Source organism: Antechinus flavipes, chromosome 2 (assembly GCF_016432865.1).
Source record: "Antechinus flavipes isolate AdamAnt ecotype Samford, QLD, Australia chromosome 2, AdamAnt_v2, whole genome shotgun sequence".
Taxonomy (NCBI): domain Eukaryota; kingdom Metazoa; phylum Chordata; class Mammalia; order Dasyuromorphia; family Dasyuridae; genus Antechinus; species Antechinus flavipes.
The window spans coordinates 258831722-258889043 of NC_067399.1; the positions used below are offsets into that span (position 1 = coordinate 258831722).

At 44.9% G+C, this 57322-nt stretch overlaps 2 protein-coding genes across 17 annotated transcripts; one reads left to right on the forward strand and one right to left on the reverse strand.

Annotated features, from left to right (window-relative positions):
- The first annotated feature begins 817 nt into the window (after window positions 1–817).
- GRIN1 (glutamate ionotropic receptor NMDA type subunit 1) lies at window positions 818–39653 on the forward strand. Of its 12 annotated transcripts, none has more exons than XM_051976865.1 (22): window positions 818–1049; window positions 1378–1924; window positions 8065–8199; window positions 12353–12529; window positions 16318–16380; window positions 17271–17371; window positions 21171–21292; window positions 21563–21737; window positions 25154–25298; window positions 25391–25474; window positions 26197–26338; window positions 26469–26596; window positions 26935–27099; window positions 27245–27363; window positions 27571–27683; window positions 27867–28015; window positions 28319–28476; window positions 28800–28961; window positions 29384–29493; window positions 30484–30629; window positions 32509–32619; window positions 37550–39653. In XM_051976865.1, the coding sequence occupies exons 2-22, from the start codon at window positions 1667–1669 to the stop codon at window positions 37664–37666; spliced, it is 2880 nt and encodes a 959-aa protein (XP_051832825.1). In that variant the 5' UTR covers window positions 818–1049; window positions 1378–1666; the 3' UTR covers window positions 37667–39653. The 12 variants fall into 12 exon arrangements, 11 of the variants coding, with proteins under 11 accessions (XP_051832825.1, XP_051832826.1, XP_051832828.1 ...); XM_051976866.1 differs by having other exon boundaries at window positions 1499–1924; XR_007950515.1 differs by lacking the exon at window positions 818–1049 and adding an exon at window positions 36839–37248 and having other exon boundaries at window positions 1341–1924; window positions 37550–37648.
- On the reverse strand, window positions 38811–46748 carry LOC127549075 (leucine-rich repeat-containing protein 26-like). Of its 5 annotated transcripts, none has more exons than XM_051976880.1 (4): window positions 46154–46748; window positions 44580–44730; window positions 40426–43339; window positions 38811–40215 (listed from the first exon to the last, which is right to left on the reverse strand). In XM_051976880.1, the coding sequence occupies exons 3-4, from the start codon at window positions 41054–41056 to the stop codon at window positions 39899–39901; spliced, it is 948 nt and encodes a 315-aa protein (XP_051832840.1). In that variant the 5' UTR covers window positions 41057–43339; window positions 44580–44730; window positions 46154–46748; the 3' UTR covers window positions 38811–39898. The 5 variants fall into 5 exon arrangements, with proteins under 5 accessions (XP_051832840.1, XP_051832838.1, XP_051832837.1 ...); XM_051976878.1 differs by having other exon boundaries at window positions 40426–43611; window positions 46133–46737; XM_051976877.1 differs by having other exon boundaries at window positions 40426–43611; window positions 46154–46735.
- Between the last annotated feature and the right edge of the window lie 10574 nt (window positions 46749–57322).

The window sequence follows — 57322 nt, forward strand, 5'->3', positions numbered from 1 at the left end:
TAGTAACCAGGAGGGCTAAGTATGAAGTACAAGGAGGAAGAGACCACCCCTGAGTACTGAGGGCTGGAGAAAAACTAACCCAATTGTGTCCCTGAAAAAGCAATACTTCCACCCACAACGACTTCCCATGACCACCTTTTCAAGGAGGATTGGAGTGAGGTCCCTCCTTTGTCCCAGTTTGGTTTTTTTTTTTTTTTTCCGCTAGGCCAAGTGAATCTTCAGTTGCCATGGAAACAGTGAAGTCACCAGTAGAGGCAGAGTGCCAAATCTCCCACCATGGGGGAGGGGGACAAGGAAGGAGAATTTAGGGGATAGGGAATAGGGTCAAGGCAATAGGACATAGAAATTGGGAGTACAGAAGCCTGGAAAAGGGCAAAAGGGTAAAAAAGGAGACAGGTGGGTAATGGGAGAATGGGAATACAAAGATAGGATATGGCTTAGGAAAAGGAATCCCATTTTCCTTATTACTCCTAGGTTATATGATATGGAGAAGAAGGAAAGGGAAAAGAATCTTCAGACTGGTAGAGGGACTGAAAAGGGAAAGGTGTGTGTGTTCAGTTACAGAGGCAAGAAGAAATTATAGATTAAAGAGCCCTAATTTCCTGTCATGTGCCTTTTCATTTGGAAGTTCTTCCTAGTGTCTAACTTCAATCTCTTCTACTGTAAATTCAGCCCCTCTCTTTTTTCTTCTACTTGAGATGAGTGTTACCCAGTCTCCTATCCTTATCCCTTTAAGAGAGTCACCCTGACTGTAATAGTCTGGCTCATTGTGAAGCCTTTGATCCCTTTCCTGATTCCTCCTTAAGTGAACCAGAGCTGCTAGAAGAGAAACGACTTCAGCTTCTCCTCCTTTCTCTCTTCTCTCCTAAAGCTCACAAGTGGGAAGACCTGAGATCCCATGGTGGGCCAGTAAAGCTTTCTGCGGAGGTGAGGAAGGTTCAAGAACATGAGAACTGCTGGAATCTTCATCCAAAAAGTCCACACAGAACAGACATTTTCCCGTCCGTGATCAACTATCACCCAGACCAGCCATGAAGTGACCTAAACTGGTAGGCAGTGACACATGGTCGGGGATGGGAGTGGGGGGCGGGGCGGGAAGAACCAGGACGCGAGGTAGGGAAACCCGTTCTCCAGGCACCTTCATCATCACCCCCACCCCCAATCTCCATGCTCCACATTCAATGGGCTGGAGACCCGAACACCATTCTACGTGTCACTAACACTCGTTCACATTCGCTCGCATCCGCGCACACGAGCACGCGCGCACACACTCTGGTGTTGCTGGGGTTGGGGTTGGGAGAAGGAAGGTTTGGGGAGGCGGGGGTGGCAAGCGAGGAGGGGCTTGGGGGGGGTCGTTCTCTCTCTCGCTCTCTCTAGCTCCGCAGGCGCATCCCCGCTAGCCCCGCAGCACTAGCTGCGGCAAAAAGCCATAGCGTCAGGACCAGATCTGCTGCCGCTGGGTCCCCTCAATTCTCTCCACTTACCCGTTTCCTACAAGACGCTGCGGGTCCCCGGGCCCCCCTGCCGTGTAGCTCACAGTCGTCACTTCAGAACCTCGGACAGCGTGGGGAGCTGGGAATAGAGCGCGCCTGGGGCGCACAGCTGGGAATGCCCAGGGGCATGCAGGTGCGGAGCTGCTGACACCCCGGGGCCCAGGTTGGGGCCCATGAGCACGATGCGTCTACTGTTGCTTGCCCTGCTCTTCTCTTGTTCCTTCGCCCGCGCTGCCTGCGACCCCAAGATCGTTAACATTGGCGCAGTTCTGAGCACCCGAAAACATGAACAGATGTTTCGCGAGGCTGTGAACCAGGCCAACAAACGGCATGGATCCTGGAAGATACAGCTCAATGCTACCTCGGTTACCCACAAGCCCAATGCCATCCAGATGGCCTTGTCTGTGTGTGAAGACCTCATCTCCAGCCAGGTACCCTCCCCCTCCTCTGGGGCTCTAGCCCTAGTCCTCAAACCCTTTCCCCCTCTTTCACATCATTCATAACCATCATGCACAATCCCAACCATCATTTGTCATGCTCTGCCATTTCATCGTCTTCAACGTCCTCTTTAATCCCTGTCTCTTTCCTCTCTTTCTTCCTCTCCTCATTCTCTCTTCTCCCATCCCAACCCATCTCCTTTCTATATTCTTTTCCCCTCTTGCCTCCATTATACTTTCTTCCATCATCTTCTTCATCCCTCACATCCCTTCCCTCCATTTCACCATCCTTCTCTCCATCCCTCTTTCTTCTCCATTATCCTTCTTTTCTTCCACTCCATCTTAAACCTTTCCTTCCATCTTCCTCCGTCATTCTCTCTATTCCATCATTCTTTTTTCAACCCATCATCCACCTTATTACACCCTCTCATCTCTGTCCTCTCTACAACCCCCTACAATTCCTTTTTTCCTGTTCATGCTCCTACTTCTTCATCTCTTTCTCCCCTTCTCCCCTCCTGTCTCCTATCGTGCCTTTACTCCCTTGACCCTGGCTTCTTCAGATCCCACATTTTGTCAGTGATCATTCCATTTATCCCCAGATTTCCTCAATCTCATGTCAGAAAAAAAATGTCTTTTTGTAGAGGACTCTAATACAGTCAGTCACTTGTCCATTCAACAATCCATTTATTCCCTCCCTCCACACCTTTGTCCCTAGGTTCAATATCTGACTAATTATATTGCTGTCCCCATTCGTTCTCAGAGAAGCTAGAGCAGACATCTGGTATGCACTGAGGATTTTAATGTGTGTGAGAGACAGAGAGAGGGAGAGAGAGAGAGAGAGAGAGAAAGAGAGAGAGAGAGACAGACAGACATACAGACACAGACAGAGACACAGACACAGAGAATGAGAGAGAGAGAAACAGAACCAGAGACAGAGAGAGACAGAGAGAGACAGAGACACACACACAGAGACACACACACAGAGAATGAGAGAGAGAGAGAGAGAGAGAGAAACAGAGAGACAGAGACACACAGAGAGAGACACAGACACAGAGAATGAGAGAGAGAGAGAGAGAGAGAGACAGAGTGAGACACAGACACAGACAAAGACACAGACACAGAGAATGAGAGAGTGAGAGAAACAGAGAGAGAGAGAGAGAGCCAGAGACAGAGACAGAGAGAGACACACACACAGAGTCACAGACACAGAGAATGAGAGAGAGAGAGAGAGAGAGAGACACACACAGACAGAGACACAGACACAGAGAATGAGAGAGAGAGAGAGAGAGAGAGAGAGAAACAGAGAGAGACAGAGACAGAGAGAGACAGAGACACACACACAGAGACACACACAGAGAGAATGAGAGAGAGAAACAGAGAGACAGAGACACAGAGAATGAGAGAGAGAGAGAGAGTGAGACACAGACACAGACAGAGATACAGACACAGAGAATGAGAGAGTGAGAGAAACAGAGAGAGAGAGAGAGAATCAGAGACAGAGACAGAGAGAGACAGAGAGACACACACACACAGAGACACAGACACAGAGAAAGAGAGAGAGAGAGAGAGAAACAGAGAGAGACAGAGACAGAGACAGAGAATGAGAGAGAGAGAGAGAGCAACAGAGACAGAGACAGAATGAGAGAGAGAGAGAGAGAGAAACAGAGAGAAGGAAACAGAGACAGAAAGACAGAGAGAGAAAAGGGAGAAGAGGAGGAGGAAGATGAGAAGGAAGAAGAGGAAGAGAAGGAGAGGGAGGAGGAGATGAAAAAGAAGAGAGGAAGAAGGAAGGAAGGAAAGGAGGGAGAGAATGAGAAACAAAGTAGGAAAGTGGAGAGCAAGAGAATAAAGAAAGAGTGAGGGAGAGAGAGGTAAATAAAGGTAGAGACAGGAGAGAGTGGGAGAAAAAGAGAGGTATACACAACAGGCAGGAGAGTGAGAGAAAGGGGAGAGAAAGAAGAGAGGAAGAGAGAGGGAGAAAAGCAGAGACAGTGAGACAGAGAGATATTCAGAGAGTCAGAGAGGAAAGATGGAAAGAGGAGACAGACAGACAGACCGACAGACAGAAAGAGACAGGAAAGATGGAAACAGGAGAGAGAAAGACAGAGAGAGAGAGAGAGAGAGAGAGAGAGAGAGAGAGAGAGAGAGAGAGAGAGAGAGAGATTTGTGTATTAGTGTATGTTGGGTGTGAATGCATGAAAAGCAATCATGTACTCACAGAACAGAGCTTTAGGAGAAGACCTGAGGCCATCACTGTGATTTTTTGTCTTATTTTTTAATTCCTTCAAATCTTTCTCTGCCTCTCTCATTTCTCATTTTCTTCTCTCCATACATCATAATATTAGTATCTACATGGGAAGAGAAAATGGTTGCCTTTCTATGTTGCTGTTTTATATATATACTGTTATACATCAGGGCAGGGTAAATGTGTAGCTCTACATGGGTTTGTATGAAGTATTTATATAATATTCACATGTGCTCACAGTATGTGAGCATGGGAATGTCACAGGTGTGTGAGGTATATTCTTTTGTGTATGGTACATATACACATCATGCACAAATATACACACACACTCTCTCTATACATATATATACACATACACACTTACATATACATATACATATATGTGTGTGTATTGTATATATACAAATATATGAAGTATACATAGAGGTTGTACTCCTGTGTGTGTGTGTGTGTGTGTGTGTGTGTATGTGTTGTATACATAGGGAGGAGGGATACACAGTAAGGGGAAGGGTAGGTTAACATAGCTTCTCTTGTGTCTGTCTGAAGTTGTCCCTCCCCCCCGGAGCTCAGCTTCCTTTTGAATTCCAACAAAGCCAAGAAGATTACCCGCAATGCAGCCCTTTATGTAAGAGACAGTGAGACACAGAGACAGAGAGACATACTCAGAGACAGAAACACTAAGGCACAGGTGCCTACACACACAGCGCGTGGGGTCCTAAGCACTGTGTATCTAATTCAGGAGCTGTCCATGTCAAGGTCCTAATGATGAAATAATAAAACATTGCCCAGCTTCCAGTCCACCATAGGGTCCGCCTACTATATTCTGAGGCCACTCCCCTAGAATCACCTTAGCTCTCTGTCCATGTGCCAGATTATACTCAATGATCCTTTCTCCAGAAAATCCATTCATGTAGCAGGGGGTACTTCTTGCTCTCGGTCTCCTCCCAAGACCACTCGCCCAAGCTGACACAGAGCCAAATCCAAGCAGTAGGAGGTGAGGGGATGTGAAGCAATACTGTCCTGTCAGAGATTGTGGAGGTTGAAGAATAGACAGAGGCACCCAGCAGGGAACAGCTGTTCCCTATGGCTGTGCTTCTTGTGGGGGAGGAATGAGAAAAGAGCGCTTTAAATCTGTCTCCAAATTACCAGTTACCAGATCACACTACAAAGGGGTCGGGGGGAGGAGGGGGAACAGTATACAGGTACATAGGACCAAAAGTGTTTTCAGAAATCAGATCCATAGTCTATTTATCATCCTTCTCACAGCCAGACTGAAGGTTTAGCTCCCTGGGGCTCATTTATGAGACCACGTCTGTAATCAGTGATGTGTTTCACCAACATCGCTGTCTGGGAATGTTGATGCAAAGGGGCAGGGACCGGTACAAACCAGTTCAATAAGGCCAGGGAGATTTATTAATTCTGCTTCTCCTCTCTGTGAGATTCTTCTGTCCCCAAACACACAGACTCCATCTCCAAGCCTTAAGAGGTAACCTGGTGTCATGGAAAGAGCACTGTATTTTTGACATCAGTCTGTGTTAATGTCTGAATTCTGGTTCTGTTATTTACTAATTTGTGGAACTCATCTGGGTTATCTGGTTTCTTATCTATAAAAATGAAAGATTTGGACTATGAAGGGAATAAGCATTTATCTAACACCAATTATGTACTAGACACTGTGCCAAACACTTTTTCTAAGTATTACTAGATGTTATTATTTAGATCTAACTTTTTTATGTGAAAAGTGTTTTGTAATTGTGTCCATATAGTTCCTGGCTTTGTCTCGGCAGGTAAATTCCCAAATATTTTATATTATCTACAGTTACTTTAAGTGAGATTTCTCTATCTTCTGCTACTGGAATTTCTTGGTAACATATAGAAATGCCAGTGATTTATGTGGATTTATTTTATATCCTGTGACTTTGCTAAAGTTTTTAGTAGTTTTTAGTTTAGTAGTTTTAAAGTAGTTTTTAGTTGATTTTCTAGGATTCTCTAAGTATACCATCATATCATCTGCAAAGAGTGGTAATTTTGTTTCCTTATTACCTACTTCTTTTTTCTTCTTACTGCTAAAGCTAATTTCTAGTACAATATGGCATAGTAGTGGTGATAATGGGCACCTTTGTTCTACTCTTGATCTTATTTGAGAATGCTTCTAGTTTATCCCCATTACATATAAGGCTTGCTGGTATTTTTAGATAGATGCTACTTATAATTTTAGGGAAAACTCCATTTATTCTTATGCTCTCTAGCATTTTTTTAAAGTAGGAATGGATGTTGTATTTTGTCAAATGTTTTTTCTGTAGCAATACAGATACGCATACAATTTCTGTTAGTTTGGTTATTGATATGGTCAATTATACTGATAGCTTTCCTGATATTGAACCAGCCCTGCATTCCTGGCATAAACCTACTTTGTCATAGTGTGCTATATTAGGTACTATCATTATCCCCATTTTATAGTTGAAGAAACTTAAGCAGACAGAGGGTTAAATGACTTGCCCAAGATCACATATCTGAGAGGCTAATTTTGAATTCAAGTTTTCCTGACTCTATACTCAGCTCCCTATCCATGGAGCCACCAGCTCCTTCTAAACTAGATGGCCTAGAAGATGCTTTAAAGCTCTGAATCTATGATCCTATGACAAATTAGGCCTTTTCTATCCCTTGCTGAAATATCCAAGATTCTTATTTTTTTTTAATATTGCTGTGGCCTACTGGGACACTCAGAGCCTTTGGGGAAGAGGGTTTTCATTATTGGGTACTATTTGTTCCATCAACTAGTATTTACCACTTTGGAGAAACTCCAGGAATATCTTGATCTCATACCTATGGAAAATCAGCCTGGGATTGAACAACACTCCCAGGAAGAATTTAGGGGCTGGAAATTGGCTCTCCTCACCCAGGGTGGTCCCTTTGTGTTCCCTTCAACCATTAAGTTCTCACAATTGGATGGGGAAAGAAAGGAGGTGGAGGAGGATTTCAAAGCTATTCTGGGGATCTGATCTATACCCTTTTCTTTTCAGCTCAGTATTCTCACTCCTACGCCTTCCTCAGGGTGGGCAGGCTCTGAGTCAGACCTTATAACAAGAAACAGAGAAACACCCCTTTCCCTGAAGGTCTGAGCTTCCTTTCCAGAACTATCTATCAGACCCTATATTATTTCTGGGCACCCAACTTTCTCAGATGCCTCCACTGCCCAGTTTCTGCATCTCTTGAGTGCCTCAACAACAACCTGGCCAAAGCAGGCGGGTATATCTGAAGGGCCACAATGATGAGTATTGAGGGTGATGCTGTTAGTTTATTATCTCTTTCCTCTGCTTCTCTGAATCTTAGCTAAGGCTCTGCTCATGGTGGGCTCTGTCATTTTCCACTAATGGTCTCAGAGGGGACTTTATAGCCAGTGTTATAATGAGGTTCTAATGAAATCTTGTATATAAAACATTTTGGGAATGTTAACAGATTATATAAATGCCAGCTGTCATTATCATTATTATTACATGTGTCTGTATGTAATTGTATACTATGCAGGAGACCAGGGTAAGGATGAGGGGGTCTCTGTATGTGATTATATGTATGTTTGGGCAATGCATGCATACAGGGTAGATGTGTCCATATGAGATATTGTTTGATGATAGTGTGTGTGTGTGTGTGTGTGTGTGTGTGTTCCTACAACTTTGGGCAACCTCCTCTGATTTTTTTTATTTCCCTCAGCCCTAGTTTCTACATTCTCTGACATCAGTGGACTCGACTTCTGCTTGCTAGCCTCGGCCTCCGTTTGTCATCAGTCAATATGGTGGGAGGGGGTGGGGCTCACAGGCAGTGCTGGCTGGCATGCCTGGCCCCCCCCCAGACCCACATTCTCCACTGACCTCATATCCTGTGTCCACAGGTCTACGCAATCTTAGTTAGTCACCCACCTACCCCCAACGACCACTTCACTCCAACCCCCGTCTCCTACACAGCCGGCTTCTACCGCATCCCCGTCCTGGGGCTCACCACCCGCATGTCCATCTACTCTGACAAGGTAACTCCCGCATGTGCCCCTCCATGCCCTGGTCAGCACTCTGCCCTGCATTGTGTGTCAGACTGGGGTAGAACTGTCCTATGGGCAGTTCTGTGGCTAGAGACACCTGACTGATAACCTCAGGCCTCAAGGAATCTGGGGGCCAGAAGTGAGCAAGAGAGGAAGAAAATCGGGTCTGAGAATGGGCAGTAGGTGAGTGGTGGTATAAAGGAGGAGCCCAAGAACTAGTGGTCCCGAGGCACCACCAGCTCTTCCAGCCTCCACATGGATATGGGTCCAAACTGTTTCCCTTCGGACCTAGGCTTGACCCTGGGGGGATCCAGAGGATGGGGAGAGTATTCTAGTCTAAGGTTGGCAATAAATAGCCCACTAGACTGCCCAGCATTCCCAAGGTGACACAAGGATTATTTTCAAGGTTTTTTAGCCCTAAGCCAGCAATTAGGATAGTCAAGAAATCATACTTGATGCTCAGTGCCTTCTTCACATCTCTTGCCCTAGATGATGATTGATTGGGTCAAGAATTTCTTCCTCTTCTAGGAAGAGGAAGCCAATTCCTATCTGCTTTCCTAATTGACTTGAAGGAAACAAGTTTGTTAGCAAAGCTGCCATGTTATATAACCAAATATCACAATTTGTCTACTCAAGATAGCTCATAGAAGATGCTTTAATGATCTTTCCCTACCTTTCTATCATCCCTAGACTTTACTCCTGTGTTGCTCTACTGGAGGACCAGCAGTTCCCTCTGAGATTACACAAAGGAGTGTTAAAGTACAGCCCCACCTCAGGACTGAATTAGCTGGGGCAGAGTGGAGACATCTCTCCACCACTCCCATTCCCATCCCCAACAATTCCAGGGAGTTAATGTTAAAACAAAAAAGGAGGCAGCTTCAGAACCAAGTAAACACACTTTACACAATGAGGAATAAACCGATTGCACTCCTTCCCTCATTAATCAATCAACACATGTTTATTGAATGCTTACTATGCTTTATGCTGGGGAGACAAAGACGGTGGGAGGCAGTGTCATGCCCTGAAGACTGACCAAGCACAAGAAAAGATAAGTAATTCAAGATTTCTCTAGATCAGTTGCCAGCAAATGCTTCAATCTAGCAGCCTTCAGGGAATTGAGTAGACAAAGAACATTATGACCTGGGTCTGTCAGGGCTTTGTGAGGAAGAGGGCTCGGGAGATGTGAATTGGGATTTTAAAAATAAGAATTTAAATAAGTAGAAAGTATGTAGAGAGACATTCTGGATTTGGAGGCAGGAAAGTACCCACTACATTGAAGGACCAATGGAAATAAAGTGAACTTCAGCCTAAAGGGGACCTTAGAGATAAGACGTTAATCTAACTCCCTCATTGTACAGATGGAGAAACTGAGTCCTTGAGATGAAAAGTGATTCCTCCAAGATCCATTCCCTGGGAGATGGTTCTGCATAGAGTTCTTTCATATCTGGGCTCTATAGAATCCCCCCTCACCCAGTTCCCTCCACTACCATCATTTGAAAATTATGAAAACATATCTTGGGAAAATCCTTCATTCTGCTCATGGATCATTTACAGGACATTGAAGTGGTTAAGCACCATGACAAACACAATCCTTAAATCAAACAGATGCCTCTGGGAGCTACAAGAACTGGATGCCTAGGTGGAGTACATCCCTGGATCAAGGAGTGTCCCTCAGGCACCCTCTCCAGGAGTTCCTCAGTCCTGAAAAATCACAGAATGGAAAAAAAAATAGTCACAGAGAGAATAGTCTTTTCAGCTTAAAAAGCTCAGAAAGAAAGGAGAATCTTCTGAATGAACTCTGTGCCCTTCAGTTAGTATAGGGGAAAGTATGCTAAAAAAGAAGGAACTGTCTGCTCCAGATTCCAATGAAATCATCTATAATATGTTTTTACTCTGACTGCAAAAACATCTTGGCAATTGAACAAATACTAATCAATTTAGTAGTTCAAAACCCAGTCCCTGACCTGGGGAGAAAAGGACTAGATAGGACAGATGCTCATTACTCAAAAGAGGAGCTTCAAGACTAGGTACCCCTGGAAAGGGCTGAGATAGAAGAAAGAAATAAAGACTAAAAACTATAGCTGAGACAATCTGTAGACAGTTTTTGCTAGGTTTGGATCAAAGAACTGGATTCTGGAAAGCTCATTGATTTATCTGATTTTATGGTTGTTGAGGCTATTAGTTGTTCAGTTGATGATAGGTATGAGTAGGTACAGCTGGTAACTTTGATTTTGTCATCTCTTAGTGAAAGTCCCTTTTGACAAATTTTAATCTTGTCTTGACTGAAACAGAAAGGAATGATTTTCCCATGCCTCCATCAGCATAGGCAGAGATAAACATATGCATGGAGGTCCAGTGGCAACAGTGACCATGTCAGCAGAGTATGAGGAAAGCCAGCATTGTTAGAGAGAAAGAGAGACAGACAGACAGACAGACAGACAGACAATTGGGAGCTCTTCATATTAAACTCATGTTGCCCTTCTATGTCACTTCTACCCATTGTACTGGTCCTACCCACTAAAGACAAATGGGACACATTTAATGTTTTAATGATTAGATATTTGAAGACAGTTTTCTTTTTCTTTTCTTTTTCTTTTTCTTTTCTTTTTTTTTTTTTGCTATAAGCTGAAAGGGAGATGCATATAGGTAGGTAGGTAGAAGGTACATTAAGAAGATACTTTTTCCTTATTCCTTATGCCACAGAACACAGTACCTTTAGGCCACATACACACAGCCTCTCTCATTGTTTAGGCCAGTATATTGTACCCCCAAGTTTCAAAATGAGCTCAAGAACTTGGAATGATAAACATTTGAATTTTTTAAATAACTTTTTATTGATAGAACTCATGCCAGGGTAATTTTTTACAGCATTATCCCTTGCATTCACTTCTGTTCCGATTTTTCTCCTCCCTCCCTCCACCCTCTCCCCCAGATGGCAAGCAATCCTTTACAAAACATTTGAATTTTAAAAAAATTATCCATGCAAGTATAAAATAAGGGGAGTAAATAAACAGTAGGTCATGTGAAAAAGACATGGAAATTTTAGTAAACTGTTTGCTTGATATCAGTTAACAGTGTGACATAATAACTAATATAATCTTAGGCTACATTAAAAGAAATACAATTACCAAAATGAAGGAAGTCATCATCCCACAGTGCTACACCTGGAGCACTAGCATAGTGCTAGTTTAGGGATTAATATTTTAGAAGATACATTGATGAATTTGAGCATTTCTTGAGGAGGGTCATAAGTATGATGAGAGGACTTGAAATCAAATCACATGAGGACCAAAGCATATAGTAAAGGAATTTGGAATGTTTAGCCCAGAGAAGAAAAAATACAAGGAAATATAATTGCAGTCTTTAAATATCTAAAGAGTTGTCATGTAGAAAAGACTAGACTTGTTCTGTTTTCCCAAAGATCGGAACCCAGGACCAATAGGCAAAAGTTACAGGGAGACAGATATTGACTCAAAATAAATGAGTTTTTACAAAAAGAGCTATTTGAAAGTAGAATGGGCTACTTTGGTACTCCATCACTTGAAATATTTGAGCAAAGGTTCAATCATCATTTGACAAGGATGCTATAAATAAGCAATTTAGTGTAAGGTTAAAGTTTGGCTAGATGGCCTTTGAGAGACTTTCTAGCTAAAGATTCTAAGGTATGGGAGGGAAACAAAAGGTATGGGGATAGGGAGAATAGAGACAGAATGGATGCCAAGAGGGATCCCATGGCTGGCACAATGCCCAGTCTCTTAGACCGGTAAGTGTTAGCCTGGCCAGCGGTGGCATGAATTGGGGAGAATGGGAGGATCTGGGTGAAAATGTTTGCCCTCTAAGTTTCCAATTGAGGACTCCTCCATCCCAACTAGGTACCCTTTGCTCAGTTTTGACCCCCTATAATCCCAATTTCCCTCAAGCCTTTGCTTTCCCCAACCTCTCACCACTCAGGCACCCGGACTCTGTCTCTTTTGGCCTTCACAGCCCCAGATTATAGAACTCTGGCCCCTTGTCCCTTTGACCTACAAATGGTCCTGAACTCTGTACTCCTGAGCCCCTGCTCCTCACACACACACACACACACACACACACACACACACACACCAGTTTCTGTCCCCCTCAGTCTCTCCTGTGCCTCCTACAGAGCATCCACTTGAGCTTCCTCCGGACTGTGCCTCCATACTCCCACCAATCAAATGTCTGGTTTGAAATGATGCGTGTCTACAGCTGGAACCACATCATCCTCATTGTCAGCGACGACCACGAGGGCCGGGCAGCCCAAAAACGCCTAGAAACCCTTCTGGAGGAACGGGAGTCCAAGGTGAGGGGGACAGGGATGGTTGAGGGAGGCGGCTGAGGCAAGGAGCAGAGGGCAGAGGCCGCCTGGGGCAGGGCCGCAGTGTCTGTAGCTCCTGTGTGTAAAACACCCTTCTCTTTCCATTGTGCCATGGCTGGCATCACCATGTCTGACGAGCGCCCAACCCAATCTGTACTTGGTTCATTTCACGTGCTTTGCCATAGTCGAAATCTCCCACGTGTCATCCCTACTGGCAAAGGGTCACATAACCTGGAGTTCTGCAAACACCACCCTGCCCCTGTCTCCAGGAGCCCCTGGGGCTGGGTATGGGGGGCTCCAAGCAGGGCTGCTCCCCTCTGCGCCCTGGAATGGAGTCCCCTGCCCTGGAACTGTCCCTGTGCTTACTAACACATCTCTCTAGGCCAGGTGCCTAGGAAGTAGGCATAGGTCAGTCCACTGGAGTCCCTTTGAGTACAGTTCCCAATCCTGAGGGCGAGCCAATGGGCAAGCCTTTAATTCTATTTGTTCCTTTAGAGAACTCATTTGGATGCTTGGAAGGTAGCATGGTATGTTAGAAAGAGCACTGACTCTGGAGTCAGAGGCTCTGGGTTCAAAACCCTCTCTCTATTGTTTACTGACTGTGTGACCTTGAGCCAATCACTTAAACCTCCATAAAAATCAATTTCCTTCTTGGTAAAATAAGAACTTTAGACTATTAGACCTCTGAGTCTCTTCAAGCTCTAAGTCAATAATCCTATTATTCACCTCATCCCAAACCTGTGAATGGGAAGTCTTTTGGGGGGCATGAACCTTGAAGCTCTTAAACCCTCCCAGTTTCTATAATCTCCAGGTCTCATCCTTCTCAGAACCCAATCAAAACACATCTCAGAGGGTCCCAGATATCCCATTCCTGAGAATGGCCACCAGATACAACCTCTCTGGGATAGGGGCCCAGGTTCCAGCCCTTTTCTCTCTCTCTTTTCCCAGATGCCTGATTCTCCCTTTCTAAGTCTTACTTCTCCAGATCTCCTTGGGCCTGCATGGAGAATTGCCCTAAGCACAGATGGAAAAGAGATTGAAGTGTCTCCCCATCCCCCCAGAGTCCTGCCTTTTCCTCTGTGTTCTCTCCAGCTTCTCTATTCTCATCTTCCCTTTCTTGTACCCTCCCTATATCTTTCCCACCACCAGTGCTGGGATCTGAGGACTGGAGCATTTAGTCTCCTTTTCCTTCAGAGGTGCTGATATTCATGCTTTCCAATCAAGCCCTCTCACCCTCTACCATGACTTCAGCTCCTTTGATTCATGACCATCAACCTTAGTCATGAACCAAATTTTTGAATGCTCCATTGCTTCCCTTGTTTAAGAGGAAAGCCAAAGACTCATCCCACACATATTCCCATTCTGTCCTATGTCTGCGCTCAAGGCAACCCTTGGGCTCAATTAGGGTGTTTGCCAGTTCAGAGTTAATGTTAAGAGAAACAGGATGAGAGGAGATTCTGGGGCTGGGGGCCCTGGGTAATGGGGAACACCTTGTCGCTCTCTCCAAATTTTGACCTATTTTATAGATTCTTGGAGGTTGGTATCCTTTCTAGGATGACAGAGAAATCATGAGGTTGGGTTTGCTGGAGTTAGGGACATCTCCTGATGGCTTCTGAGGTCAGGGGCCAAGTCTTATATAAATAGTGGATCCCCCAGGAACCAATGTTGGAATTGTCCTTTTAAAAATATTTTAAATATCGGGGGGGGGAGGAAAGATCTGAAGGAGGTGTTGCTACATTTCTAGGTGATGCTAAGTTTTATTTATTTTGAGAAGCAAGGTGGTACAATGGACAGAGTCTGGACTGAGATGCAGATGTACTGAATCCTAGTCTTGGCTCTGCCTCTAACATAATGGGTATGTGATCTTAAAATATATCCCTTCTCTGAGCTTCAGTTTATGCATCTGCAAAATGAAAGCGATAATTCAGCATAATACAAAAAACAATTAAGTGCCTACTATGTGTCATCAGGCATTGTGCTAAGAACTAAGACTAGTTCTAAGGTTTCTTCTAGAGAACTGACACTTCTGTGATTCCATAAGTCTCATACAACCTATAATGTATTTACATCAGAATTCTAACCCTTCGAATAGATACAGACTCTTACAATAGATACTAAAAATCATCTCAGAGGAAGAAGGGAAAAACAGTTTAAGGGCCCAGAGGAAATTTGTATAGAAAGACTAATTTGTAGATAGAAAGATAGAGAACATAGATTTGGAATTATAAGATTACAGAGGGAAGGACCCCAAAGAAGACCTAGGTCCTGCTTGCCAAGCCTCACATATTAGACATGAGAAAAGTAGAGTGTGAGGATGAATCCCAGGCTATCTCACTTTAATGATTAAGGAGTAAGCCAAAGAACGTTGTTCCTCAGAATTGCTATAGGCTACCAATACAACCCATGGCAAATTCATAGTGGATTTGTAATCCTCCTCCAGATTTGCGAAGGTCCTGTAACTTTTAAGTTTGTCCCTTACACTTTTTGTCCAAGATCCAAGCTACATGTCTTTCCATGTTGTGCAGATTTTTTGAGGAAGAGTCACAGATTACAAGGGAAGTAAGGGTTGTTTTTTTTTTTTTTTTTTTTTTTTGAGGGGAGAAGGAGGGAATGTTCCTGACTCATGTGGTGTACATGACATGATGTACAACCAGGATCTTTCTCAAGTCCCCTCTCACATGAATACCCAGTACCTCTGTCCTTAAGCTTCTGCCCAGAGAGAGTAGTTCTAGAGGTTATAGCCCAGACTTTCATTCTTAGCAGTGAATTGGTAGCAAGGTGGGGTGAGGGGAGTGGCTGCTGTTGGGAAGGATGCATATTCTCAGGAAAGTCTGATGCCAGCCAGAGAAGGATTTGTTTGATCTGGGCAGTGCCTGAAGGTCCCAACCACACAGTTTTGTTTGTTCTGCCTGGCATTGCATCAGCTTCACAGCCCAATCCATCATAGCCACTTAGAGAGGTGAAACGAGATGGAGTTTCCTTTTCTCCCCGAAGTCATTCTCCTGATTATCTAGGATCTTAGTGATGTGTATGTGGATGTATATATGTATGTATATATGTATGTGTGTGTATACATATACATATATATGTATATATATATAGTCTTCCTATTTTTGTGAATATGAAAGTTAGAATCTCTGCCCAAGATCTCCACATATTACCTGAGAATTTAGATTAATCCAATCCAAGGACCATCTCCTCCAGTAAAGATAGAGGGATAATCAAGCATGTCCGATACTCAGTTGTGTTCACTGGGGGAAAGGAGGAGTTCTCAGCCCCCATGTATATGTTTGCAACAAGACACAGTACTCCCAGACAGGAGAAACCCAGAAGGGGACATGAACCAGGATAGACTGGGTTGCAGATGGTAGACTATGGATCAGGATATACAGTGACACAGTGTTGGACATGGATGGGATGGAATTGGGGATGCACAGGGACACAAATTGGATGACATATGGGTAGGGGGAGGGGAGCAGTATCCAAATGCCAACACACTTTTCTTTCCCCAAGGTGTTTTTCTATTTCATAATCTCCAGCTCCTTTGGCAGGAGCTGTCCCTCCAGCACCATCGCCCCCACTCTTGGTCCCCACCCCGCCCTGTCCCGACTCTCCCAGGGGAAATATGGTGTTTGCAAGCTCCATGGCTACGTGGCCCTCATGCAGACCGTGGAGAGGCGGTGATGTTGGATTTGCTTTAGTGCTCGTCATTTTCAGCTGTTTATAATCTTCTTCTGTGTCTGCATATTTTCTCTGTGCACATTATCCATCAGAGTAAAAAAAGGAACTATGAAAACCTCGACCAACTTTCCTATGACAACAAGCGAGGACCCAAGGTATCTTTGCATGGACGTGCACGCCGCCCACCGACCTAGGTAGTCACTGAAGTGCCTGTGAGAGTCACAGACACCAGCCCTCAGGCGTCCGCCTCCGCCTTCGGGCGAGAGGGCTTTAACCAAGCAAGGAATAACTAAAGTCGAGGCAGGCTGGTGCTGGCAACATGGGCGCACGTGGCGGTGCCGAGCTGGTAGTTTTGTTTGAGGAGACAGAGCGAGCGAGAGAGCGAGAGCGAGAGAGAGCGAGAGAAAGAAAGAAAGAGAGAAGACAGTCAGCAGGAGGAGGAGGACGAGCTCTCTCTGGGAAATGCATGTGAACCGTTGGGACCCGCCAGGGTTTCCTTTTTGAAACCCGGGAGGGAGCCACCCCTACCTGGTCACCTGGGGACGGGGCGGCTCCTACTGGCCACTGCCTAAATCGGGGCCTTTGCGGATTTCCCGCGGTTCTGGAAAAGACGCCCCCGTCTGAGTTCCCGGTTGCATTCCGAAAGCCTTTTTTCTGTTACCTGTCCGCTGCACGCCTCTTTCTGAGTCTCGGTCCACTTCAGTTTGCATGCACAGTGCAAAAAGGAGAGAAAGAGAGAGCGCGAGAGAGAAAGCGCGAGAGAGTTTGAGAGCGAAGGAGAGCGAAAAAGAGAGCGAGAGAGAAAGAGAGAGAGAGAGAGAAAGAGAGAGAGCGAGCGAGAGAGCAAGAACAAGGGAGCCAAGCAAAGAGAGAAGGAACGGAGAAGGAGTGAGTGGAAAAGGAAAGGAAATACAGGAGGAAACGGCAACAGCTTTAGTTAACCTGAATTGCCGTTTGGGGTTACTGGTGGCTGCGGCCCCATTGCGCCCGAGAGGCGCCTGTATCCTACCCAGCAGCTCCCTAACACTCCGGTTCATAATCACAGGCAGAGAAGGTGCTGCAGTTTGAACCTGGGACTAAGAATGTGACAGCGTTATTGAAAGAAGCGCAAGAGCTGGAGGCCCGAGTCATCATCCTCTCAGCCAGGTAAGTCATATGGCAAGGGTCTTTTTGTCACCTGCACTTAGAACCCATCATGAGACTTCAGGGTTGTATTCCTCTTCTAACCTAAAACTGAACTTGTCATTTCTGCCTCAGTTTCATTTTTATCCCCTTCACACACACACACCCTTCGTGCTAAAAAGTTCCTAGAGAAAGTAATACATTATATGAGCAAAATTACAAAACACTTTCCACACAAATAGTCAGATCTAAACAATTAGAAAAATATTAAGTGCTCTTGGATAGGTCCAGCGAATATAATAAAGATGACAATATTACCTAAACTAATCTATTTATTTAGTGCTATACCAATCAAACTCCCAAGAAACTATCTTACTGACCTAGAAAAAAAAATAACAAAATTCATCTAGAAGAGAAGGTAATGCATTTCAGCTTTCAAAAGGCCTTTGACAAAGTTTTACAAATTGATGCAACATAGGACTTATAAGACTGAGTTGGAATTGGGAATAAAATAATATTTATATAGTTCCTTGAGACTTAAAAAAGCACTCTTATTTCAATAGTCCTTGTAGTGGAAGTACAAGCATTATCCCCATTTCACACAAAGGAAAGTAAGGCTCACAAAAGTTAAGTGACTTTACAAAAAGTATTAGCCAGTATTCAAATCTAGGTGTCTTGACTCTAAGTCCAACATTCTTTTTTTTTTTTAATTTATTTAAAAAATTTACATCAATGAATCCAGCTAAACATGATTAATAATTATATTTAAATTAATTCATTTTGAAACTTAGACTCAATTCATTTGAGACCACCTTTGGGTCATTTCCTCTTCTAAGTCCCCACCAGGCTTCATTTTTTTTATCCACTTTTCCTCCAATATGGTACTAATTAGTATATCAAGTCCACAGCTGTTTTAAAGATAGACCAAAAAAAAAAAAAAAAAAAAAAAAGTAAGCGCTTCTCCTGTCAAAGGAGAAATGTAAGTAGTGGGATACTCTGAAGGTTCGGTTTATTTTGCATTTCTTGCTAGTTTGGTAGAAGAAGAAATTACAGTGATATTCCATAGACTCTCAGACAGTTAGAGATGAAAGGAGCCTTAAAGAGCTATGCCAGAATTTGGAAGATGAGGAAACTGTGAAAAGGGAAGTTAAGCACATTAACATGAGTTTTCCCCCTGATTTTGTCACTTCCTCATACTTCCCTGGACCTGTTCTTAGTGTTCTGTCACTATGCAGCAGTTCTCCCAAAACTTCCCTGTTTGAATATTTAAGGGGAGAAGAGAAGAAAAGCACGTCCGTTTTATCAACTGTGCTAGGTACTAAGAAATGTTTAATGATTTAGTAAGATTGCAGCAACCCCTTCCTACCTTCAAGGATTTCACAAGGTAGCAAGGAAGCTACGTCCTATGACAGAGCTGGGACAAGGGAAGATTGCAGCCTCATGGAAGATCACATTCATTGGGTATCACTGTCTACTAAAGCCAGAAGGCTTACATTGTAGCACACGCAACCTAATTTAATCCATACTCTAGGGAGAAAGGGATTCCCTTACTTTAAACTATATACATAGAATATCAAAAGTATTTTTTATGTAGCAATTTAAGGATTTCCACTGAACTGAACACATGGGCCAAAAGTTGAAATTTTAGTTTAAAAAAATCTATAGTGCTATATAAAAAGTTATATAAAGTGCTATAAAAAGTTGTATTAAAAGCATCCAAGATTATATGATAGGTAGCTGCCTGTTTTGCCTGTCCCTAAAATCTTGAACAAATCATTTCCTTTCTCTAGGTCCTACTCTCCTCTTCTGTCAAATAAGGGAGTGGGACTAGGTAATTGCCAAAAGAAAATAGAAGGCAACCTGCCCTCCCTCCTAAAGCATTACAGCCCTCTGTTAGGCAAACCCTGACCTTCTGACCTTTTGAGAGCTGTTTCCCATCATGATGACAATAATGGTAAATACATTCCAGTGGAAATTGCAAATTTGGAGTAAAAGGATATGGTTTCAGATCCTTGCTCTGTTATTAATTCCTTGGTGGTACACCTGCCCACCCCGGTGTACCTTCTGGCTGCTTTTCTAGTTTTCTGTGCCTCAGTTTCCTTATCTATCAAATGAGAGAGTTGGATTAGCTCATTTCCTAATTCCCTCCCGGTTCTTAATTCAACGACTTTATCAATATCTAGTGTCTATAAGACTGAAAGATTTCATCAAAAGTTTCCCTATCTTCCCTCAAATGGCTCTTCATCCTCAACATGGGTGGCAAGATCCTGGATGGGCAAGAGGCACCTTTAGGTGAGCCCAAAAGGCTGCAGACTTCTGGGTTTTCATGCCATTACTTCTATATCGCCCTTCCATACTTATGTCAGTTTTTCATTTGAAAAGGTGCTAAAAAAGATCCCCTAGCAGTGCCCTCACCTCTTCCCTATATCTCTTTCCCCATCAGGGCATGAAAAACTCCAGGACCCTACAAGTATACCCCATCCCAATCTGACATATTTCTGCCTCCCCACACTACCCTTCCATTCTGTCCATACCCCCTCACCTAGTATGCCCTTAATCTGCCCTAGGCATGACCCCCACCCAGTTCTTTAATTCCTTCTTGGATTTGGGACAGCTAGATTCTGAAATGTATTCTACCCCTGTTTTAGTGATTTGAGGCTATCCTATCTGCCCGGCAAGTACCCAGGGCAGGAACTATGTTTAATTTTTTTTGACTTTTTCAAACACATACATTTGCATGCATATGCACATACATAATATCTACTATGATGGCAGCTGCCCGGTAGGTATTCAATAATGCCTCTAGACTGTCTGAGAAAGTCTGGCAGAGAAGGGCTCATCAAAGGTCCTACAATTCTGTCACTAACATAATTCTGTACTTCTTGTAAAGCTTAATGTTCTGATTGTCCAAGAAAAAAATTCTGCCTTAAATAAGAATAATGGAAAAGGACCTTTTGTCAAGAGAATCTGCTATCCCCATGCAACATTAGAATTCACTTTCATCTGATGAAAATCCTCATTGAGACAGCATTCTTTTCTTAAAAAAACAATTGGACTCCAGAAGATTTAACTAAAGCATGAGAGAGAGATTATCAATTGTTTTTTTCCTTGGGCTTTAACACAAGAGCCTTTCTGGTCCCAGGGACTTGACTTTTGTCTGAGATGAAAGAAATGGAAACTGTATGTGTGTGTGTGTGTGTGTGTGTGTGTGTGTGTGTGTGGTGTGTGTTGGGAATAGAGTAGAGGTAGGGAATAGTGAGTAGGAAAGGTGTCTAAGTGGACATGTTGAGGGTTTATGATAGGGAGACAATGTAAAACTAAATGTTCTGGATGAGGTTTGTGGGTATATACACACATTTATAAACATATATACATATATGTGCTTTAAAGTTTATGAAGCACTTTCCTCACAAAATTCTTGAGAGATAGCCAGTATAAGTATTATAAATTCCATTTTACAGATGCAAAAACTTAATCTTAGAGAAACTGAATGGTTTGTCCATGGTCATATAGCAAATAAATTTCAGAACTTAGAATTAAACCCAGCTTTCCAACTCTGTTTATAGTATTCTTTCTACTATATCTTGATTCTTTTTTCTCTAAAGGAAACCTTATAATCCAAATTCAGGGTACAAGAATTATAAGGATTTTAAAAAATATCTATGAAAGTTATTTTAAAATGTTAAATGCCGCCCCTGCATGTAGCTTTGCAACTGCATTGTTGTCAGAGTAATTTAGGCCAAAGGAATGGAGGCAGGAATTGGGGAAAGGGCCTGGGGCAGGGAGCCCTAGCCCTTGTCACCCCGCCACATCTGTCCTGCAGCGAGGATGATGCTGCTACTGTGTACCGGGCAGCCGCAATGCTGAACATGACAGGCTCTGGGTACGTGTGGCTTGTAGGCGAGCGGGAGATCTCAGGGAATGCTCTCCGCTACGCCCCTGATGGTACGTATTGGATATTCCCAGGAGGATCTGTCTGTGGGAGCTTCATCAGTGGTTACTCCTGGCATGGGCAACAGGATCATTGGGGTGGTCTTATCCATGGGCATGGGCACCTACCCCTGCTCAGGGCTCTGGACTGTTACCAATTTGGGACCCACTCTGGATCAGGGGGAAGGGTTGGATAAGTCTGTGACGATCAGTTTTAAACCTGCTTGGGGATCGGTAGGATATTTCTGGGTCTATCAGTCACATTTCTTACATGGATTTTCCCAGGTATTATTGGTCTCCAGCTGATAAATGGAAAGAATGAATCTGCACATATCAGTGATGCTGTGGGTGTAGTAGCCCAAGCTGTACATGAGCTTTTTGAAAAAGAGAATATCACTGATCCCCCCCGTGGCTGTGTTGGCAATACCAACATCTGGAAGACTGGTCCCCTCTTTAAAAGGTAAGTGGAAGAGTGAAGATGGAGAGAGGGTGGACATACCCCACCCCCAGAGAGACATCTGAACCCTCATAACAGCCCTTTCTTTAACCTTTCCTCCTCTTTCTAAAGTACTTAAAGTTTACAGTATAAAATGCTTTCCTACACAACCCTTCAAGGTAAGTAGAATAAAAATTATTAATCCCCTATTTTATGGTTGATGCTCCTAGAAATTAAGTGGTATTCCCATGGTCACATGGTCAGTGTCAAAGGCAAGAATCAAACCTCTATCTTTATTGTCTCCATCATCACCATCATCTATGTCAGCATCTCCACCAAAATCAACAGCATATCATGGGATAGTAGAATTTAGTGCTGTCAGTATCTCCATAATCATGTTCAGAATCACTATCATATATATGTGATCATCATCACCACCATTCTCAACATCTTGGGACAGGTTTTTGTTGTTGTCATTTCAGTTGACTGCAGCTCTTTATGACTCCATTTGGGGCTTTCTTGGCAAAAATTATTGGAGTAATTTGCCATTTCCTTCTCCAGAGCTTTTTATAGATGATAGAAAACTATAGATCAGGCAAACAGGGTTAAGTGACATGCCGAGGATCACACCGATAATGTCTGAGGCTAAATTAAGGATACTTAGTTCCTGACTCTGGGCCCTGATATCTATTCACTGTGCCACCTAGCTGCCCCTTTGGTACAGGTTAAAGAGCACTGACTTTGGAGCAGAAAGACCTGAGCTTAATTACTATACCTATTATCAGCTTCATTTAATTAATCTGTAAAATGAAGGTTTCTTGCTATTCTCAATCTATGATTATTCAGATCACAGTCAATTCATCACTGTTACCATCACCATCATTTTCATCATCACTCTTCCAGCATCACAGATCTAGTGTTGGGAAAGACCAACTAATCCAACTCTCACAGTTTATACAGAAGAAAATTGAGACTCATTGAGGTTAAGTACATTACTGATCATACAGAAAGCATCAGAAGTAGGATTGAACCTAGGTTCTCTAAGTCCACAGCCAGATGAGGAAACTGGGACCTAAAAAAGTGAAAGTGCTTCGCTCAATGTCACCTAAGTAGTAAGTAGTAGAGGCAGAATTTGAACCCATAACTTCTGCCTCCAAAGGCAATGAGCCTGCTTTGACTGTCTCCCTCCATCCCTCTCTCTTTCTCTCTCTCCATTGTACCATAGTCTTCTTCATTACCATCACCTTCACCTTTATTATCATTAACTTCATGAACTTCATCATCACAGTCTTATCTTGAACAACATAATCTTCACCATTTCTCTCTGTGACTATCAGCATCATCATCACCACCACCAGGAAGCTTCCTTCAGCTGCTTAACACCGTGCTAAACTTCAAGAAAAGGAATGTATAGTGAATCCCAATCTACTTCTCTATAAAGGCTGAAATCTTATACAAGGAGATTGGGCAGCAGATGTTATAGAGTTCTCTAAGGACATTCTAAAGACTTGAAGACTATTCAGGAATTATGAAAAGAGAATAGGATTAATGTCTATAAAATCATCAAAATGAAAAAGAGTAGTTCCAATCCTGCTCACTAGATCCCAGAAACTACAACTATAGGATTCCTGAAAGAGATTTCTAGCATAGGCTGGGGAACAGGCTCCATACTGAATTCCTAAATGGCAGGTCTATAGAAAATTAGATGGGAAATCTGGGCATTTGAGGACACTTCTGTCCTATGTGGTGACAATCTGCAAGGGATTGTCACAGCCTTTTCCAAACCTACCCCCATTCTTGGAGCTGACTTTGTTTTTCCACTTACCAATTATGTGACTTTAGGCAAGTCATTTTAACTTCTTCAGGTCTCAATTTCCTTATCTATAAAATGAGCTGATTGGATTAAATGGCTCAAGTTCCTTTCCAGATCTAAATCTATTATGCTCATCAGAAATAGAATTCCAGTCTAGAGAGGCCAAAAGGTCAGCTTTAGGTATAAAATTGATGAGCAAATGTCTTTTTTTAAATAATAGGTTTTATTTTCAAAATACATGAAAAGAGAGTTTTCAACATTCACCCTTGCAAAACCTTGTGTTTCAAATTTTTCTCCCTCTTTTCTCTTTACCCCCCATCTCTAGACAGCAAGTAATCCAATATAGGTTAAACATGTGCAATTCCTCTAAACATATTTCCACTTTTATCATGCTGCACAAGAAAAATCAGATCAAAAAGGGAAAAAATAAGAAAGAAAAAAAAGAGCATGTAAACAACAACAAAAAGGGTGAAAATACTTTGTGAATCACATTCAGTTCCCATTATCCTCTTTCTGGATGCAGATGGCTCTCTCCATTACAAATCCATTGGAATTGGCTTGAATTACCTTATTGTTAAAAAGAGCCATGTCCATCAGAATTGATCATCGTATAATCTTGTTGCCTTGTACAATGTTTTCTTGGTTCTACTCCGTTTAGCATCAGTTCATGGAAGTTTCTCCAGTCTTTCCTGAAATCATCCTGCTGATTATTTCTTATAGAACAATAATATTTCATTACATTCATATATCATAACTTATTCAGCCATTCCCTAGTTGATGGACATTCACTCAGTTTCTACTACAAAAAGGATGATCAAATGCCTTTTTGTAAGGCTGGGTAAAACAGGCTTCTCTCCCCTTTTACTTCCCCTTAACCCCTCCATACTTCACCCCTCTGACAGTAGGGGAATTGGAAATGGAGACACAAGTACACATACACATACAAATAGAGATAGTTATCCCTTCTACATTGTGACTTTCCCCATCACCGTTTCCATATGTTGTGAGTTAGCATAAGAAATTAAATAGGAATTTGGGGGATGTTTTGTAGAAGTTGCAGATGACACATGAAGACTAGGACATGATACAGAAAAAGTTTAAAAACTCAAAAATGCACAAAATATATGTATAGTATTGTATAATACCAACTCAAATTTTATAATAAAATAAAGAGGCAGCTAAATGATACAGTGGATAGAGCTCCAGCACTGGAGTTAGAGGGACCTGAGATAAAATCCCATCTCAGATACTATGTGTAATCCCTATTGCCTTTCACCCAAAATATAAATAAGGTACTATAAAAACCACATAAAAGAAAAAGAAAAAAATCAGACCACCTCTGGTGCAAAGAGAGGGCCAAAATATTTTGCATGGATTTTCCAAATTGTGGAGGTGCCATGCCTTTAACCCTCTCAGTGTATAAGGGATAACTGAGGCACTGAGGTTTTATGACATTTATTCAAAGCTTAAATTTAGACTGGAATGATGGATGGGGAAAGGGTGTGGCTTGAAGATCATAATGAGTGAGTTTCTCCTCTTAGTGTGCTCTGAGTCCTGTGGGGATTCCAAAGTGCCAGGACAAGGATTGGGACGAAATTAATCTCTCCCATTTATCCCTGTGTCTCAGGGTGCTGATGTCTTCTAAGTACTCAGAAGGTGTGACTGGCCGAGTGGAATTCAATGAAGATGGGGACAGGAAGTTTGCCAATTACAGCATCATGAACCTGCAGAACCGAAAATTGGTGCAAGTAGGGATTTTCAATGGAAGCCATGTAAGTGAGGCTATGAATAGGGCGTAGGGGCTTAGCCTGAGGGTCTAAGGATAATGACTGGGGTCTCTCTTGACTTCTGTCCCACTTTTCAGGTTCTACCCAATGACCGAAAGATCATTTGGCCAGGGGGGGAGACTGAGAAGCCAGAAGGATATGAAATGTCAACCAGATTAAAGGTGAGGCTGACATAGAAAAAATGTGATGAACCATTGGCAAGAGAACTGATCCCACCTCCTTAGCCAATGAGACCTAACAACCCAGGTAGATCATTCAGGAAAGCAGATGAGACAGGGAATTGAGGAGACAGGAATACAGGGAGAGACAGTGAAATAGGGCCAAGTGGGGAGAGAGACAGAGACAGAGACAGAGAGACAGAGAAAGACAGATTCAGATACAGAGAGGAAAGAGATAGAGAGACACAGAGATAGAGATGGAGAGACAGAGAGAGATGAAGAGACAGAGAGACATAGAGAAACAGAGACAGAGACACAGAGACAGCTAGAGACAGAGTGAGAGATAGTGAGAGACAGCAAGAGACAGAGAGACACACAGAGATATGGAGAGACAGAGACACAGAGAGACAAAGAGAGACAGAGAAAGAAATAGTGAGATAGACAGTGAGAGACAGCAAAAAACAGAGACAGAGAGATAGAGAGATAGAGACAGAGAGAGATGGAGAGACAGAGATAGAGATGGAGAGACAGAAAGAGATAGACAATATGAGAGAGAGACACAGAGAGAAAGGTAGAGAATAGGCATCTGGGAATGGAGAGATGGAGAGACTGTAATAGAGGCAGACAGACAAAAAGTCAGGAATGGATGGTATCAGGTAAGGAAAGTTTTCTAGAGAACCTAAGGAAGCATAAATTAAGTTTTTCCCTCCCTCTCCCCACTCCAGATTGTCACTATCCACCAGGAACCCTTTGTGTATGTGAAACCAGCTCTAGATGGCGAAACCTGTAATGAAGATCTCACAATCAATGGGGAGAAGATAAAAAAGGTCACTTGCACAGGCCCAAATGACACCCATCCAGGCGCCAGTGAGTCTAGATTGGGGGATGGGGGTCAAAGGAAGGCACTTGCTCTTGGTGGATCGCAGCTCAATAGATATCTGGGCTGGGGCATATAGTGGTCATAACCATCTTCTCCTGGGACCCCCCTCCCTCCTAGACCGCCACACTATACTCCAGTGCTGCTATGGTTTCTGCATTGACCTGCTCATCGACCTAGCCAAAACAATGAACTTCACCTATGAGGTCCATCTGGTGGCTGATGGCAAGTTTGGCACTCAGGAGCGGGTAGGTGGGCAAAAGAGCAGAGAGAATGAAATAGGCTAGGTTTGATGTCTGGGGAATTGGAAATGGCCAGAAGAATCAAGAGCTAGGATAGTTGAAATAGGGTCATGATTGAGAGCCTATGATGGGAGGAGAATTGGGATACAGGCCCATAAAGAATGTGGGAAACGGGGCCTCCAGGCAGGCAACCTTGAGGTACTTGGGGGTTCAGTATAAAAATAGCAGAATGGAGACTGACGAGGATCGAGGGCTAAAGGACTAACTCAATATGAAGAATTGAAGAGCTAGGAATCAGTCTGAAAACTGGACCCAGGACTGCAAGATTCATGTCCCCTCCCTAGGTGAACAATAGCAACAAAAAGGAGTGGAATGGGATGATGGGGGAGCTACTGAGTGGACAGGCGGACATGATTGTGGCCCCACTGACCATCAACAACGAGCGGGCCCAGTACATTGAGTTCTCCAAGCCCTTCAAATACCAGGGACTGACCATCCTGGTGAAGAAGGTCAGTTGGAGCCTGGGGAAAGAGCCTGGAACTGACATCCCTGGGAAGGATGAGGGCATCCCCATGCAACTGAGAAGGCTGGTGGGATTCTGGTTAGGGCTGAGATGCTCCCTCATGCTCTTTCTCCGCTCTACCTCCCTTCCAGGAAATCCCTAGGAGTACACTGGACTCATTCATGCAGCCCTTCCAGAGCACATTGTGGCTGCTGGTTGGACTCTCTGTACATGTAGTGGCGGTTATGCTCTACCTGCTGGACCGGTTTAGGTGAGAGTGAGATATCCCCGACTCCTGGCCCTCACTTCACTCATCCTCTCACTACTTGCCTTTCCCCAAAGAGCTGAGAGGAACAGCACTAGGGGAGGGAGAGATAAGGGACAGGGGAGGGATTACGGTCCAGGAAGGAAGAAGAGGATGGGGGGGAGGGGCTGGCCCTGAAAGCTGATGCTGCCCTTTCCCTCCTGTCCCTCTCAGCCCCTTTGGCCGGTTCAAAGTCAACAGTGAAGAAGAAGAAGAAGATGCACTGACCCTCTCCTCAGCTATGTGGTTCTCCTGGGGGGTCCTGCTCAACTCTGGGATTGGAGAAGGTAAGGGCCATTGGAGCATTCCTATCCCCACTGTCCAGTTTCTCAGATCCACTTCCAGCATACAGCCTCCTGGACCCCTGCAACACTCTTTTGGAGGGTCTTCCCACCCCCAGCCTTCTAGATTCCACTCAATAACCAAGCCCAGGTGGCTAGTACTGCCATGTTCCTTCCTTTGTCCCTCAGGTGCCCCCCGAAGTTTCTCAGCCCGAATCCTGGGCATGGTTTGGGCTGGCTTTGCCATGATCATCGTTGCCTCTTACACTGCCAACCTGGCAGCCTTCCTGGTGTTGGACCGTCCAGAAGAGCGTATCACGGGCATCAATGACCCTCGAGTGAGGACCCACGCCTAGCTGGGCAGGACTAAGGCGCTGTGATTCCTGGACCAGAGCCTCTGGAAGAGGGAAAACAGGGGGGTCAGGGACTAGGGGTGGGGGCAGCAGTTATCAGAGTAGAGATGGGGTCTGGGAGATAGCTAATGGTGGGATTTGCAGGCAGTCGGGGAGAGAGGGGAAGGGAGAGCCACAGGGACCAGTCAATGTGGCTAGCATTCGAGGGTGGGAGCAAGGGGCCATCAAGAGATGGTGGGATAGAGGTCCTGAGACCGCCTCACTGACACCTCTCCCACTGACCCTTAGCTACGGAACCCCTCAGACAAGTTCATCTATGCCACGGTGAAACAGAGCTCTGTGGACATCTACTTCCGGCGGCAGGTAGAGCTGAGCACTATGTACCGGCACATGGAGAAACACAACTATGAGAGTGCTGCAGAAGCCATCCAGGCTGTGCGGGACAAGTGAGGGCTAGGGACCCCGGGGGACCCAGGGGTGAGGGCTGGAGGTTCTGCGGGGAGATGGACTGGGGTCCAAGGGAGACTAGAGGCTAAAGGGTTTAGACAAGGAAAGAACAAGTAGCAGGACACCCCGCCTTTGATGTGAAGTAAAACAATCCATCTAACCTTCTCTAACTCAGAGGAGGGGGTAGATGTTCCTGAGGTCACTGCCAGCTCCAAATCTGAGATCCCGCAATGCCCAGCTGCAGCTTCTAGGGGTACTGCAGGGTGCCAGGGAACAGGGCCCAGGAGATGTAACTCCCCCCCACCTGCTCCTGTGCCTCCAGCAAGCTCCACGCCTTCATCTGGGATTCTGCCGTGCTGGAGTTTGAAGCCTCACAGAAGTGTGACCTGGTGACCACAGGAGAACTCTTCTTCCGCTCTGGCTTCGGCATTGGAATGCGCAAAGACAGCCCCTGGAAGCAGAATGTCTCCCTGGCCATCCTCAAGTCTGTACCCCCCCACCCTGGGGACCCCCTACTGCCCCAAGCCCCGGAGACCCGGGCACAGCGCAGCACAGACCGGTGCCCAGCCACGCCCTGCCCTGCGGGTCCCAGCCACCTCCTGTTAGGCCCCTTCTATTTAAAAACAAAGCCAAAAAATTCCATAGAGCCCAAATGTCAGGACTTCTGGCCCTTCTTCCTCATCTCTTCATTCCTCACTATGGTCAGAGTCATCTCTGTCTCTACCCTCCCTGTATTTTACCTTTCCTTTCTCAACGCATCTCTATCCACCTCTCTTTCTCCCTCCTTTTCTTTCTCCCTGTGTCTCTGTCTCCTCTCACCCTCATATTTCCCTTCATTTCTCATCATTCTCCATGTCTCTGGTCCTGCATCTGAAATGCACTGGGTCCCACACCACTTTCCTGCAGGTCCCACGAGAACGGCTTCATGGAGGATTTAGACAAGACTTGGGTTCGATACCAGGAGTGCGACTCCCGCAGCAATGCTCCAGCTACTCTCACCTTCGAAAACATGGCTGGTGGGTGCCTCCTCTTGTCTCCCCCTCCCCAGGCAGAAGTCCCTGCAAAGGACTCGTATCTGGCCTTTCGTGACCATGAAGGGGGCTAATCTCTGAGTCCAGAGAACATCCCAGGAGGGGCTGATGCATGACCACGAATTGGTCAGTCAAAATAAGTTTATTCAGCACCTACTAGATGCCAGGCTCTGTGAAAAGTACTAAGAATCTAGAGCAAAGCAAAAGACAGTCCCTGCCCTGGAGGAGCCTACACTCTTAACAATGGGAGAGAGGGCATGCAAAGACATAAATCTTTATACAGGGTAAAGGGGAAGACATAAATCTTTATACAGGGTAAAGGGGAAATTATCAACAGAAGGAAGGCTAAAACGGATTAGGAAAGGCTTCCTCCAAAATGTGGGATTTTAGCTGGAACTTGAAGTCTGGGAAACCAGGAGGTAGATATGAATAGGGATAGCATTCCCGAAAAAAGGTTAAGTCGGTGAGAATGCAAAGTAACCTTGAATAGGAAGGCACTGATTGGGATGGTAGGAGGAAGGGAAAGGCCTCTGGGGGAGGAGAGAGAGGAAGGGCTTCTATGCAAAAAGAAGGGAGTCCTTAAACTGGGTCTTGGAAAAAAAAAAAAAAAAAGGCAAGGATTTAAGAGATAGAGGTGAGAGAGGGCATTCCAGGGATGGTCATTTATTAAGCACCTAAGTCAGTCAACCAGCATTTATTAAGCACCTACTATATACAGACCCTGTGCTAAGGACTAGGGACAAAAAAGAAAGGGGAAAATGTGTTCTCTGCCTTTAAGGAGCTATCATTCTAATGGAGGAGAAAACATGAAAATAACTAGATGAATACAGGATTCATTTCTGGTTTGAGGATGACCCTGGAAGTCCTCACCAGTAGACATGGATGGAGTTGGGGGAGTGGGAGATGAAGTGGGAGTGGAAGGGAGGCATGGATTTGGTCTCTGAGTCCAGGGTAACCAGCTGTGGGCACTTGTAGGAGTATTTATGTTGGTGGCCGGTGGGATCGTGGCCGGAATCTTCCTGATTTTCATTGAGATCGCTTACAAGAGACACAAAGATGCCCGCAGGAAGCAGATGCAGTTGGCCTTTGCAGCGGTGAATGTGTGGAGGAAAAACCTACAGGTAGGCCAGCGGGGCAAGTGGCTCTGTATCGGTGACCCAGTGCCCTTCCCAGTCCTTGGTTCCCAGGGCACTCCTGCCTCTCAGCTCCGGGGTCTTTCTGACCTTGCTGTTGTCCCTCTCTCCCACCCTGGGCTGTAACCCCGACCCCTTCCTTTTACCCTGGTCTGTGCTGGAGCCCTGAAATAATACCAAAGAGTGATGGTGAGTGGTCCCCAGAGCAGTCCTGGAGGGCTGCCTGAAGGAGTAGCCACTGGCTAGAGCTATCGGTGGGATGGATTCTCCACTGCAGTTCCGTTCCCAGCAGAGCCTCACGAGAGGCGTGGGGCCATCCCGCCCTTCCGGCTTTCAAAGTTGGGGCAACTCTCACTGATATCCATTTTACACCAAAGAAAACTGAGGAGCAGGAGGAGACAGACGCTCCTTTGAGTCCGGAGCCCGAGTCCCGGCTTTGGCTCCCGGTCTCCCTCACGGGGAAGCCCTTGTGCCCTCTCTCTCACGTTCCTGGGGTTAACCCTTTCCCTCCGGTGTCCGTGTGCTCAGTGATCTCCGCCCCACCACAGTGTGCTCTGCTCCGCCCTGGATGTCCGAGCCTGTTTCTGTGTCTTTAGGAACCCGCCAGCGCGCAGGGAAACGGTTTGACTTAGAACCAGCGCAGAAAGCGGGGTTGTAAAAAGTGCGGTAGCCCTGGCTGGGGCCTGGGTTCGGGCTGTGGTGGAGGGCAGGTGGCCGCTGGGTGGCAGGCAGCCCAGGGTAAGGAACCAGCCCACTCTTGGAGATGACTGAAATTGTTGGACTCGGATCCCCGATGACTAAAGATACGTTTGTCTCGTTTTCTTCTCTTCCTTCCCCGAGCAGGGCCCAGCCCCAGGGAGTCTGGGCAGGGGGATCCCCCCACCGTGCACACTCACTTACTCCCTGGTCGGCCTCTTCCTGGAGGCCAGGGGAGGGGGAGGCTGGCGGCACTGAAACCCTTGGCGCTCCCTGTGCAAACAAAGGCAGTCCCTGCTCCGGGAAATGATGCCGCCAGGGAGAAAGGGAACGTTGTTGGACCATATCCGAGGGAGGGAAGGGCTGGGCTACTAGTGCTCATGCCTGGGAAGGGATGCCCCCACGCCACCCCCCACCCCTCATCCCCCTTATCCTGATTTTGTTGCTGGTGCCTAGGACAGCTGCTGCTGATACTTATCCCTCAGGGGAATGGGACTCTCTTACTGTTGGGACTGAGCACCTGGGCAGACCCATCTCATCCCACCTGGCCTGGGAGAACCAGGGCTGACAACTCCGTCTTTCTCTCCAACTCCATCACAACCTCTTGGTGACATTACACCTTGCCTTTGGCTGGATTTTCCTTTCTTAGTTTCTTTTTTTCTCTTTCTCTCTTTTTTTCTTTTTATTTTTGTTGACCCCCTCATCAGAGGGATTACCTGCTTTGCAGAAATGGATGATCACTATTTCGGTGTATTTTTCCCAGTCCATCTATGGAACCTGTGACCTTGCCGCCAAGGCCCTCCCTCTCATCCTTCTTGAGAACCTGACCCCCAGGGGAGGCAGGGAGCAGTCTGGGCAAGGCAGGGGCCACTAGAGAGCTGAGGTGCACAGGGGCCAGCCCCTGAAAAAGAGAGAGAGAGAGAGAGAGACAGAGAGAGAGAGAGAGAGCCAGGGCAGCACAGGCCCCATCTTATTCTCCTCCAACACTCCAGGGTGAGCCAGGCCAGACACACATGGTATAGAAAGAGAGGAAACCTGTCTGTCTGTCTGTCCTGTGCAAAGGAACAAGAGTAAGGACCTGCACAGGTCTCAGCAATGACAGCAGCAGGAGGGTAGGGCTAGCAAGGAGCCCACCCTTAGTAATCTAATCACTTATACATATTCATTTTAGGATAGAAAGAGTGGTAGAGCAGAGCCCGACCCTAAAAAGAAAGCCACATTTAGGGCCATCACCTCCACCCTGGCCTCCAGCTTCAAGAGACGTAGGTCCTCCAAAGACACGGTAAGAGGGAGAAGAAAATCTCCAGCCACTCTCTCTGTCTCTCCTGTCTTTCCTCTCACTCTCTCTCTCTCTCTCTCTCTCTTTCTCTCTCTCTCTCTCTCTCTCCTCTCCCCCTTTCTCTCAATCTCCTTACCCTTTTCTTTGCTTCTTTCTTTTAAGTCTGTCTTTTCTTTATCTCTCCTTGTTTCTGTCTGTCCCATTTCACTAGATCATCTTTCTTTCTTATCCCTCTCTCCCTGTGTTTCTGTATTCCTTTGAGTCTCTGTATCTCCCTTCCTTTCTTTCCCTGTCTCCATATTCCTCTCCCTCTCTCCTTTCATCAGCTGCTGTCTCTCTGTCTCTCTCATCTTTAACATTTGGTCTTTCTCCATTGGCTTCTCTTTGTTCCCTGTATCTCTGTGATGTATTTCTGTCATGCTTGAATCACTAGAGAATATGCCTTTCTCTGGTTTCCATTGTCTCCACCTCATCTCATCTCATCTCTCTCTACACCTCTTTGTATTGAGGAGAATATGAGTGAAAAGGAAACAAACTTATGTTCTCACTATTACCTCTCTTAATGTTTCTTTCTTTGTTTTCTTCTCTATATATTTACAATTTTATTTTTGTTCTCTCAGTCTTTATGTCTCAGTACCTCTGGATGTGTCTCTCCATCTCTTTCTTTCCATTTTCTCTATTTCTATTTCTAGTTTTCATCATTTTCTGTCTCTTATCTCCCTTCTCCATCTTCATCTTTTTTTACATGGGTCTCTTTGTCAAGCTTCTGTCTCTCTCCTTCCACCTGTCTTTCTCTGTCTTTCTCTCTGTCTCTCTCTGTCTTTCTCTTTTTTTCCTGCCATCCCATGACTGCCACACACTCATCCTGAAGCTGCCTCATGTTGTCAGTCAGTCAGTCAGTCAGTCAGTCTCAGCGCCTGTCTCTGGGCCTGGCCCAGGGGCCCTGGGGGGCCGGGGATGACCTGCCTCCTAGTCTTCTCACCGATTTGGGAGATTTTACCAACTTTTTATTTTTTTCCCCTTTTTTTCTTGGACTTTCCTGGTTTCCGCCGGTCCTCTCCTCGATGCCCCACACAGCCCAGAGATCGGGTAGTGTGTGATGACTGTCCCTCCGTGTCCCGTCCCGTCTGTCCTGGTCCTGCCTGGCCCATCCCCCGTCACTCCCTCCCAGCGCCTGTCTCACCTGTCTCACCAGAGCCATGCCTGTTGCATCCTCCATGTGGTCTCTGTGTGGGTCGGGGCCCAGGGCTGGGGAGGCCAGAGGCCAGGCAATTGGGGGAACTCAAGCCTTGGGGGAGGGCTGGGCCCTAGGGGGCTGCCAATCTGACTTCCAATTTATACTGGGTCCTATTGGTCCTTTCAGAATATTTCTGAGGGATGCTCTTAGAGACTGGGGGAAAGGGAGGTTCTAGGATAAGGAATTCTGGACCCTATCTTAAGCCTGGAGGTCTGGGGTAGGGGATACTCCATTCAAGCTCTGATCCAAGGCTCTTCAAAGGAAATATTTATCCTGGCCTGACCTCAAGAGTGGAGAGAGGTAGGGTTGAATGAATAGTTAAGATACAAGGCAAGATGGGGTTAGGGATGGAGGTCACACAAAGACATATGGGAAGACAGCAATTATGCATCCCAAGGTGCATCATCTTGGAATTGTTAGTTTTTCCAAGTTACTTTTCTGCCCCAGAAATTAAGGGATTTAATGTTGGGGAAAGATCATGAAGGCCCTCATCTGCATCCCTTAGCTGGGCCCATCCTCTTCAGTTTATATATGGTAGAAGAAGTGGATGGAATAGTCTGGAAAAACATTTCTTCTTGCCCCTGGGCTGAGAAAGAGACCAAGCTTCCTAGGGACCTCCACACACACATACACACACCCATCCAACTTCTGCTTGCTTCTGAAGAAAGAGGTGAAGGCCCATTATACTAAGAGGACAGTTCTGGAAGGAACCCACAATTCCTGCTTTCTGGAACTCGGGGGGAAAAGTGTTCTCTGCTTTACCGGCCACAAGCAGGACAACAGTACTTTCTGAACACAGAGACCAATAATCCTAGTGCACCTCTAATTTACAAAGTGGCTTCCTGGCAGTAGCTACATGAATCAGGATAAGTATTATATTCCCGGTTTCATAGATTAGGAAACAAAAGGCTAAAGGAACGAATGTGACTGGCCCAAAATCCTGTAGCTAGATAGTAGCAAGAAGCAGTTTTTGAACCCAGACCTTGTGACAACCACATCAACTATTACTACTGATTGTCCTCCTCATATGTTAACCTAAGAGCTTCAGATACCAGACAGGAAGATGGCAAAAAAGTGACTAGATATACCATGGAGTCTCAGGGATCGCAGAAAAAGGATTAGATGAGGAACTACCCTGCCTTTTAATGAACTATATAACAAAGACGCCTCAGTGACATTTCAAATCCCTCCCCCAACTCCTCTTTCCTTGGCCCTCCTTTCTCAGAATGTTCCTTCTCTATCCACAGAATTTAGAACTGGAAGAGATGAGAGGGATCCATTTTACAATGAATTTGGGGCCTCAGAGGATTAATTACTTGTCCTAGGTCACATTGGTTATAACAGAGCCACAATTCAAATAATAATAGCTAGTATAAATAGCACTTTACAGTTTGTAAAGCACTTCATATCAAATCTCACTTGATCCTCACAACAACATTGTGAGACAGGTACTATTATTAGTAGCCCCATTCTGAGTAAACTAAGGCTAAGAGGAGTTAAGCCATGTATGATACAGAACAAACTCCAAGCCCAGTAATCTATCCACTGCACCACCTGGCTGCCTTACTGCACCTAAATCTAGGCCTCCTTTCATGATACCATGATGCTCTCTCATTGGGCCCCGTTCAAGTTTTCACTGAGTGTATTTTACTTCATGACTAGCTCTAGGAAGACTGGAGGAGCAGACAGAAAAGTCTGGAGTAACTCTTAAGTAGGGTTAGGTTAGCATAGAAAAATTAACTATGGAAAGAGAAACCCCCCCCTTTTAAAATCATTCCAACCTCTGACCCAGATTCTCCCATGAAGCAGGTAGCTGGTACAGTTGATAGGGAGCTAGCTACCCTCTATCGGACTTAGGAAGTCTCCAGTTGGAATTCTATCCCAAGCATCTCATTTTCTTCTTCTGTAAAATATAGATTCTAACATCTGCCTCATAGTTATTAGGATCAAAAGAGATACATATAGAGTGCTTTACAAATGTTTAAAGAGCTATGTAGATGCTAGTTATTATTTCTAGGTCTATTCTTAGGCAATAATAATCTTACCAAGACAGAATCCAAAACAAAACAAAAAAAAAAGTATATAAAAACAACCTGATTGCTTGCAAATTTACTTCAGCCTCAAGGTTGACAAAATCACTCAGTAGGTAAAGCACCTACTGTGTGCAAAACTTTACAAGAGTTAAGAAGATACTTAAGATCCTCTAGTCTCAGAAAATCTGGATCTTGGCTCAAGCAATTACTCTAAAACCCCATGAAACAGCCTAAGGGTTAATCTGTACAATGCTTCATGGCTTCAAATAAAAAACCAGCTGAGTGGACAGAAAGGGCTCCCCAAAGTTGTGTGTCTGGAGTATGAAAGACATGCAGGATTTGGGTAGGTAGAGAAGGAAGATGATGAACTTTCATTCCCTCTCAGTCACCTCTGACAGGGTCCTTCTGCCACAAATTTTTACCCCTCTCCTGAGACCAATTTGACCAAGATAGTGGGAAAGAAGGTGGGATATGTTCACAGACTTAGAGCCCCACTCCATTTGACACATATTGAGAACATGACTCTGGAGCAGGCCCAGATTGTCTTACAAGGAGGCACCAGATAAGGAAACCAAGGCGCAGAAAAGTCAGTGATTTGCAGGAGGCTACACAGGTCTTAAGTGGCAGCTTCTCCGACCCTCAATCCTACATGGTAGGGACTCAGAAAACCACACAGAGGAATTAAAGATGGAGAGAGAGGATACCATCTCAGCACAATCCTGATGATAGTTGTAGTTATGGCACAAATAAAGAAGGGGGAGAGAGAAAACAGAAGGGGGCAAGAGAGGAAAGAAGGGAGAAAAAAATGGGAGAAGAGAAAAGAGAAATGAGAGAAGGGTCAATAATAGTTCTTAGGAGACATTCAGCATGATGAGAAGTGAATGGGAAGCCCTGAAAAATTCAAGGGGAACACTCAAAAAGCTCAAAGTAATAGGATGCCATGTTTCCAAAGCTAAAACAGCATTTCAGAGGAAGGAGTGATCCGAGCAATATCAAATGCCTCAGGAAGGTCAAAGAAGATGAGGACGATTAAAATAAAAGATTTGTCTACTGGTCACCGGTGACCTTCAGAGCAGCCTGAGGAGGGAGTAGCGGGCGAACATGCGCTTTCGGAGGAGTTTGGCAGTGATCTGATTCAACAAACGAGTTTCATATCTTTAGATGGCCTTTATTCGTTAAAGCACCTCCAAGATTCCTTAAGAGGCCAGTGAGCCCTCAGCTCTCTCCAGACCCCATCCCAAATCACGACCCTCACCCCACCAAAGAATCTCTTGTTCTTGGGAGCTGTCCTGTGCCTGACGTGGGCAAAGAGGGTTTCTTCAGAATGGGCTGGGATGGACCCAGGACTGGGGAAAGACAGTGGTCAGTCGGGGGCCTCTTTACCAACTGGCTGGGTTCTGGAGAGGGAGGGATGGGGAGGGAGTTTGGGGGTGGGTCGGTTCAGCCCCGGAAGTGCTGCTTGGAGGGGGTGGGGGATGGGAAGGGGCATTGCTCTGACTGCTTGAGAGCCCCGCCTGCCCCGCCCTCTCCTCCCGCCCCCCCTCCGCCCTCCCGCTGACAGGCCCGGGGGAAGGGCTGGGGGGAGGAAGGGGGCACTCAGGGGCTGGGCTCCCGGGCAGCTGTGCCAGGTCAGCGGGTATTGATTGTTGATTCTTATTTATAGAGCACCGGGGGTGGACGCGGCGCTTTGCAAAACCAAAAAGACACGGTGCTGCCGCGAAGAGCTATTGAGAGGGAGGAGGGACAGCTCCAGATGTGTGCCCGCCATAGGGAGAGCTGAGACGCCCTCGGCCCACCCACCTCTGCCCCCCAGCACCGGCTCTAGCGCCCCTTCCTTCCCCCCACCCCTCGCAGATGGGACAGCGTCCTGGCCAAAGCAGAGTCCCCGAAGCAAGACGGGGGACGGGGGCGGGAAGAGAGGCACCCTCTGGCCCTCCCTCTGGGGCTGCTGCTCCCCACTCCCGAACCCCCTGGGATGGGGCCGGCCGCATCCCCCCCAGGCCCTGCTGCACCTCTTTTCGTGCCCCCCCGGGCGGCTCCACCAACCACCGTGCTGGCCCGTGGCCCTGCCCCCTCCCCAGGAGCGCTAAGCGCTAACCCCCCCTCTGCCTTGTCTGTGTATTTGTATCTTACAGCAGTACCATCCCACTGATATCACAGGGCAACTCAACCTCTCAGATCCCTCGGTGAGCACCGTGGTGTGAGGCCTCCCGGAGCCGCCGGCCTAGTTACTAACTACTAGGAGCGCTGGTCAGGACTGATGCCTGAGGACTGAGGGGTCCTGCTCGGGAAGGCCAGAGGGAACGCCCCCGTCCCCCGTCCTCCCGGCCCCCAGTGACTGCACATTGCCCCCACTCCCAAGCCTTTTCCCCAGCACTGTGGGGCAGCTGCTGCCCCGACTCCCTTCCCCCCCACCCCTATCTTGGCACCCAGAGGGCAGGATCCCTGCTGGAAATAGGCACAGGGGGAGGTAGGGCCAAGTGCCAAGACTTGGAGTTTGCCTGTGAGTAAGTCAAGGGTGAGAGGACCTGAAATTGGGATTGGCAGTGAGAGGGACAAGCTGAATCCTCAGCAGGCCGGAGGCAAATTGATCTCAAGTCCCAGGGTGGGCCCCATCCTGCCTACGTTCTGGGCATCCAGCATCCTCTCGGTATGGTTATGTGGTTATGTGAGTGGTCTGACTTCAGGAGCCGGGGTTGACCAGGCAGTGTGGTCTCCTGGGAAGATTCTGCCCCACCCCCACCCCAGCCAAATATCACCTTGATTCTGCCATGAAGACGTTGTAGGCAGAGAGATTTGGGGAGAGGGGTATTCCTCGCCCACAGGCTGCTTTGACTCCTGGAAGCAAAAGAGATTACAGAAAACTCTAAAGGCAGCTTTAGTTATCCTTATCTGCCCTCCCCACTTTTCTCCTTCCATTGCCCCCTCCTCCCTCCCCCCACCGACACAGTTTCTGCTAAGTCCCTGGACACCATCCCTTTTGTGTTTGCCATGACCCCGGTTCCATTCTCTCTCCAAACTCTGCTTCTACCATTCCCCCAGCTGTTCTGTGTTCCTCCCTCTTTGCTCACACTATCCCCCCTCCCTCGAACTGGTCAGTCCTTCCTCCCTCCTCTGGCTTGGCTCCACCCTGGCTGGTTCTACTTCTACACCAATGCTTCTCTGCCCTTCACCCCCTTCCCCCCGCCCCTCGCCTCAGCGCTTTGGTTTCCGTTCCCAGAGAGGGCTGGATTCTGGGAGCTGAACGACATCCCTCTCTCTTCACCTTTTGCATCCCCCAAATCCCTCCTTCAGGACTGCCGCGCTGGGGTGAGCCTCCAAGCCCCAGGAAAGGGAAGACTGTAACTCCTCCTGCCTCTCGGCATTGACCACCTGCCTCTCCCCCCGACCCACGGCCACACCTCCTTCCCGGCACGCCGCACCCCCGCGGGCCATTCTTGTGTACCGCCGGGACAGCGCCCTACATACAGAATGAGCCATTCCCGAAGGTGCGCGCCCGCGCCCGCGGCCGCTGTCCTCCCGGGGCACACGCACCGCTATCTTGTACAGGCACGTCCCTTCCCGTGTACAGGCTCGGCCGTCCCCCGGACCGGCTCGCGCGGCCCCGCGTAGGGCTCTGTGCCATCCCTGTGTATAGCCACCCACTCCTCTCTGTACAGACGCCCGCCTCTCCCGTGTAAGCTCGCGACATCCCCGTGTACAGGCATTTACCGTTCCCGTGTACAGGCATGTACCATGTGTTGCCAAATTGAACATTATGAGCCTCAGTCTGTGTGACAGCTTTCTGATGCCGGCCCCACAGCACGCTCGTCTCCCGACGGAGATCCCGAGCACCGCGGGGGGAACGAGGGGGCGCAGGGGGGGAGGGTTTCTCTTGGTGCCAGCCTACCAAGAAGGGACTGCCTGGGGAACCGAAGGGCGCAGCCGTACTGAGGGGTGGGGGGGCCCTCCCCCCCATGGGGTCGTGGGAAAAGGCATCGACTCCAGCTCTAGACTGGAATGAGAAAAGGGGTCACAGAAAGCAAGCCGGGGCTGGGAAGTTAGTGGTTGGGTTCTCTGGTGGGTCACCCAGGGCAACGGTCTGAGGGATGGGTCTCTTCACCGGATAGTGACGGTTTTTACGTCGAACCCGGAAGGCAGTGAGCAAGGAACCAAAGATGAAGCAGGCAGCCAGACTGGCCAGAAATGAGAGTGGGCCCAGCATGGTGATGATCCCTAGGTCCCAAGGGGTCAGTGGCAGGGTGCAATAATTGAATGAGGCTTCCGTGAGGGCAGCCAGTGGCTTGAGGATCTGTTGGTCTGGGGACACACACATCAGGGACTCTGCTCCTAAGGACACAATGGGGGGAGAATGGAGAATGGGGGGCAGCACTACACAAGAAGCCTGCAACCTGGGCACATTCAGATTGGGCTGGGGGCAAGACGGCACTCCCCATGTCCTAGGACTGTGCCTTAAGCCCATCTTCCATCCACTCCCAACACCTCCACCCAAACCTCCAGCCCGACCTTGAGTCCCCCCCTTCCTTCTAGGATCCTTACCTAGGATCTGGTGTGCATGGCTACGCAGCCAGCGGCAGAGGGAGAGAATAGTGCAGTCACATATCCAAGGGTTCCCGTGCAGGTTCAGTTCGTGCAGGGCAGGCAGTCTGTCTAGGACCCCAGAGCCCATGCTAGAGAGAAGATTATCTTGCAGATTTAGGTTCTGCAGTAGTGGCAGGGGACCCAGCCACATGGGCTCCAGCCGCATCAGCCGGTTCCCTGCCAGAGACAGAGTGTGGAGTGCTCGGAGTGGCCGGAAGGTGCCCGGTTCCAGGGCCTGGAGAGCATTGGCGCTTAGATCCAGGGACTGCAGGACCCTCAAGCCCCAAAAGGCTTGCACATGGACTCTCTGTAACCCATTGCTCTGAAGCTCCAGCGAGAGCAGCCTGGGCAGGAGGGCGAAGGCCCCCGGGGACAAGAAATCAATATGGTTGTGACCCAAGAGAAGAACTTGTACCCTCGGGTCCAGAATCCTAGGTACAAAGTGTAATTCTCCCCCAGAACAGTTGACCTGCCCACCCTGCCCACACACACACTCAGAAAGGCAGCTCCAGCCTGGGCTTGGGGTGGATGGTGGGGAGAGGATCAGCAGCGCCAGCGTTAGCAAAAAGAAAGAAAAGGAGAAAGTCATTGTTGGGAAGCCTGCACCTTCTCACCCGGAAGCAGCTCACCAGGGCAGCCTTACTCAGAAAGTGACCCTTAGGAGTCAGGAGGTCCTAGCTTGGGCAAATTCCCCCAGATGTCTTCTCTCCAAGCTCTGCCCATCTATCTGTCCCTTTCGACTGTTACCTGCTTCTAAACAAATATTAACTTACCAGCTCAGAAGTTCTTGTAGATCCTGTCTTGGGACAGGATTCTGTGGGATGGGGGGTGGAGTAGAGGTGGGGGTAAGGCTCTGAGCAAAGCCAGCAGCTCTACCAGCCACCTGCTGGGCTTGGGGCCAACTCCACGTCAGCATAGCTAGATCCCTTAGTAAGCATGGGAGCACCTAACTTGTCCCAATCACTGCCAGGCTGGGAGCCGCATGCCCCACTCTGGCACTGGCCACCACAGAGCAGCCCCCAGGGCCCATGGACAAGGGCAGTGTGCTGCACCTAGAACAAACTGGGCTCTGCTCTATGGCCACTCAAGGTTGGGGAAGGGGATCCCCAAACTCAGTATCCAGCCTTCAGGGAGGATGAGGGGGAGAGGGGGGAACTGAAAGCAAGGGACTAAGGGTTCTCTTTTTTACTCTCATTCCATTTCCACCAGTTCTTTGACCCATAAAGGCAAAGGAGTAATTAGAATGGCACCAACAGACCAAGTATATCCACATCTAAGGCCCCTCTGGGAGAGGAAGCAGTCAGAGCAGCTTTTTTCTCCCACCTTGGGAACCAGCAGAAGTGTTGGCCAGAGCTAATCTCTAGGTGTTACATGATCCCAGAACTAACCCCTATCCCCTCCTCCTCCTCCTCAGGCTGCACAGAAGATGAGGGTCTCTGTCTGCATGTCCTCATTTGCTGTGTGAACCTGTCTGCATGTGCCTTTAAGCTTGGACCTGCAGGTCTGCATGGATCCACTTTGGCTTCTTCATTCTTGCAGGGATCTGTGGACATCTCTGTATAGACTTTCCTAGGCATAAATCTGTGTCCAAGCCTCTGAGTGTCTGTGAATGTTGAGTCCTGGTGGGTCTGTGTGTCAGTGTATCTACAGATCCAAACCTATGTGTAGATTGAATTATCTGGATCTGAATGAAAACTTATGCCCATCTATATCTCTAATATGTACCCCTAAAAAATAGGTTAGTTTAGCTGAATGTTTTCAATTGGCCCTAGATGGGCACTTGTCGGGAAGAGGCAAAGACTGGCTCAGCCCCAGTGAGATGAGACCACCTAGCTAGTAGGAGGGACATGGAGCCAGTTTTACTTCAGCTGAAACCAGTTCCCACTGGGTTTGATCCAGCCCTGGGAGCCCAGACACCTGGCTGTGCTGCTGCTCCAGCTGCAGCGTCCCAGAGGCAGGATCTGGACAGATGCCCATAGATGTACAGGTGTTACCACTTTTGTTGGCACACCCCGTCCTTAGCTGGGTGGTTCATCTCTTGCTAGGGCTGGAAAGAGGGAGGGGAAAGGAAACTAGGAAAACTGGTCAAGCCTGGGGCAGACTGGGAAAAGGGGCTGGTCTCTAAGGTTGGAGAGGCTCTGAAGGGCTATATGAGTTGAGAGGCATTCCAAAAAGAAGGGGAGGGGCTTTTTTGAGGTGATGGAATGGAGGCTTGTGTGTTCTGTGTTCCAAAGCATTTGGGCAATGGAATCTGGGCCAGGGGAAAGAGCCTCATCAGAGAATAGTAGCCATCAAACCAGGACCCACTTTTAGTGGGGGATGACTTCTACCAATTTGTGGTAAAAAAAAAAATAAAATTCATACAATACAATAAGACATCATTATGACCAAGGCAAACTTGAAGGCTGCCTTGGAACTTCATAAACCCAAACAGACACCCTCACAGACTCAGAACCCTACACAGAGTACCACTGGCTCTGATTCATACACAGGATGTCCAGACAGTGATAACAAAAAAATGTATTAATTTTTTCCCCCTCTCCCCATCATCTCTTCAGCGTCCATCCTACTTCCTCCTCAATCGCCCTCCAAGGGTGGCTTTTCCAAAGACAGTGTTAGTTGCTTCTTCAAGTCTGGAAATTCCAAAACTTCCTCCATGGCTTTAGAGACCTCCACCAACTCGACCATCTCACAACTCTCTATGAAACAGTTCTTTGATGGAACATTTAAGGGGACGACTGCCACACAATGTCCTTTGTTCTTTGGGTCCATTTCCACAGGTGTTACATGTCTGTGGCTTCCTTGTAGCATACAGTGAGATGGTGGGTACATTCGAGAGTAGCTCCCCATCACTAAACACTGAGATGATGTCCTATGATTGAGTGAGCGGTGTTTCAGCCAAAGTCGAGGGTCAAGGGCAAGGAAGGGGCACATCTGGGCAGATGCCCCTCTCTTAGCAAAGGACTTTGGGTGCGCTTACAGTTCCAAGCCCCGTATCACAGCATCATAACAGAGAAGTTGGGAAGGCTGCCCACTCCAAGAGTGACCAAGTACAAGGAAGTTTGGTCTCCTCCAGAGGACCAATGGGAGGTGTGCACACAAGGAAAGAGGGTTTATCAGTAAGTGAAGCCTGATCTAATGTCCCTTTAGAAAAGAAGGTGAGAGAGAGAGGAACCAGAAGTAGCTTAACTTCTGCCCTCTTTCCCAGACAATAAGCCTGTGGAGCCTACCAGATTTGCCCCCCTGAGATAAGCCCCCATCACTCAATTTTCATACAGCTTTCTCCAATGCTTTGGGGCACCGTCAAAGCCATTGAGAGACATGGACATTGAGGAGCAGCCCCACTTTCCCAGAGAACCTTTCTCTTTCCCACCTACTACCTATTTCAAAGACCAGAAGGATCTTGAACTGTACATTATATCAGAAAAGTATTTTTCCTACCTCTCTCCACACATCCTCAAGCCCCCAAATGCCCCCTTGCCACCCCTATATTCTTTTTTTCTCATATATTCCCCATACTAATCCTGTTTTATACTGTTTTCTCTCTAGTCAATTCCTTTCTTACATCATTATTTATTCCAGATCCCATATATACAACTTCTATTTCCTTCCCCCAAATAATCCCAATACTCCCACCTCCATATTACCCTCACACCAGCCTCATGTTCTATCTCTATATAATACTATGCTCCATTCTGAAAACCCCAACATAATGTTCATACTGCCTCTATATAATAACGCCCTACATAATCCTCATCCTGCTCCTATATTCTAGCTTCCCATATAATCCAAATAGTATGCCCATATTCCATCTCCACTAATCCCAATACCTTCTCCACAATTATCATCCATCGTCTTCATATATTATATAACCCAGTCCTCCCACATCCTTCCCACAACTGCCTTTTCTCCCAGATATTCCCATATTTCTCCACATACTTTCCCATATCCTCTTTTATTCCCTCAAGGCCATCCCTGCTACCCGTAACAATGACTAGAGCATCTAATCCCCATTAAAATGGCCAGTGGCCAGCTTGGTTGGGAAGGCCCTGATCTCCTCCTGTCACCCTTGCCGACTGAGAGAGCCCGAAGCCCTACCTCAGCCCACATACCTCTTGGTCCGAATAATGCTGACGACCACAAGGAGCAGGGCTGAGAAGCAGCTCACGCTGACGCCTCCCAGGACAATGAGCAGGGTGGTCAGGGCCTCCCGGCTGATCCCCAGACCACACTCACAGTGCTTTCCATCAATGGAGAGAGAATCTGAAGGGGAAAAGAAACCAAGAGCAAATGTGGGGGGAGGAAGATATTAGATGGAGGGAATGAGAAGAGAGGGAGGGACGCCAAGGAATCCTGGCGCTCTCTGGAGAATTTTTTATATCTCCCCAAAGCCTAATGTCCCTGCTTAGAGGTAGTGCAGGTCCACAGGCTTTCTCTGGCACAATAGGTTTCATCCCTCTAGCCCAGAAAAGGTTGGAGTGGGGAGAGGAGCCAGCATTGGAGATATGAGGCTCACAAAATGTTTGTGGCAGTCCTGTTTGTAGTGGCTAGAAGCTGGAAAATGAATGGATGCCCATCCATTGGAGAATGGTTGAGTAAACTGTGGTATATGAATGTTATGGAATATTATTGTTCTGTAAGGAATGACCAGCAGAATGAATACAGAGAGGACTGGCGAGACTTACATGAACTGATGCTAAGTGAAATGAGCAGAACCAGGAGATCATTATATACCTCAACAATGATACTGTATGAGAATGTATTCTGATGGAAGTGGATCTCTTTGTTAAAGAGAGCTAATTCATTTTCAATTGATCAAGGATGGACAGAAGCAGCTACACCCAAAGAAAGAACACTGGGAAACGAATATAAACTGCTTGCATTTTTTTTTTCCTTCCCGGGTTATTTATACCTTCTGAATCTCCCTGTGCAACAAGAGAACTGTTCGGTTCTGCAAACATATATTGTATCTAGGATATACTATAACACATTTAACATGTAAAGGTCTGCTTGCCATCTGGGAGAGGGGGTGGAGGGAGGGAGGGGAAAAATCGGAACAGAAGTGAGTGCAAGGGATAATGCTGTAAAAAATTACCCTGGCATGGGTTCTATCAATAAAAAGTCATTTAAAAAAAAAGAGAGAGAGAGAGATGAGGCTCAGCAAAGGGGACCAGAACTGATGAGTCCCTTTCAGGTTTATCCTGCCAGCTAAGGGCATGCCCCAACCTCATGGGGTGCTCCCTTCCTACTGGGTAATTGTGAGTTCCACGGTGGAACTTGTCTTTCGCATGCTCTCCCACTCTATTTCATATTTACCATTATCAATTTGCCTTCATTCTGTCTGTAACCTTTCCCCTACATGAATCCACCTTTTGCCACAAAGAACAGCCACTGTGAACGCTTCATGACCGAGCCCCGCCTTTTGGTACCTATCATCACCTGGTGTCTACATCACCCACATCGGGACCAGGAGGCCACAGGATCAGGGAGCACAGAAACGAACCCTTTCTCTCTGGGACAGCCAGGAGTGGGATGGGGAGAGGGAAATAGAGCATGTTCTCCAGAATTCAGAAGGCAGACCTTGAAGGTCATCAAGTCCAACTCCTCCTTGCACAAAGAGGAATCCTAGTCCCAGAGAAGTTGAGTAACTTGACCAATGTCATACTGGTAGGAAGCAGCAGAGCACCTGCAGCTGAAGAGATGCTGACAGCCAAGAGCAGCAGGCACGAGATGTTGCCGACGCGTCCTAAGAGAGGCTGGGGTTGGGGGAACATGTCCAGCCCCCAGCCCCAGTGGACAGCTCTGGGCTAGGGTGGGGCGGGCGGAAGGTGCTGACCTCATAGTGGGGGGAGGGCCGAGCTAAATTCCTTCCCCCCAGTTCAGTCCCTCCTGCCCAGGGGGTCCCTGGAAGGATGAGTCACAGGAAGTAGGGAATCTCACCAGTCTCCTCTCCCCCCACCTTGAGAAAAGGACAAGAGGTCATCCTATGCTTCTAATCCGATGGATTTGACTTCAGAGGAGAGCTCAGGGCAAGGGGAAGGGTGGGAAGAGGCCATGAACTTCATTCTTCTTCCCATAAATCTTGAGTTATAACCAGAGTAACAGCACTGCTCCCCATCCCCATCCCCCAGCCCTTCCCTTTCCTCCTCCACACAAGGCAGCACAGGGAAGAGTACAAGGACTGGGCCCAAGCCAGGGGGACACAATGTACCTGCCTATCCTTCCTGCCTCAGAGGGCCCCACTAGCTGCCAAGTCTGAGACAAGAGGGCAATTGTGGGGATCTGCCCCCAGCCAGCTGGCTGCTGGAAAGAACTGCCTTGCTCAAGGAGACCTGGATGGTTGGAGACTTTAGAGTCACCTCAGAGCAAGGGTGGAAGGAATAGAAGGAGCCAGGTGGCAAAGCTTGAAACCAATCCTAACCTGAATCCTGGGAATTCTCATTTCACAAAGGCTGTGTCGGGGTTGGGGGTGGGCCAAGTCCTTGAACTTTCTGCCCCATGGTCCGGTTTGTGCCCCTCTGCTTAGCACCCTCCCTGGCACATGCTTATTGACTCAGTGACTTCAACTCACACCATTCAAGGAAGACAGATCCACTTTGCTCACCTCTGCTTCATCTCATATTATTATTAAAATTAGTGTGCTGTGCCCTGAATAAAACGATTATGGCCACCTCCCTCCTTGCCATTAGGACTGGGAGAAATCGAGTCAGGAACCTTGAAGCTCTGGCCACTCTCCAATCCATTGTATCATAAAACTCCAGGTGCCTTATCTCAATCCTTGGGATTATTCCCCCTCCTTTTGAGTATTGCCCCTCACCTCCCTGTCTCCTGCCTTCAACCTTCTTATCTTGATCCCCATCTGTCAGGACTAAGTTATGATCTTTTCCTGGAATTATGGCTTGCCCACCCACTCAGTATTCTCTCCCCCCTTATCTGCCTTACTCAGGCCATATATCCTGGGTAGCTAAAAAAAAATCCTACAAAAGATCTCTGTCACAATCGATCAGGGTCAAATGATTTTTGGACATGAGTCCCATTCGACCAAGTCCAAATTCTCCACATGAAAATACTAAAAACCAATCTCTGTCTTGCCTCAGTTTCTCTGGCATTATAATATTGATGCAGGTAAACTCTGTAAAAACCTGTGTTCCCTTTAAAATTATCACTCTGAAACTGTCCTTTTAATCTGTAAAGAAGGGAGATTCCAGTCTCAGGCCCTCCTGGGAAGCAAGACACATTGTGTCATTCGACTGGGCCTTTCTAAGGCAAATCACCCCATTATCTTTTGGGGATGCCAGACCTTTTTCAGGAAATTCCAATTGGACATCTGGACAAGATATTGATAAGCATCTAGGCCAGGGAACTTTGGCTTTCTTTTCAACCTGAAACCCGAGCCTCAAGATTCCTTTATAAAGGGCAATTTCAAGTTCACTTCTTTGCAGAATGTCCAAAGTAGGACCCTACCCACTGTAGAGACATTCTCTTCTCATCACTAACCACATTTCCTTAATCGGACTTGCCTCTGAAGAAGTCAGGCTTCCTAGTAATACTGGCATCCTAACCTCCATTTTTGCCATTAATATTCTGGGTTCATGAATTCTTTCATGAAGAACCTGCCCCTCTAACCAAAAGGGGATTTCCACAACTCTCTGCACTGTCACTAACCTCATCACTACCATCTACACTTTAGATAATCTGAAGTCTCCAGCCCTTATTTCCCCCATTCTGCTCTCCCACTTCCTTTAGACTCATGCTGCTCTCAAGACTAGGAATGCCCTTCCCCTTTTTTTAATCTCTTTGCCTATTGCTTGCTTCCCAGACAAAATTCAATCCTTTCCCCTCATCAACCTCCTATCATCCCTTCCACATGGTTATGCAATTTGATAAACAAATTCACACTTAATAAATATTGATCATACTAACCATTCTGTAGAATGGCGGGGGGTAGGGGAGTTGGTATGTATTTTATTTTGACATTATTTACTATATTTAATGTAACTTTTTAACACATTCTGTAACTCAAAGAATGAATTTCTAAGGCTGAAATTAAAGTAATTAAGCACAACTCAATTAGTCAATAGAGAGAGAACTGGATACATAGAGTGAGCAATTATATTCTTTACAGGAGTCTCTCAAAAAACAATATTCTTATGTGCCTTCTTCAGTATATTTCTTCACTTACAAGATTAAAATATTATTTGCATTGCTTATCTCACCAGGTAGTTATAAGGGAAATCTTTAATAAACTAATATTTAAATACTTTAAAGAATCTATACATTTCTTCAGAGTAGGAAGTACTTTCACCAGTGCACAATTTCCCCAGGAGGGGAAATTGAGGTCCAGAAGGGTAAGAAGTGTTTTGTCCAAGGTCACATGGTATAATACGATGATAATATTAATATAATAGTAATATGTAATACTGGAGAAGGAATTAACAAACCATTCAAGTATTGTTGCCAAGAAAAATCTCAAATGAAGTCACAAAGAGTTGGACACGACTAAAATAAACAACAATATATAATAGCTAGCATTCATACAGCACCTACTATGTATGAAGCATTATGCTAAGCCCTTTAAAAATATTATCTCATTTGATCCTCATAATAATCCTAGGAGGTAGGTGCTATTTTTATCTCCATTTTACAAATGAGGAGGAGACAAACATATTAAGTGACTTGTCCAAAGTCAGAGTATGTGTCTGAACTTTCATTTTGAAAAAAATGAGTCTTCCTGACTCTGGACTAAGTTCTCTATCCATTGTGTCACTTAGTTACCCCTAGTTAGGACTAAAATGGGACTTGAACCTAGCTTTTCTGAGTGGCTGCCATTTCTACTACATAAGGCCATTCTTCAGCTGCTCTGCAGCTAAGCTGCCTCACAATTGACCTAACTAAAAAACAACTACCTCCATTCAGAAGTTCTACTAGAAATGAAAGAAAATTTGATCCAAGGAACAAAGTCCAGGGTGAAAATGGTGAAACTACGCAAACAAGAATCCTAGAGAATCCTGTTCCTCGAGAACAGGAAGTGTTTATGGGTGTATGTAAATGTTACAGTGCTTACTCACCAAATCTGGAATAAACTTTCAGGTGATACACCTGGTCCAAGTACCCTTCCAGACTTTGGCCATTAAGAGTCTTCGAAATATTTGCGCACATTAATCAGCTAGCTAATTGTCAACAAGGATTATTAAATTCTTACTGTGCACTAGGCATTGCTAGGTGCTGCAGATATGAAAACTAACTAAATGAATGAATAAAAACATAGATGTAGTTGATGACCTTGACCGTTTTGGGGGGAGAAATTTATTTTGTATCTTATCTCCTACTTTAGAATGTATGCTTCTTGAAGGTAGGGGTTACTTTTTTTAGTTCTTTTGCTTTTATATTTCTAGCGTTTTATGATGCCTACCCTTCAACAGCTGTCTTGATTTTTGTCTTGCCAATAGACTTGGGATGACTCTGAAGAAGAGAATATGGCTGAAGATTGTACAGTTCTGCCTCATAATTCCAATTACTTTGCAAGTCAAGACATTACTTCATGAGATCATCATTCTTCTTCAACCACCACCAATAAATAGATAAGTACAGAGAAAATGAAAGGGAAAGGTACTGGGGGTGGGAGGAGGACAAGGGAAACTGGAAAAGGCCTCCTGTAAAAGGTGAGACTTAAGCTGAATATTGAAGAAAAATAAGAGCTGGAAGTGAGGGAGCTAAGTATTCATGCACGGAGAATAACCAGTGCCAGATCTGGATTTGGGAGACAGTGTCTTGTGTGAAGAGGCCAGTGTAAGTGGATCAAACAGCAGGTGGAGGGGAGTAAAGTGTAAAAGTATTAGAAAGGGAGCAAGGGATGAGGTTAGGAAGAGCTTTAAATATCAGAGGGCTTTATTTACAGCCCTAATACCAAAGGTAATAGGAAACCATTGGAGCTCAATCAGGGACATAACAGGTCAGACTTATTCTTTTACAAAAATCACCTGGGCAGGTGGATAGAGGATGGATTGGAATGGGGAAGAGGTGAGGAGACCATTTGGAAGACCCTAGAGCCCAGGGCCCTGAGTGTGGAGTTAGCTCAGTCCTCTAATCTAGGACTACAGATTAGGGATTACCTAGAAAAGCCTGGATCCCAGATTCAGATTCTAGAGCACTCAGGCCAGCACCCCTGGGCAGCTCACTAAAAGAATGAACTTAAAAAAAAAAAAAAAAGATAAAGGAATAATTAGTATAATTCCAGGAATGGATGCCAGACATAGAACCCAAAGAGGAGAATAATTCCAAATTATCTACAAGCAAAGCCTCAAAAAAAACCAAAGTTTACCCACAAGATCAAGTAGAATTTCTAGGATAAGAAAAGCTTTTTTTTTTAAGTGTGAAGTATTATATATGAAATGAGAGTGATAGAGGAAAGTATAAGAAAAGAAATGAGAAATATAGAGGAGAAACTTGGAAAAATTAACAGTTAACATAAGAAGTACAAAACTTTACTCAAGTTAACTAAGCAGACTTACTCTCCAAAAATCAGAAGGGACCAAAGAAGAGTTAATGACTCCATGAAACAAGAAATATTAAAACAATGAAAAATTGAAAAAAGTTAGAAGAGGTAAGGCCTTTCATACTGAAAATTCACCTAAGAAATAGATCAAGAGATAATTTAGGACTCAGTGGACTATCTGAAAGCCATACCCCAAAAATAAGTTCAGATAATTTAAGAAATCATGAGGAAAAAATGGCCCAAATCTCTCAGAATCAGAGGGCAAAGTAAAAATAGAATCCAGTGAGTCATCTCATGAAAGAAACCCCAAAATGAAAAGATAATATCAAAACTAAAGCTTCTAAGTCAAAGAAAAAATTATTTGTCAGAAAGAAAGAATTCAGGTAATAAAAAAACCATAATCAGCATTAAACAAAATTCAGCAATCACGGCTACAAAAGAGCGAGGAGCACTGAATACAGTATTCTAAAAGGCAAAATATATAAGCATAAAATCAATGCTTTACCCAGCAAAACTTAATATAGGGGCAGATAGGTAGAACTCAGTGGATAGGGACCCAAGTTCAAATCTGAATCAAACACTTAAACCGTCCTAGCTGTGTGATCCTGGGCAAGTCACTTAACCCCAATTGCTTCAGCAAAAAACAAAATAAAACAAAATCTGAATATAATGTAATGGGGGGAGGGGAAGAGAACATTTAATGAAAACTTCCAAGCATTCTTGTTGAAGAAACTAAACTTCACTTTGAAATTGGATCACAAGTGTAAAGAAAAACACAAACAGGTAAAACCAGGGAGTAATCAGTAAAGACTTTATAAGAATTCATTAAATTCTAATGGGAAGGGAGATGGGATGGGAATGATATACAAGCATTTCCTAAGAACCAAAATGTCAGAAATAACAGAGGTAAACAAATAAGATGGAACATCTCTGAATGATTTTTGTTATGTTTTCATGTACTTAAGAGAAGAAAAAGAGAGAAAGAAAAGAAAACAAAAGGGAAGAAAAGCAAAGGAATGAGAGTGTACTTAATCTCTTATATGACTAGGAGCACATCTATATATATAAACAAGGAAGGAGTAGTGTAATGAGAGTAATTTGAACCTCGATTACACTTAAACTGGTGAAAAGAGGATGGAAAACACATGCAAACACATACACATATAGTTTGGTGTAGAAGTACATTTGACTCAACAGGGAAATACAAGGAAATAGGGAGAAGGGAAAGAATAAGAAAGACATAACAAAGGGAGGGATTATAAGCAAACCAAACATTAAATTCAGAGGAGAAATTGTAAAAAAGAATTTTTAAAAGGGGGGCAGTGTGTGATTTGGATATGGGTGAAGGGAAGAGAAAATAGCAGGGAAGGGGAAGATGTTTGCATCAGATCCGGAGCAGTGATGCTGAATATACTCCTATTTCATGCCCCTCTTTTTCTGTATAAAAAGGGGATGGAAAACAAAGAAAAGTAAAAGAGAACAAGATATATATATATAATTTATTTATTTATTTATTTTGTTGAGGCAGCTGAGGTTAAGTGACTTGTCCACACAGCTAGGAAATGCTAAGTGTCTGAGGCCATATTTGAACTCAGGTCCTCCTGACTTCATGGCTGGTGCTCTATCCACTGCCCCATCTATCTGCCCCTAGATGACAATGGATACATGATATTTGAGTTTTTACACAAATACGATTAAAAAGGAAATAAGTAAATGGAAAAAAAAACTTTGTAACAGGTTTCCCTGATAAAGTACTTGTTTCTAAAATAAGGAACTGATTGATAACTGATTCCAATTTATAAGAATAAGAACCATTTTCCAATTAACTAATGGTCAAAGTTTATAAACATCTTTTATAATGGATGCAATTCCATTCTAATGGGAAAGGGTGGAGAGGTAGGGTTGGATTCTTTAAGAACCATAAGGTCATCAGGAGTAACAGAAAGAGCCAATTGTTTAGGGGAAAAAATCCAAGCAATTTGTAGACACATGAAAAAATGCTCCAACTCACTAACAATAAGAGAAATACAAATTAAAGCATTTTAATTATTTATTTAACTGAAGTTCTACTTGACACCCATCAAATGCCGGAGGGACTACAGGAAAACAGAGACACTAATAGATTGTTAATGAAACAGTAAATTGGTGCAGACATTCTTGAAAGCTCTCTGGAATTATGCCCCTAAAGTCACTAAACTCTACCTAACTTTTACCTCAGTAATACTTAGCAAAACTAGATTTATTATCCAAGGAGATCAAAAAAAGGGTCTTTGAGGAAACTGAAGGGATTAAAACAGGCAGTGATGGTGAGAATTGAGTGAACCACAATGGCTCCATCTTGTGACTTCATTCTGGAGTTCAGTTCCTTTTCTATTCAATTATGGGTCTAATTCAATTTCTATTCTGTGAGAAAACTTTATATAATTGTAGGAATCGGAAAAAAAAACCTTACTGCATTGTTTGGACTTAATTGCAAAGCTGGATCACCTTTACCTGCAGTTTAGAGACCCTTCACTAGAGACCTAGGTTGTGCTAACCGGAAACTCAATGAGATCCAAAGATTGATGCAAAGAGTTTTCTCACTATTGTACATCTCAAGCAATCCATATCTGAAAACCAGCCCTGTGCTTATCAATCAGTTATTGTTTTCAGGTTCCTTTGCTTGTTCAAAGGTACTTAGGGGGAGTGGTACACCCTTTTTTCTGATTTCAGAGAACTACACTAGCTTACTTTCCCTCTCCCAACTTGGAAAGTCTTTAATTTTTCTTCCAATTAGAAGTCAGATTACCTAATGTTGTATTTTTTCCTTTTAATTAATTGGTTTTAATTGTTTTTAAGGTGTAAAGGTCTGTCTCCTCTTGTGTTCAGGGTCCAGGCCTAAGCTGAGGAAGTCTGGCCCCAAATGATTGGGCAATTGGCATACATTGCTTAATCAATATGCTCAGAAGATTGACTATTTCCTTAGTCAATTCACCTTCTGCTCTTTTATTGATGACAAAGAACTGGAAAATGGGGGGGGGGGGAAGGGGGGAGGCAGGATCATATACTACATGTACCTCTCATGTCCTATGTTCTATTTTACATCATAGTTATTTATGTTATCCCTCATGACTGTGACCTTCATGAAAAGAGGGACTTAAATATTTTAAACATCATTTTATCTCCACCAGGGCCTAGTACAATCCTTTGCATGCAGTAAGTGGGTAATTTATAAACTGATATTGAATTAAAAAGAGCCCTTGGCTTTGAACAGACACAGGCTCAGAAATAAGTGACTTGTCCATTGTCACAAATCACTAAACATTAGAGGTGGGTTCAAACCCAAGTCTCTATTTACACTTAGTCTGATACTGTATTATACCTCTCAAGCCTTGACATGGTATTCCTCCTCAACACTAATACATGGGATTTAGAGACACTCATTGGATTTACCCACTCCCCATATCTTTCTTCCACCCATACCCCACCTTTCCAGAAGGAAACAATTTCTACCTGTGGGTACATGAAGATACTGATGATCGTACCGATCACACATTCACTCCCAAAAGGATGAAATGTGCTGTGTTGAAAAATTCTGTTGATGCTTTTTATATAAATAAAAAAATAGAAACCAAATTGGTACCCAAATATTGGAGAATGGCTGAATCAAGGTATATGAACACAATGGGATATTGCTGCACCATATGAGACAATGGATATGGAGACTTCAGAGTGTGGAAGTATGTACACTAAGACTTCATTTTGTTATAGAAAATATTTTTAAAAATAAAACTTTTTGCAGTCTGAAATCTTTGGTCTTATTTGAATCAAAGACTTACTCACCTTTAAGTGATCAAAGACTTGAAGTTTAGGGAAACATTCAGATTCCTAGAAACTAGAATGAGATAGAGTAACTATCCTTTTGTGTTTAACCAATGTGTTTAACTATGTGTCCCATAATTGCTTGCCATCTGGGGGAGGGGGTGGAGGGAGGGAGGGGAAAAATCGGAACAGAAGTGAATGCAAGGGATAATGCTGTAAAAAATTACCCTGGCATGGGTTCTATCAATAAAAAGTTATTAATAAAAAAAACAAAACTATGTGTCCCATAGTTTATCATGAATTAAATCAATCCCTTTGTTTACTTTAAATCAACTAAAAGAATAAAATATCATTTAATGCAATTAAGATAACTATCTCTGTCTGCCTTTGACCAGGCTGAAGTGAATTCTTGAAAGGAGTAGTTGAAGAATAGTTTCAGGAAGATAGTCCTCCAAGAGTGCACTAGTACTGACATTATTATTGTCCTGTTTAAGCAAATGGAAAAAAAAAAAACCCTGAACTTGAACTTTGTATTCTCTTGTTATGGAATTTTGTCTTTTGTTTCATACAAAATGTCAGATGACATTAGGTCTGGGACAAATTCAAGTAGCAGAGGAATCTTTGCCGGTATTCCATTAAGCAGGAATAATTGTCAGAAATTATTTCAGGTAAAAATGTAGAATATGAAGTCTTTCTTCCACAAAAGAAACATGAGAAATCTTGTATATAGAGAACAAAAGGAAGAAAATAAAACCAGAAGAATGAGATATACACAATGGCTACAATAATGTAATGACATAACATTAAAAGGCAGCTGAAATCAGAAAGTGCACTGATCAGTATTTATTCCTGAGGACAAACAATGAATGAAACATTATCTCCTCTTGATATGGGACTACAGATATCAAAGTTGCATCCTTTGACAGAAGGGGAAACTGTGCCTATCACTTTTGTTTAACTATTTTTGTTATAAGGAAGCCATGTGGTGGAGTGGATAGTGACAAGCCTGTAATTAGGAGGAGAGAGATGACTCTTCCTTAGTTCAAATCCAGCCTCAGACGCTTATTAGTTATGTAACCCTGAGAAGGTCACTTGTTTCTGTTTGCCTCAGTTTCCTCATCTATATAATGAGATGGAGAAGAAAATAACAAACTATCCCAGTATCTTTGACAAGTAAATTCCAAATGAAGTCATGAAGAATTGGACATGATTAAAACAACTTAACAACAACAATAACTACTTTTTTTATAATAAATAAAGGAGCCAAGAGAGTAAAATGATAGGAAGAAATATAGTGAGCTCTTCCTACTACACACTCATTCAAACAGATCTAGAAAATATCTCAGACCAAAGAAAAGGTCACTGTGAGTCATTGAGTCACCTGGAAGGCAAGGAAAAAGGAGCTTAAATGTTATGTTTCAAGAAATCTTAAGATTACACTCACACAGAATGGCATGGAAATGTTGTTTGTTTATTTGTTTCAGCCGTGTCTGACTCTATGACTCCATTTGGGGTTTTCTTGGCAAAGATACTGGAGTAGTTTGCCATTTCCTTCTCCATCTCATTTTACAGATGAGGAAACTGAGGCAAACAGTGAAATGACTTGCATGAGATCACAGAGCTAGTAAGTGAAGCCAATTTGACTCAGGAAGATAAGTCCCAGCATTGTGCCACCTACTTGCCAAGGCATGGAAATACATGAAACTCATTATGGAAAGATAAAATGAGGAATTAGCTCTTAAAAAACAAACTCCAATTAAAGATGAACAGAAATATTCATAGATCTTTTTAAGTTGACAAAGAACTGGAATCTGAATGTGTACCCATCGGTTGGAGAATGAATGAGCATATTATGGAATATAAATATGACGGAATACTATTGTGATATAAATGATGAAATAAATAGTTTCAAAGAAACTTGGGAAAACGTCAATCAATGGATACAGAGTGAAGTGAACAGAACCAGAAGAACAATTTATACAATGACAAAAACATTGTAGAGACAAACAATTTTGAAAGCCTTAGAAAGTCTGATGAGTATAATAATCAACTATAATTCCAGAGAATTAATGATGAAACATTGCTATCTACCACCTGATTAAAAGAAAGGTAAAAAACTCAGAATACAGAATAAAATAATATATAGAAATACTGTAAATATAATATACAATAATAAGTCTTATTCTGTACTCTGTATCATTCTGCATGCTTATGTGCATATATTTATATAAAATGCACACACACACACACACAAATGTATATCCATGTATGTATGTATTCTTTTAGATATGGTCAACAAAGAAATTTGTTTTGCTCGAGTATACATGTTTGTAACAACGACTTTAGCTTTCAGTCTAAATTGGTAGTGGGAGAAATGAGAAGGATTTATGCTAACTGAAAAGAAACAATAGAAGAGATATGAGAAAATTACCTCTAGAGATCCACAAGTGTGTATATTGTACATACTTTCAGACACCTTTAACATAATCAGTTATGCCGATGTTTTTCTTTTCTTTTTCCATTTGTCTTTAAAAATATTAGGTACACATGACTAATACA

What these genes read in the sequence shown, in the direction of transcription:
- GRIN1 (XM_051976865.1), top strand. Translation starts at nt 1,667, where the DNA reads ATGAGCACGATGCGTCTACTGTTGCTTGCCCTGCTCTTCTCTTGTTCC. An exon ending in TACCTGCTGGACCGGTTTAG is followed by an intron (nt 27,364 to 27,570) that starts GTGAGAGTGAGA and finishes TGTCCCTCTCAG; the next exon opens with CCCCTTTGGCCGGTTCAAAG. An exon ending in CGGGCATCAATGACCCTCGA is followed by an intron (nt 28,016 to 28,318) that starts GTGAGGACCCAC and finishes ACTGACCCTTAG; the next exon opens with CTACGGAACCCCTCAGACAA.
- LOC127549075 (XM_051976880.1), bottom strand. Translation starts at nt 41,056, where the DNA reads ATGACTTTCTCCTTTTCTTTCTTTTTGCTAACGCTGGCGCTGCTGATC. An exon ending in CCATGCACACCAGATCCTAG is followed by an intron (nt 40,216 to 40,425) that starts GTAAGGATCCTA and finishes TTGTGTCCTTAG; the next exon opens with GAGCAGAGTCCCTGATGTGT.